The sequence below is a fragment of the Nicotiana tabacum genome, chromosome 5 (genome assembly GCF_000715075.1).
Source record: "Nicotiana tabacum cultivar K326 chromosome 5, ASM71507v2, whole genome shotgun sequence".
NCBI lineage: Eukaryota > Viridiplantae > Streptophyta > Magnoliopsida > Solanales > Solanaceae > Nicotiana > Nicotiana tabacum.
In genome coordinates this window covers 18,623,599-18,695,687 of record NC_134084.1, presented here as the reverse complement: position 1 = coordinate 18,695,687, position 72,089 = coordinate 18,623,599, and the positions used below count along the sequence as shown (strand labels likewise).

The 72,089-nt window shown below is 38.4% G+C and overlaps 1 protein-coding gene and 2 long non-coding RNA genes across 3 annotated transcripts; 1 reads left to right on the top strand and 2 right to left on the bottom strand.

Annotated features, from left to right (window-relative positions):
* Positions 1–38,130: 38,130 nt before the first annotated feature.
* LOC107830026 (uncharacterized) lies at positions 38,131–40,372 on the bottom strand. Its single transcript, XR_001658065.2, has 2 exons — positions 39,999–40,372; positions 38,131–38,648 (listed from the first exon to the last, which is right to left on the bottom strand). It is a non-coding gene; the product is annotated as an uncharacterized LOC107830026 (long non-coding RNA).
* Positions 40,373–40,572: 200 nt separating this feature from the next.
* On the top strand, positions 40,573–42,313 carry LOC142181107 (uncharacterized). The gene is made up of 3 exons (XR_012709404.1): positions 40,573–40,931; positions 41,282–41,350; positions 42,186–42,313. It is a non-coding gene; the product is annotated as an uncharacterized LOC142181107 (long non-coding RNA).
* Positions 41,357–49,138, bottom strand: LOC107830025 (glutamate receptor 2.1-like). The gene is made up of 6 exons (XM_016657500.2): positions 48,817–49,138; positions 45,088–45,867; positions 43,997–44,553; positions 43,315–43,627; positions 42,519–42,922; positions 41,357–42,404 (listed from the first exon to the last, which is right to left on the bottom strand). The coding sequence occupies exons 1-6, from the start codon at positions 49,121–49,123 to the stop codon at positions 41,811–41,813; spliced, it is 2,955 nt and encodes a 984-aa protein (XP_016512986.2). The 5' UTR covers positions 49,124–49,138; the 3' UTR covers positions 41,357–41,810.
* Positions 49,139–72,089: the final 22,951 nt, after the last annotated feature.

Here is a 72,089-nt window from a genome sequence, read left to right as displayed (position 1 = left end):
TTAAAAGTATTCCCGCATTATACTGGTGGGCGACCTAGAACTTAAAAGTATTCCCGCATTATACTGGTGGGCGACCTAGAACTTAAAAGTATTCCCGCATTATACTGGTGGGCGACCTAGAACTTAAGAGTATTCCCGCATTATACTGGTGGGCGACCTAGAACTTAAAAGTATTCCCGCATTATACTGGTGGGCGACCTAGAACTTAAAAGTATTCCCGCATTATACTGGTGGGCGACCTAGAACTTAAATGTATTCCCGCATTATACTGGTGGGCGACCTAGAACTTAAAAGTATTAAAATTGCTTCCTCGTTCTTCCGAGAAAATTTTCGACAACTGGCAGAAAATTTTCTGCCCCGGTCTTGGTGACTCCCTTGGCGTTGCTGTTCTCGTCAATCCTTTGCTTTCCTGCAGCAGACAGAAGGATTTAATTAGTTTTTATCGTGGTGGTAGAGGGTGCCTTTCTGGCGGATGGTCTTCCTTTCTTCCCCTTTTCTTGCTCTTTGTCCCCATAATTGGTTGGCGGGCAAAGTTGCCTGTTGGGGGTCTCTCGCCTGCTGGGGATCGGTTTTCAATTTATCCCCTTTTCTTCTTTCTCTTTAAACACATGATGTGGGGGTCTGCTTCTAACTCCCGAAACCACTCCCTTTTGGAGCTTACTTCTTCCAAAATTTCCGGGCACAATCCCTGCATTGCCTGGGACCGGCCTTTACGACTGTTTGTATCATCCGGCATTTGGATGAATTCTCCTTTGGTTTCTGGTAGTAAGCTTTGAAAAATCCTTTCAAGACACATTTTAGGAAAAGAAATAAAGATATGGAAAAAAGAAAAACTTTCTGAACCAATATTTTTGTGGGAGGAGACAATCCAAAGAACTTATCTGGAGGACACAATTGGTCCCCGTGATCATGACGTGCACCATAGATTCCCGACCCAGTCTATTTGTATCAATCAATTTGTCCGACGGTCTGACTTGCTGGGGATGATAAATGGATGTTCATCTTGTTGCAAATGTGGTAGCTTCGCTGATCTGTCTCGTCGCCTCATAGTGCCCTTCGAGGGGTTTTCACTAATGAGACTCTCTCTTTTCTCTCATCTCCCGGCGCCTTATGGTGCCTGTGAAGGTTTTCACCAATAAGACTCTCTCATTTTATATCCCTCATCTTACATCGCCTCTCGGTGCCTGCGAAAGTTTTCACCGATGAGACTCTCTCATTTTGTTTCTTTCGAGGAATCGGGGTGTTGTAGATACGACCCTCTTTTCTGGAGATTCCTTTGACTAATCAATTCGTTCCCAATCTTACGATCCTCTTCTTTGCTGGGGCTTGGTGTATTATTCTCGGCCTTATTTTCCGGATTTGGCATCTCTCGAACATTGATCGGGAGGTCTTTTGGATGTTGACGTTGGTTTTGGTGTGGGATTGAAGAAAGGCTACAAAATGAAAACAATTTGAAGGGTGATGTGCTACAACTTTTGGAATCTAACCTTTGTTGGAACTTAAAACATAACCTCTGCCCCAGTTTTCCTGCTTGGGGAATTTTATTTTTTATGCTTATGTTGAGTTACGTGCGTTACGCACATTGTGCTATATTGTGCACACTATGTACATTATGCATCCTATATTTGCTATGATGCATACTATGACCGAGCCGTGAGGCGCCTACGTATCCTCTTTGAGGAATCAGGTCAAACGTAGTTCCCACGGTTTTATATTCCTTGATTTTTCTTTTCTTTCTTTTCATTTTCTTTTCCTTTTCTTTTTCTTTTTCTTTTCTTTTCCTTTCTTTTCTTTTTTTTTTTTTTATATATCTTTCCCATTAGTGATTCCAAAAGAGGGGTATTGAAAGAATTTGCTCAAGGCTCAAAGGGGAAAGCGAAGGTTAAAAGTGTTTGGATAGAAGAAAGAATTGCCTCCGTCATCTCATTATTCAACAAATGCCAAATACAAACAAATAAACCAAAATTGCCATAATTTAAAGAAATTACGCATAATATCTCTTGACTGCATCTGAATTGATAGCCATGTCGACACATCCACCTTCGACATCTGTCAAACACAAGGCACCATTGGCCAAGACTCTGGTCACAATATAAGGCCCTTGCCAATTTGGGGCGAATTTGCCTTTCGCCTCGACCTGATGTGGGAGGATCTTCTTCAATACCTGCTGCCCTACTTCAAACTTCCTGGGGCGCACCTTTTTATTATACGTTCTTGCCATTCTCTTCTGGTACAGCTGACCATGGCACACTGCTGCCAATCTTTTCTCATCTATCAGGCCCAACTGTTCCAATCGAGCTTTGACCCATTCATCATCATCAATCCCGGCTTCAGCGACAATTCGGAGGGACGGAATTTCGACCTCCGCTGGTATCACGGCCTCAGTCCCATATACCAACAAATAAGGAGTTGTGCCTATGGAAGTCCGGACGGTAGTGCGGTAGCCCAACAAAGCAAAGGGCAATTTCTCGTGCCACTGTCTGGACCCTTCCACCATTTTTCGCAGTATCTTCTTGATATTCTTATTGGCTGCTTCGACTGCTCCATTTGCCTTAGGACGATATGGGGTGGAATTGCGGTGTGTAATCTTGAATTGTTGGCATACCTCTCTCATCAAGCTGCTATTAAGATTCGCACCGTTATCCGTGATGATCACTTTTGGGATCCCAAATCTGCAGATGATATGGGAGTGAATAAAGTCCACCACTGCCTTCTTGGTTACCGACTTGAAGGTTTTAGCCTCAACCCATTTGGTGAAGTAATCAATGGTCACTAGAATGAACCTGTGACCGTTGGATGCTGCTGGCTCGATGGGCCCGATGACATCCATGCCCCAGGCCACAAACGGCCAAGGTGCTGACATCGTATGTAACTCTGTTGGCGGAGAATGAATCAAATCTCCATGTATCTGGCACTGATGGCATTTCCTCACAAAAGTGATACAGTCGCGTTCCATGGTGAGCCAATAACACCCTGTTCGAAGGATCTTTCTTGCCAATACATATCCGCTCATGTGTGGTCCGCAAACTCCCGCATGTACCTCTTCCATAACCGTCATTGCTTGACTGGCATCTACGCATCTCAACAATCCCAAATCCGGGGTTCTTTTGTACAACACTCCTCCACTGAGGAAGAAACCATTCGACAAACGCCGAAGGGCTCTTTTTTGGTCTCCCGAGGCATGTTCTGGATATATCCCCATTCTGAGGTATTCCTTGATATCATGAAACCAGGGTTCGCCATCTGCTTCTTCTTCTATGGTATTGCAGTAGGCGTGCTGATCACGGACTTGGATATGCAGAGGATCAACATACATTTTGTCAGGGTGGTGCAGCATTGATGCTAAGGTGGCTAAGGCATCTGCAACCTCATTGTGAACTCTCGGGATGTGTTTGAACTCCACCGATCGAAATTGCTTGCTCAGATCATGCAAGCATTGTCGGTATGGTATGAGCTTTAGATCTCGTGTTTCCCATTCCCCCTGAATTTGATGTACCAAGAGGTCCGAGTCTCCCAAGACCAAGACGTCTTGGACATCCATGTCAGCAGCCAAGCGCAGACCCAGAATGCAAGCCTCATATTCGGCCATATTGTTAGTGCAGTAGAAGCGCAGTTGGGCCGTAACAGGATAATGTCGTCCTGTTTCAGAAATGAGTACTGCCCCTATTCCAACCCCTTTTGCGTTTGCAGCTCCATCGAAGAAAAGCTTCCAACCTGATTCCTCGGGTAATTCCAACTCATTCGCATGCATCACCTCTTCGTCAGGAAAATACGTTCTTAAGGGCTCGTATTTTTCATCAACGGGATTTTCTGCCAAATGGTCTGCCAGTGCCTGGGCTTTCATGGCCGTCCTTGTCACGTAGATGATATCAAATTCTGTGAGCAGAATTTGCCATTTTGCCAACCTCCCCGTGGGCATAGGTTTCTGAAAGATATACTTCAATGGGTCCAAGCGGGATATGAGATAAGTAGTATATGAAGACAGGTAGTGCTTCAACTTCTGAGCTACCCAAGTCAGGGCGCAGCATGTTTTCTCGAGTTGAGTGTACTTGACCTCATGCACTGTGAATTTCTTGCTAAGATAGTAGATGGCCTGCTCCTTCCTCCCTGTGTCATCATGTTGCCCCAGTACACAACCAAATGAATTTTCCAAGACCGTCAGGTAAAGGATTAGGGGTTTCCCGGGCTTAGGCGGGACCAATACGGGTGGATTAGACAGATACCCTTTGATTTGGTCGAAAGCCTCCTGGCACTCTGCCGTCCAACCTACTGCAGCATCCTTTCTCAGTAGCCGAAATATGGGCTCACAAGTTGCTGTGAGTTGAGCGATGAACCTGCTGATATAATTGAGTCTACCCAGCAAGCTCATTACCTCTGTTTTGTTCCTTGGCGGTGGCAAATCTCGGATGGATTCAATTTTGGATGGGTCCAACTCAATCCCCCGTCGACTGACGATGAATCCTAGCAACTTCCCTGATGGAACCCCGAATGCGCATTTGGCCGGGTTAAGCTTGATATCATACCTCCGGAGTCTTTGGAAAAATCTCCTTAGGTCTGCTACATGGTCCTCCTGACGCCAAGATTTGATGATCACATCATCGACGTACACCTCAATTTCCTTGTGTATCATGTCATGAAACACCGCAGTCATTGCTCGCATGTACGTTGCCCCGGCGTTCTTTAACCCGAACGGCATTACCCGATAGCAGTAGGTTCCCCATGGCGTAATAAACGCTGTCTTCTCAGCATCCTCTTCGTCCATTAGGATCTGATGATAACCCGCATAGCAATCCACAAAGGATCCGATCTCGCGCCCAGCGCAATTATCGATCAGGATATGAATGTTGGGTAACGGGAAATTGTCCTTGGGACTTGCTTTGTTGAGATTGCGGTAGTCGACGCACACCCTGATTTTTCCATCCTTCTTTGGGACTGGTACCACATTGGCCAGCCACTCGGGATACCGAGTGACCCGAATGACCTTAGATTGTAATTGCTTAATCACCTCTTCTTTGATCTTTACACTCATTTCTGTTTTAAATTTCCTTAGTTTTTGCTTGACCGGAGGGTATGCCGGGTCAGTGGGCAATTTGTGAACCACTAAATCGGTGCTCAATCCAGGCATATCATCATATGACCATGCAAAAACATCTTTGAATTCCCTGAGAGTTTCGATCAATTCTGCTTTGACATTCGGCTCAATGTGGATGCTAATTTTGGTCTCTTGGATGTTATCAGCGTTTCCTAGGTTCACAGCCTCAGTGTCATTTAGGTTAGGCTTGGGTTTCTCTTCAAATTGGCATAGTTCTCGATTTATTTCTTCGAAGGCTTCCCTTTCGTCACATTCGGATTCATTATCACAAACGACCTCTTGCATCATTGAGTCAGATTCAGATTGATTTATTAGACTAGGTCGAAGATCCGTTGTGCATGCCATGTCATTAGGACCAGTAAAAAGAGAACTGTTCAGAAAGAAAACAAAACCAGAAATTAAAATGGGACAAAAGAAAAGAACTTTATTAAATTTGCAGGATAAAAAGGGTTCACACTTTTACAAAACGAAAGTAAAATTGGGATTACACCCTTGGATAATCCGATCAAACAAACAAACAAACAAAACATTAATCAAAGCCTACTACCAAGACTCCCCTCGGACAGGGAGAGGAGTAATCGTCCAATTGTTGGTCTTGGCCTCAGGCCCCACAAATTGTATCTCTGCCCTGCTGGAACCCTCTCCAGCTTCCACCATACTGACATCTGCGAATAGTCTCTCAAAACTCTGATTCAGGTCTTCATTTACACCGATCAAAGGTCCTCGAATCTTTGGGATCGCTGACCCCTTGGCACTTGCTTTAACAAAAGACCTTGAGAGGCGTGGCACTGGTTTAGGCAGAAACCAGACCTTCTTCTTCATTCTTCGCGCCTCCTTCCTGTCTGCTGCGGTTGGTTTGAACCCCAACCCGAAGGTTTCCAGATTCTTAGGAAGGGAAACAGGTTGGACTATCCCTTGAAGTTCAACTCCCAGGCCTTTTCCCGGCACAAATCCGTTACCCAGCATCTCCGATACCATCATGACTGTTGCGGCAGCTACCCTAGGGTGCGGGATGATTTCTCCTTCAGAGATTTTGTTGGCCGACCCTGTATCGAGAATCTGGTAGACCCAAGGACCCTTGTCATCACTGGTCTCTATGAAAGGCACAATGATTCCGCCCATGGTGTATGTTGTATCCTCACCGTGCAACACGACCTCTTGTCTTTCCCACTCGAACTTCACTGTCTGATGTAGGGTGGAAGGCACCGCTTTAGCTGCGTGAATCCAGGGTCGTCCTAACAGCAAGTTGTAAGATACCGTGGCGTCCAATACCTGGAATTCCATGGTAAACAGGACCGGGCCAATGGTTAGTTCAAGTACAACATCCCCCACAGTGGCTGTTCCGTTTCCGTCAAACCCTCGGACACAGATGCTATTCTCCCGGATTCTTCCACGGTCAATCTTTAACTGGTCCAGGGTGGACAATGGACAAATATTGGCGCTTGAGCCGTTATCCACCAATACTCGGGTTACCACCGAGTCTTCACATTTGACAGCTAGGTATAGAGCTTTGTTATGCTCCGTACCTTCCACCGGCAGGTCATCATCTGAGAATGTCACTCTGTTCACCTCGAAAATCTTGCTAGCAATGGTTTCCAGGTGGTTTACAGAAATCTCACTGGGTACATGAGCCTCGTTCAATATCTTTAACAGGGCCCGACGATGTTCCTCGGAATGGAGGAGTAATGACAATAGTGAGATCTGGGCAGGTGTTTTTCTCAGCTGCTCAACCACAGAATAGTCTTGTACTTTCATCTTCCTCAGGAAGTCTTCAGCCTCTTCTTCTGACACTGGCTTCTTGGTTGCCACTGGGTTGGTTTTTCTTAACTCCGCCGGAGCAAAACATCGACCTGATCGAGTCAAACCTTGCGCTTCACAACTGACTTCTTCCACCTGTTTTCCTTGGTACGTTACCACTGCTTTTTCATATTTCCAGGGCACAGCCCTGCTGTCAAGCACAGGCAGTTGGACCACCGGCTTTATGGTCACCTGTTCTCTACATACCCCTTTCAACATGACTGCCGGTGTGGGCAGGATCCCTGGTATTACCAATTTGCTTGGCTCGGGTTTGCTTGTTATGACGGACGGGTTCTTCCCCCATATTACTACCGGCTTGACACCTTCTCCCTGCGACTGTACATTTGTTCCTCCCCTGGTTAAGACTTCTTTTGGGGCAGCTTGGATCATCATCACTGTTTGTGAGGGTTTTCTTAATTCACCTCCCTCACACACCAACTCAATCATGTGAGCTTCGTGGTGCGCTGGCAGCGGGTTTTGGTTGATGTTAGGAGCCTCCGGTGTCTGGACCTCGATCTTATTGGTGTCAATAAGATCCTGTATGGCATGCCTTAACTTCCAACACTTCTCGGTATCGTGCCCGAGCATCCCTGAACAGTATTCACAACTGATTGAACGGTCCAAATTCTGAGGCGGGGGATTTGGTTCCCGAGTATGGACGGGACTAACCAAACCCAATTGTCGCAGCTTGTGGAACACAGCGGTGTAGGTTTCTCCCAGTTCGGTGAAGGTTCTTTGCTTCCGCAACCTGTCATTTCTGGCATCTGGATTTCCCCGGAAACCTGCCCCTGAAGGATTTCTATATGCCCTTGGTGGAGGGTAAGTGTTTTGTGGTGGTGCATATATGTTCTGGGGAGCCGGTGCGCGCCATTGTGGGCGAACCGGGGGCTGAGTGTATATCTGGGCTTGGTGTACGGAACAATGCGGTTCTCGAGGTGGATAGAAATTTTGTGGTGGGTTGTATGGATAGTTTGGCCTGTGAGGCCTGGGTTGGTTGTAGTGTGGCCTGCCAGCCCTGGGCCAACTGCCTGCCTCGATCGTGGCAACCTCTTCTTTCTTTCTTCTTAGCGCACCTCCCGTGCCGCTTTGAATAGCCTGGGTTGTGGCCTTAAGTGCCGAATAGTTTAAGATCTTGTCCGACCTCAAACCTTCTTCTATCATGACCCCTATTTTGACCACCTCGTTGAAAGATTTTCCAACCGTTGTCACCAAGTGACCAAAGTAGGTTGGATCCAATGTCTGCAAAAAGTAGTCTACCATTTCTCCCTCTCTCATGGGAGGATCGACTCTAGCTGCTTGTTCTCTCCAGCGGAATCCGAACTCGCGAAAACTTTCCCCGGGTTTCTTCCCAGTTCTCAATAACGTGAGACGGTCTGGGACTATCTCCAGATTGTATTGGAAATGACCTGCAAAAGCCTGCGCCAGGTCATCCCACGTGTACCACCTGCTGAAATCCTGCCTGGTATACCATTCCAGTGCAGATCCGCTCAGACTTTGGCCGAAATAAGCTATCAAAAGCTCATCCTTGCCTCCTGCCCCTCTCATTTTGCTACAGAATCCCCGCAAATGTGCCATGGGATCACCGTGCCCTTCATATAAATCAAACTTGGGCATCTTGAACCCTGCCGGGAGTTGGACATCTGGGAAAGGGCACAGATCTTTGTATGCCATGCTGACTTGATTGCCCAGCCCGTGTAAGTTCCTGAAGGATTGCTCCAGGCTTTTGAACTTTCTCAACACTTCATCCTGTTCAGGGGCCTTAACCGGCTTCTCAACCTCTGCCGGGACTTCCAAATGGGGATTGTAAGCCTGTGGTTCGGGTGCATGGAATGTAGGTTCAGGGGGGTAGTATTGTGTATCGTGAGCCTGAAACAATGGCTCACTGGTCGTTCGCTGCAAAGGGGCTGATGCAGGTCCCACAAAAATGGGAATGTTGGATGTTGGGAGAGGTTGGTGGGGTGGTGGAGCTTGGGAATCATGAGGGCTTCTCTCCTGATGATAGAGGGGGTTTGGGCGGCTTGTGGAAGGGCCAGAGTGAGGGTACTCCGGTACGTGTCCCAGTGTCTCAGGGCTCTTTTGTGTTTTGGCCAGGGCTAGCTGCATTGCATGCATCTCTAGTCCCATCCTTTCAATCTTTTCCATTGCCTCTTTTAGCAACTGGCTCATCGGCCTTTCTTCCTCATTACTATTCTCTGAAGTAGTCATGCTTGTTGCTACCGGTCCTTTGGATCTGGTTTGGTATGAATGTGTTGCCAGAATTCTTTAACAACTAACTGTCTGGTTATCAGACAACAACAAACTTTGTTAGGGTTAGAGCTTAACAGATTTGATCATAACACATAGAGGATGCAATGCACCTAGGCAGTTAACCGTTTCTACATGCTTTGCTTCAAACCACATGCGTCATCCCGGTTTGTTCATTTGTCTCTTTTAGAGTATTCTGCGAAACCCCGCGTCTTATTTTATTTACATTTTCTTTTCTTTATTTATTAAAAGCGGTCGAATCTTATGGGGATTGCCTACGTATCACGTCCCCGCGTGAATCAGACCAGGCGTAGTTCTGCCTTAAAGTAAAAACACACAATTTTTGTGAAATCATTGAATTCATTCTCAAAGTTTTGCTATTACAAATTACATCAAGCAAGGAATAGCAATAGTACAAACTCGACGGTTTCAAACTCGGTTTAACGAAAAAGAAAACAACATATGGAAAAACAACCAAAGCCAAATAAACAGGACTTGACCAAAACTAATTCTCCAATTTAAGGGGCCGTGAGGCATCATCCGGCCTTTTTGCGGCTCTAGGTGTAAGGTCTCTTTGCAAGCTCTTCAATTCGTTCATAATCCGGCGGACGCAACCCATGATGGAAACAAGGAGGGTCTTCCGAGGTGTTCGCTCATAGGCCGAGCATTTCATGTAGATGTAATGCCCTATTTCATCAATCCTTCCCCGGATGTTGTCCCTTTCTGTGAACAAATGCCTTATCTGTTGGTTCTTCAATCCCAGTGTTTGCGCATTGTTGGCAAGCTGATCCTGGAACATCTCCATTTGCCTTTCCATTCTGGTCATTGCATCGTAATAATGCCTTCTGTCGTCTTGGGCATTTCGTGTTTGCTTGAGGATCCTTTCTCGAAGAGAGGCATTCGTTTCCCTTAATGTCCCGATGCTCAGTTCATACTCCCTTGTGACTTGTTGCAGGTGCTGCCTCCGAGCCATCGCACCCTTTGCCCACTTGGTTCGCAATTTTGCTGTGCTGGCCCTGGCTTTTTCCAAATCTTCCTGGCATTCCGCAACCTGATCTTTTAACCCTGCTATCAATCTTTTATCTGCCTGGCTTCTTAGCTGGCTATTAGCCTCTTTTTTCATTCTCCGGATCTGAGCTTTGAGGATCTCGCTTTCTCTGATTAACTGGTTCTTTTCTCCCTTGTGGGCAGCAGACTGTAATTGGCACTCAAACTTCATATCCTGGATTTGTTGCTTCAGTTTGCCTGTTTTGACAAGATATTCTTGCTCTTTGGCCAACCAGTCCCACTGTTCTTGTGAAGATTTGGCAAATTCTTGCAGGTGAGGTCTTTTGGTCGGTCTTCCAGGTGATGTCTCCCTTTTGTACCAGGCTTGATACCCGGGCGAAACTTCCCCTTTTGCCCGATTCATTACACAAGTATTTGCTTCTAAGTATTGACATTGGCTCCAAATTTGACGAACCCTTGCTTCAGGAAACTGGCCGTCGGGACTGATCTCGATTACCTGGATGCTCAGATCCTCGTCTTTCGGCACTATCTGATACCTCCCAAGTTGCCTTAAAACCCGATGCGGCGCGTATGGTTGAATGCTCTTAAGTCCCATTAAAAGAAAATGGGGCCTGGCTGCTGGCATGTATATGACTTCGTCGATCGGTAACCATCCTAGCGCCCACTGTATTTGACTGGCGTTGAGGGTTTGGAAATATGAGGTCCATGCTACAACTCCTTCTGGTAGGTAGGTTTCATCAACTCTGGTATAGAACTCCTCTATGCAGGTCTTTCCAGCGGATCCATGGCTCAGAAACTGGGCTCGGTGACATAGGTGTTCGATCATCCACATTTGCAACAACAAATTGCAACCCTCGAAAAAGCTTCCTCCGGCTTTGCAAGAAGTGAGTGCCCGGAATATATCAGATACTATCATGGGCGCCAACGTACTATCACTCTGTGTGAGCAACGTACTGACGACCCCTGCTATCTTTATGTCAATATTCCCATCTTTTCTTGGGAATATTAGTAGTCCTAAGAAAGTTATCATGAAAGCAATTCGTCTATGTTCTTCCCACTTCTGGCGATTACCTTTGCTGCACAACTGGTTTTCTGGCTTGTCGAATCCTCCTATGTGACCATATCTTTGATATATGAAACTCGTGCTGCAAAAACCTTTTGCCAAGTCAGGGTTATGAACTGTTCTGACTATCTTTAAGGAGTCCAGGAACCGGTGTACTGCTACAGCTCTTGGAGCAATCAGATATTTGTGCCTCAAAGGAGTCTCAGTGCTGCCGATATACCCTGCTATTTCTTCTAAAGTTGGGGTAAGTTCGAAATCTGAGAAGCGGAAGACATTGTGCGCAGGATCCCAGTGGGGGACTAGTGCCCTTATGATATCTCCTCGTGGCCTGATATCCAACAAACTCGTGAGGCCTTTCAGATACTTCTTGATTTCGTCATGCCCCTCTTTGCCCAAATCATTCCACCAGAGCCGCAATTGGAGGGGAATTTTATTCATGATTGAAAAGGGTTCATTCGGAATCGTGCTCATTCTGCACATTTATTAACAAGATTTTAACAAACGACACTTATCCTGCTAAAAACAAAAATATATGCGATTTTTTGTGAATTTTGAATTTTCATATATATATATATAAAACTTTCTAAAGAAGTCAATAACGGAAAATATTTTGGATTTTTTTTTTTTTTTTTTCGAAAAACTGGGAGCCTGAAAGGACTTTTCTAGACCTTTAACAAGATAAATACTTTTGCCATAAATAAAGATATATACATTTTGAAATAAAGCAAAACTTTTGAATTTTTCATATATATATATATATATATATATACATATATTTGTAACAAATAATAAAAGTAAAGACCACACAAGACTTTTTTTTTATTATATAAAAAAATTTTAAAATAAGATTTTTTTTTATTTTTATGACAAGACAACTCTATATTTCTATTGATATATTTTTTATTATGAAAGGCAGAACAACGACTTTTCAAAATTTTGGCAGAGTTTTGACAGTATTTGTTTTTTTTTTCAACAATAAACAATCAATTCCTAACCGTTATTTCCCTTTTTTCACAATATTCCAAATATTCAAACACCGGTCAGCATGCGGGCATGAGACAAATAAATGCACGGAAAACAGTGGGATGCACCAGAATGGTCTTTTCATATCAGGTTGCTAGTCCTAGACGGACCCAACCCCTGTGTTGAGTCCCCTAAGTCATATGCAACGTGATGCAAATAAGCGTTCCTACTAGGGATCCGGCATGAAGTCACGTTATTCTATGTTCAAAACCTGGGTCGGTGTTCTAGACAGTGTACCCGAGCGGACAACTCGAGTTGAGGAAGGAGCTCCTTTCCGGGAACCAAAAGGCCATCCGGCTTAGAAACTTTCCGAACCTCTTTTATTTAGGGTATGACACTAACAGAATAAGGAGTCTCAACCAGTGAGCACATCCCCGGAGGTGAGAAGAGAAAGGTTTCGGCACAGTTTATATACAGTTCAAATAATATCAAAGCGGTAACAGCAACATTTAGCACATTAGTCTCAAAAACATGTAATAATCAGATAATAAATAAAGCCAAATAATAACAATTATTCTAAGCTCGACTTCTTAACCCTGAACCATTGGTTCTGGGTTTTATGTCCCCAGCAGAGTCGCCAGAGCTGTCACACCTCCTTTTTACGCACCCGCGAGGGCGCAGGGGAGTTTTTCCAATTAAAGGACAATCGGAACGGGATTAGTTTATTTATTTCAGAGTCGCCACTTGGGAGATTTAGGGTGTCCCAAGTCACCAATTTTAATCCCGAATCGAGGAAAATAATGACTCTATATTACAGTCTGCGTACCAGAAATCCGGATAAGGAATTCTGTTAACCCGGGAGAAGGTGTTAGGCATTCCCGAGTTCCGTGGTTCTAGCACGGTCGCTCAACTGTTATATTCGGCTTATTTATCTGATTTTTAATACAATTATGAACCTATGTGCCAATTTTATCTTTTATCCGCTTTTATCGTTCACCGTTATTTTTATAGGACTTGCAACGTCGTGAAAACATATCTCGAACCACGCTACATCAATGCACCCGTGGTTATTGATATATCTCGACTCGGCTGAGATTTGGATTTGGGTCACATAAATGTGCACCCGAATTAAGAAAAATAAATTATTTAAGACGCGCCTAAAGCAACTAACGTATGGTTGTTTTGGGGAGGGCCGTAACATTCGCTAAATGACCTATCCCGAATTCTAAGTGTTTTAATATATATACAGTTGGAGGGCCCCGTGGCTGTGTACATTTTTCATTTTTTGACGAGGCTCGTCTCGTTCTACTTTTAAAAGGAATTAGCGACGTCATGGATATGCCTCTCGGATCACGTCACAATCAATGTACCCGTGATTAGAAATACATTTCGAATCCGTCGAGATTTGGATTTGGGTCACATAAATGTGCACCCGAGTTTTAAGAAGGCAAGGCTTATTAAAGCGCATCCTAAAGAGACTAACGTATTGTTATTTTAGGAGGGTTGTGAGATTTGCTGAACAACCCGTCCCGGAAACTAAATGCTTCAATAATATACATTTAACAAGGGCCCCGCATCTGCGTGTTTTGTTTATTTTTCGTCGAGGCTCATCTCGTTCTTATTTTTTTTAAAGGATATCCTATAGCAACTACGTTTCTTGTCGTGTTCGTCTCTATCAATCGAGAACAGTAGATAGTCCTAATTAATTATATGCTTGCAAGTTGTTTGTGATGTAATTAGGAAATGCTTCAAAATCAGGACCGAAGTTGCGTGCACAGTCGGCCAAACGAATAATCATGGGCCCAAATCCAGCCCACGCGCGGTTGGCCAGACCTGGGCCACTGCTCGTTCGATGCGGGCCTGTCTAGTCTGTCTTCGACCTGGGCTCGACCCTTGTGAGGTTGAGGCCGTGAACTCGTTCTGGGTTCTATTGGCGTGGTATAAAGGGATCGCCTATTAAAGGGAAAGAAATTAACTAGTAGGGGATAGTTTTCATGCTTGGCCTACATTAAAGAATATACTACACAGTTAAACTAAGTCTAAGATACAACCTATTATATTGGGAATATTTCCACCTAACAACATACATATATAAACTAACATTCAACTAATCCACATTGATATATACTGGGCATACAGGCTACTTCCATTGTCAAAACAGAAATGAAAATCATTATACAGTACATGATGTCTAATGTAACAATTTATGTATAAAAGTCACTCTTCAGGTCTTTTCTTTTGTATTCATGCTCAACTTTCCAATTACATTTGACAGAGTATTAGTCATGTACCTGGTATAGAGAGACAAAAGAAGAAGGAAATGATCAGCTGGGCAGTATGCAGTAAATACAGCAGCAACACAGACACGCAGCAACAACACAGCAATAACCAACTAGACCAAGTGTTTTCCACAGCCACAGACAACCAACAATATCTCCCAGAATACAAGGACTAACAGATAGTCGAAACCAAGCCAGCAATCCCAGGAAAGAATAATGAAACAACAGCAATAACTGAGTGTTCAATGCAGCAAAACCACCAGTTCAACAACCCCAAACAGCTCAGTCAATGCAAACAATAGAACTTGGCCAAGACAGCTTGACCAATATGCACTCTTATACAACTTTCAGGCAGTGTTTGGTTACAATGTTTATTGGAAACTGCCTTATACTTTTCAGTTTTCTTTAAGCTCACTAGACCTCTCTTTAGACTAAGAGTTCCAGCCTCAAGACTAAAATTCCAACCTTTCGTTTTCTCCTTTTCTGAAGACTAAAAAAATCCAAATCAGACCCTTAAAACTTCAGCCCCTGTTTTAGTTGTCCAATGGCCTATTTATAGGCCAAATGCACCATTACAGCTGAGCTGCCCTGCCTGCCAATTGGCAGAATGCCCATACCCTTTAAGCCCATCCTAAGCATGCTTGGTGTCAGCTACCTTTATTCCCCACGCCTGGTTTTTTGTTTAATCCAGAATTATGGGCTCATTTGTTTATTCATTTTGAGCCCCCATACCCTTGTGTCTTGTTCCCCATTGGTATTAGTTTAATCCTAAGTTAGTACCCTACTTGTCAGCTCACTTAAACTAATTACTTCTGTTCTTTTTAGCACCCCAGATTACCCCTGTCAACCTTGATTATTACTGCCCCTGCCTATTGCAGCATTAGGGCATTTTTTGCACTGATGAAAGCTCGAGCTCAGGACTGCCTAGACTGAACCCTTTTAGTCATTTTTATAATGCCAACAGACCATTTCAAACATTACTAGGTCATCCAGCCAGTGTCCGAGTTTAATTAGTTATGTGACAATCCTAACTCCTTCGATTCATTAGTTATAGAAAACTAATCGACGACATTTATCGAGTCGACTATACTAATTATAGCAGGTAATAATCGATCGCTCACATAAACAATACGTTTAGGGACCTAAAGGGCATCAGACAATTCTATGTTCAATAACTGGGGACCTATATAAGTTATTCATTTGACGACCAATCTAATCGAACAGGTTCATCACAGAGTACATTCAGAATACAAATAGAAGACAAACGACCAAATAAAAGGTCTTTAACAGAGATGAAAGAAATCTGGATGAAAAATAACAAAATAACAAACAAACACAAAGAGATATGCTGACAACTTATTTGGAAATAAAACAAAAGAACGGAAAACTTACCAAAACGTTTAAACCAAACAGACCCAAATCAAACTCGACTTCGAACTTTTGAGGCCGAACAAACTTTAGTCAGGGTGTTCTCACATGAGAACACCTTGACTAAGGTCTATTAGACCTCAAACCTATGTCAAAACTGGCCGGGTTCCCCAGGTGCATGTGTTTCCAGTTCTGGATTTCCAGATCTGGATTTTTAGGAGTTGTGGGTAGATTCGGACCAAACCAAGTTTGGTTTGGTCACTAGGAAGGTCAGGGGGTGTCTGGTATGAAGATGGGGTGGTTTGGTGTAGATCGAGCTTTGTCTCGAATCTTCAAATCCAGATTCGAGACGATAGGAGATGATTCGAGGTTCGTGGTTAGTGGATTCGTGTTCAGGGGAGTGAGGGGGTCTTAGGGTGTTCAGGGGGTGGTCACCGGCGTTCGTGCCGCCGGCTTTAATGGCGAAGGAGACTAGGGCGGCTGCTAGGGTTTGGGGGTTTCAGGGTTCAGGGAAGGAGACGAGTGAGGGGTGGGGTTCGGATAGGGGGCGTGGGGTGTAAGGGAAGGTTTATATATGGTGAGGTTGATCGGATCTGAGCCGTTAGATCAGATGATCTCAACGGCTTAGATCTGATGTTGAGAAATGGGACGGGGTCGTTTGGTAATTAAACGAGGTCGTTTGGTTTAAGTGGGGGATTGGATCGGATTGGTTATTGGGTCGGGTTTGAACACGGGTTGCTGAAAATGATCCTGGACCGTTGGATTGGATTGATTGGAACGGCTGAGATGGATTGGCCTGAAACGGTGTCGTTTCAGGAGGTGTCTGGGCAACCGGATTTGGACTGGGCCTGCGTGCTGGTTGGGCCAGTTATTTTGTTTAATTTTTTGGCCCAAACCGATTTCCTTCTCTTTTGTTTTTCTAATTTCATTTTTTTCTTTTAAAACAAAAATAAAAATAATAAATAACAAAATAACGAAATTAAAACTAAACAACAATGCAACATTTTAACACAATTATCACAAAAATTATTTAAGTAAGTTAACTAAAAGCCTAGAACGAGCGATGCACACATATATATATATATTTTGAATTTTCTTTTACTGACCGAATTATGGTTTAATCATCCTAACATGCATATTTTGTATTTTTGTTTGTTAATGATTAAGTGCAAAAATGGACAGACTCACAAACGATTAACAAAACATGTCACGGAAAGACCGAAAAATTGTACAGCGAAGCCCTTTGCCGCTATTTTTATTTTCTTTTGGAGCAATTGTCCGTGAAGCAAAAATCACGTGCTTACACCAGGCAGGTCCACAGGTTATGCCGGGATAAAAAAAATGGTCCTTGGGTTATGCCAGGGAGGTCCACGGGTTATGCCGGGATAAAAGAAAAAGGTCCTTGGGTTATGCTAGGGAGGTCCGCGGGTTATGCTGGGATAAAAGAAAAAGGTCCTTGGGTTATGCCAGTGAGGTCCACGCGTTATGCCGGGATAAAAGAAAAGGTCCTTGGGTTATGCCAGGGAGGTCCACGGGTTATGCCGGGATAAAAGAAAAAGGTCCTTGGGTTATGCCAAGGAGGTCCACGGGTTATGCTGGGATAAAAGAAAAGGTCTTTGGGTTATGCCAGGGAGGTCCACGGGTTATGCCGGGATAAAAGAAAAAATGCCCTTGGGCTATACCGGGGAAGCCCTTTTTTTTAAGAACATGAGTAAGTATGCAGGAAAGAATTTGAAGGAGCCTTCCTTTTTGGATTGATTATTGCTGCAAAGCTGTTTTTAGCTCGTGCGCATTTCCTTTTGGTTGCACCTGCTTCTTGCACTGTTGCTTTGGATTGCACCGTTTCCTATTTCAAACAAAGAACAATTGTTAGTTTGAAACGATGGTTGGTTTTGTGGCCTTGGCGATTTTTATCACTCGATCTCGACCCAACTTTTGGTGAGAACCTCTACTGCTTGCTGGCCTTTCTGAAGATTGATCTCTTTCCTAAACCGAGGGACTCAACTTTTCAAAATTTATCGTGACGGCTCGCCCGCATTGGGCTTTGGTCCTTTCACTTTATTTTGCTTCTACGAGATTTTGACTTGGCTTCCTTTCATTTTCAATAACTTTGGATTTCAGAGCATCGACCATCATGACCTGTCTGGGTCGACTTGATGCACTCGCTGAAGCTGGGTGCTTTCTTTGGATTTGCCTTCATTAAGCAGAACCCTGTAAAACCAATTTTGCCACCTTTTCTTTGTATTAATTTTGGAAACAGAGTTAGACCGAAAGGGATTCAAGGAAAAGTAAAGGACAAGAAATGAATTTTAAAGGGAAGTGTCCCTTTCGGGGAGGAAAGAAGGACTTATCTGAGGTGCATACGAACTTCAATAGGCATGACATGCTTCTTGGACTGGATGCCCGATCTGCATAACCATTCAACTTCTAATAAACTCATTGCGACCCGTGTTCTGAAACCAAGAAACCTTGCCAGGACTCTTTCAATACCAGTGGTGATCAGGGATTCTCCTTTTCGATCAACGACGCCTTTTGCAGGTTTTCACCAATCGACCTCTCTCATTTCTCTTCTCACTGTCGCCTTTTAGTGCTCTCTGCGAGTTTTCACTAACAAGACTCTCTCATTTTAGATTTCTCTGCTCACCGTCGCCTTACGGTGCCCGTAGGTTTTCACCAATAAGACTCTCTCATTTTATTTCTCTCATCTTGATTGCATCGGATCCAAACAACTACGTTCTCCAATTTGAAAAACCTTTTGCCAATTGATCGGAAGGACTTGAACCAGGTTTGGGGAAAAAGAACTTGGATCGAATTACAACTTTGGAACCGTTCGGGCGGGATCATCGCCGAATCATTATAACATTTGCCCCAGTTTCACTTGTGGGGGAAACTGGATTTTTGTTTTGGTATGACTGAACCCCAGAGAGAGGCTGCCTACGTATCCTTTCGGAATCAAGTCGAACGTAGTTCAGGAACTTTATTTTGTTTTGTTGTTTTTGTTTTCCTTTTTTTTTGTTTTGTTGTTTTTTTTTCTTTTTTTTTTCATTTCATTTTTCAATAACACTTTCTGGTTCCAAAGAGGGTAATCAAAGAAGAGTAACCGGCTCAAAGGGGTTTGCATAGGGTAGATAGTGTTTGGGTAGTGAGAATGAAAGCCTTCGTCATCCCAATCGGACAATGTTGTCACTGCAGAAAGACTAAACATAGTACCTTTTGATTGCATCCACATTTATAGCTGCTTCGGGATCATTTCCTTCGATATTGCCCAGATACAATGCTCCTCTCGGCAATATCTTTATGATGATGTATGGGCCTTTCCAATTATGAGCAAATTTTCCTTTTGCTTCCTGGTGATGGGGAAGAATACGCCTTAAATCGAGTTGACCCGCTTCAAAATTTCTAGGCCGCACTTTCTTGTTGTAGCACGAGCCATTTTTATTGGTACAACTGCCCGTGGCAGACCGCGACAATTCGCTTTTCATCGATCAAGGTTAACTGTTCCAGACGGGTTTTAACCCACTCACTGTCTTCAATTTCAGCTTCAACAATGATTCGGAGAGAGGGGATTTCAACCTCTGTGGGTATTACGACTTCAGTGTCATAAACCAAAATATACGGGGTGGCTCCGATTGATGTGCGCACAATAGTGCGATATCCCAACAATGCAAATGGCACCTTTTCATGCCAGTGCCTGGAACTCTGAATCATCTTTCTCAAAATCTTTTGATGTTTTTGTTTGCTGCTTCGATAGCACCATTGGCTTTGGACTGATAAGGAGTAGAATTTCGATGCGTTATCTTGAATTGTTCGCATATCTCTCCCATCAAATGACTATTCAAGTTTGCAACATTGTCAGTGATAATAGTTGCAGGAATGCCAAAACGGCAGATAAGAATGGAGTGCACGAAATCTACCACAGCTTTCTTGGTGACGGATTTGAGCGTGATGGCTTCAACCCACTTCATGAAGTAGTCAATGGCAACTAGTATGAATCGGTGCCCATTTGAGGCTTTCGGCTCGATTGGCCCGATGACGTCCATACCACAAGCAACAAATGGCCAAGGTGCTGACATGGGATGCAGTTCTGTGGGAGGTGCATGAATCAAATCATCGTGCACCTGACACTGATGACACTTTCGGACAAAACTGAAGCAGTCCTTTTCCATGGTTATCCAGTAATAGCCTGCTCGAATGATTTCTTTGCTAAAACGTACCCGTTCATATGAGGTCCGCATACTTCCGCGTGTACCTCATGCATGATTCTTCCAGCCTCCTCTGCGTCAACACATCTTAACAAGTTGAGGTCCAGAGTTCTTTTGTACAAGATGTCACCACTCAAAAAGAAACCACTCATGTGCCGCCTAATGGTTCTCTTCCGGTCTCTACTGGCTTGCTCAGGGTATTCTTGTGTTTTTAAAAACCTTTTGATGTCATGATACCATGGCTGGGTATTTAGTGTTGTTTCAACCGTGTTACAATAGCCATGCCTTTCCCAAATTTGAATTTCCAAGGGATCAATGTGGGCAGTGCCTGGGTATGGCAGCATTGAGGCTAAAGTGGCAAGTGCATCAGCTAGTTCATTGTGGCAGCGAGGAATGTACCTGAACTCTATTGACTTGAATCGTTTGCCAAGTTCTTCCACCTGTTGCCTATAAGGAATAAGCTTGACGTCTCGGGTTTCCCATTCTCCTTGAGCTTGTCGGATAATCAAATCTAAGTCTCCCATGATTACCAATTCTTCGACATCTTGATCGATTGCCATGTTCATACCCATAATGCAAGCATCGTACTCGACAGTGTTGTTTGTGCAGAAAAACTAGAGCCTAGCTGTGGCCGGATAATGCTGGCCGGTGGGCGATATCAAGATTGCCCCAATTCCAACACCTTTTGCGTTTACCGCTCCATCGAAAAACATTTTCCAAGCATTGATGTCTTCGGATATTGCCTCAACCAAGTTTACCTCTTCATCTGGGAAGTAAGTATTCAAAGGCTGGTATTCATCATCGACCGGATTTTCAGCCAAATGGTCTGCTAACGCCTGGGCTTTCATTGTCGTGCGAGTGACATATACTATGTCGAATTCCGTAAGCAGGATCTGCCACTTTGCTAGCCTCCCAGTGGGCATCGTCTTCTGAAATATGTATTTTAAAGGATCCAACCTGGTTATAAGGTAAGTGGTGTAGGCTTGCAAGTAATGCCTCAACTTCTGAGCGACCCAAGTCAAAGCGTAGCAGGTCCTTTCCAACAAAGTGTACTTGGCTTCATAACTGGTGAACTTCTTGCTCGGATAGTAAATATCCTGCTCTCCCTTTCCGGTCACACCGTATTGCCCGAGGACGCAGCCAAAAGAATTTTCCAAGACTGTTAGGTACAAGAACAAGGGCCTCTCTGGCTCAAGTGGGACCAAGACTGGTGGATTCGACATATATTCCTTGATTTTATCAAAAGCTCCTTGACATTCATCTGTCCACTTGACTGTTGCGTCTTTCTTCAGCAATTTGAATATGGGTTCACATGTGGATGTCAGCTGGGCAATGAATCGGCTGATGTAGTTCAATCTACCCAACAGACTCATAACAACCTTCTTGGTTTTTGGAGGAGGCAAATCTCGAATAGACTTTATCTTTGTTGGGTCTAACTCGATGCCCCTCCGACTGACGATGAATCCCAAGAGTTTGTCGGATGGTACCCCAAATGCACATTTGGCTGGGTTCAGTTTCAAATCATATTTGCGCAACCGCTCAAAAACCTTTCTCAAGTCCCGAACGTGGTCGTCCTGGGTTTTGGATTTGATGATTACATCGTCCACATACACCTCTATCTCTTGGTGCATCATATCATGAAAAATGGTTGTCATGGCTCTCATATAGGTTGCCCCGGTGTTCTTGAGACCAAATGGCATGACTCTGTAACAGTATGTACCCCACAGTGTGGTAAAAGTTGTCTTCTCTGCATCTTCTTCATCCATCAACACCTGATGATATCCTGCGTAACAATCCACGAAGGACTGTATCTCATGCTTGGCGCAGTTATCAACAAGGATATGGATGTTTGGAAAAGGGAAGTTATCTTTGGGACTTGCCTTGTTTAAATCTCTGTAATCCACACACACCCGGGTCTTCACGTCTTTCTTTGGCACTGGAACTACATTAGCTAACCAGGTGGTGTACCGGACCACTCGGATCACCCTTGCTTTCAACTGCTTCGTGACCTCTTCTTTGATTTTGTCACTAACATCAGTTTTGAATTTTCTTTGCTTTTGCTGGACTGGGGAACAATCGGGGTATGTTGGCAACTTATGAACCACCAAATCAACACTTAGCCCTGGCATGTCACCGTATGACCAAGCAAACACATCTTTGAACTCAAGAAGGAGTTGGATTAATGCGTCTCGAGTTTTTTTTCGCCTGTGAAAATGCTTATCTTGGTTTCTCTGACTTCTTCAGAACTACCCAAATTAACCGGTTCAGTACCATTTAAGTTCGGCTTAGGTTTATTCTCAAATTATTCCAATTCTCGATTTATTTCCTAAAAGCCTTCTCTTCATCGTATTCCGATTCTTGGTTCATTATTTCACAACTAGACAGCATGTTTGGATCTGGGCATGAAGTCCGCAAGCATGTCATGTTATTTAAAGCCGCATTATTAGAACTGAAAGAAGAAAAAAAAAGAAAAAAAACAAAATCAGAAATAATAAAGAAAGATGAACGATGAAATATTGATTTCATTTCTTGGAATTTGAAGATATCAGGGTTTACATTGGAAAATTAAAAGACAAGAAAATAAAGAAGACATCCGAGTTACACCCTGAAATAACTCGTGATGCAGAAAAGGTGGCAGGACAGGTCTACCGGGACTCCCGCCTGATTGGGAATGGCGTAGCCTTCCAATTCTACAGTTTGGCATTAAGTCCCATATACAGCACTTCAGCGGTGCTTGAGCCTTCCCCTGGCTGGACCATGTGGGTTTCATATAGTATCTTCCTCATTGCCCCACATATATCTTCAATCTCTTCGACCGTAAAGGCCTTATCTTCCTTTTCCTCATTGTATTTCGGCTTGACAAATGTTCTGTACAGATGTGGCACCGGCTGAGGCAAGACCCAACCATCATTCTTTCTATCATTTGCCCATCTTATATCAGTTGGAGTGGGTCGGAAGCCTACCCCAAAGAACTTTTCACTGGCGGTCAGGATGATAGGTTCAGCTATTCCTTGCAATGATTTCCCAAGCCCCTTACCAAGTTTGTAGCCATGCCTGATCATTTCTTTGGCCACCATGATTGATGCATTAGAAAGGAAGGGTTGGGGCAAGGGTTTCCTTCTTCGCACTGGTCTGCGACCACAATTTCAAAGGCCTGATAGACTATGTGCTCACTCCCCTCTCTTGCTTCAAGACATGGGACTGATGGGTCCCGATAAATTGATTGATCATCTTCCCCGTGGACCACAATATCTTGATCCTCATGCTCGAACTTCACCATCTGGTGAAGAGTAGAGGGTACAGCCCCCGCTGCATGAATCCACGGCCTCCCCAAAAGAAAGTTGTAGGATGTGTCCATGTCCAGAACCTGGAAGGTTACTTCAAAGTCTACTGGGCAGATGATCAAAATTAGATCAATCACTCCAATTTTATCCCTTTTGATACCATCAAAGGCACGTACACAGACATTGTTGGGTCGGATTCTTTCGGTACTGATTTCCATACGCTGCAGAGTTGAGAGTGGGCAAATGTCTACCCCAGAACCTCTGTCCAACATAACCCTTTTTCACATAGTACCCTTCGCATTTGACTGTCAGGTGCAGGGCTTTGTTATGTGCGGCCCCTTCTGGGGGCAAGTCATTTTTGGTGAAGGAGATCAGGTTGATTGCAAAAAATCTTTCTGCCATTCTCTCCAACTACTCTACAAAAGTCTCAACAGGCACATAAGCTTCGTTAAGGGTCTTGATCAATACCTTTTGATGTTCAGTGGAGTTCATCAACAGAGATAGCAAGGAGACTTGTGCGGAAGATTTTCGAAGCTGGTCTATCACCTCATAATCTGTCATTTTCATCTTTTGAAAGAAGGCTTCCGCTTCTTCGGCACTCACGGGCTTCTTAGATGGGAAGCGCTTTCTAGTGGCGTTGTTCACCTCTTCCAAATTGAAATACTTTTCAACCGGGTTATTTTCTTGAACTTCTCCTGAGATTTCTTTGCCCTTAAAGGTCACCACCGATTTGTTGTAATTCCATGGCACAGCTACAGGATTTGTCATGGACTTCTGTGGCGCGCGGCCAATAACTACGGGCTCACTCAGCCTTGGTGGATTAATTGGCCCCCGCATCACATAAGCTCCCTTGGGCACATATGTTTGGGTTGTCTTGTTCAGTTCCAATCTCCTGGGAGGACTCAAAGTCATCTGCTTTTCTTTGCAGCCTCAAGGGACATAGAGAACAACATCTTTGGGAGGCGTTGCCCCAGTTTCAACTTCAATTTTCTTCTCTGATTTGGAGGGGTAGTTTTGTTCTTTTTCTCCCCTTTGTATTACTTCGGGGCAGTTTTTGATTTCTTTTCTACATCAGCGATGGCAATGATGGCCTTCAACGCTGGGTCAAATTCCTTATCCTCACAAATCATTCCGATTACTGGCCCGTTGTTATGGGCCGACAGTGGGTTGTTAGTCACGTTGGGAATATCTTCATCCTTTAGCACTATCTTACTTTGTTCTATCAAATCTTCCACAGCTCTTTTCAAAGTCCAACAATTTTCTGTATCATGCCCCTCAGCCCCTGAGTGATAAGCACATCGGGTGCCACGTTGGTAAGAGGGTGATTCTGGGTTTTGCCTATTTGGGGGTACGGGCTGCAACAAACCCATTTGGACCAATTTTGGGAATAGGCTAGAATAAGACTCGCCAATTAGAGTAAAGTTTGATTTCCTTGGTGGCTCCCGGGCACGAAAGTTGTTTTGTGGAGGTCAGGGATTGTAGTGGGCTTGGTAAGGAGGCTGGTTTCTGGGAAATGGAGCTTGGTTCCAATTGGCTTGTTGTTGTGGCCGGATATAAGGTTGAGCATTCATGACCGGGAATGGATGAGGAGCATAGGCCATATCTTGGTGTGGGTAATAGTGATGTGGGGTTCTTTCTGAAAAAAGGGATCTGGGAGTATGGTGTTTTCTTGCAACCGATGCTGCCATGGATGTTTCTTCCTTTTTCTTGCCCTTCGCTACTCCTCCAGATCCACCCTGAATGGCCTGGGAGGTGGCTCTGATAGCAGATTGGCTTAGAATTCGACCCGTTTTCAACCATTTCGCCAATCTTGATAGCTTCAGCGAACGGTTTGCCCATTGCGGATATCATATTTTGGAAGTAGTCAGCTTCCTGAGCTTGGAGGAAAACTGTGACCATTTCAACCTCATCCATCGGAGGCTTTACCTTGGAGGCCTTCTCACGCCACTTAACTGCGTACTCTCGGAAGATTTCCGAGGATTTCTTCTTCAGGTTTGTCAATAAGTTCTGATCTGGAGCAATATCAATGTTGTACTGGAACTGCCTGACGAAATCTCTAGCAAGATCATCCTAGATGTGCTAGCGGGATATCTTGGTCCATGTATCACTCAGATGTGATGCCCATCAGACTTTCTCTGAAATAGGCCATGAGGAGTTCTTCCTTTCCACCGGCTCCTCGCATCTGGTTGCAATACCTCTTGAGATGAGCAATAGGATCGTCGTGCCCATCATACTTCTCAAATTTTGGGGTTTTGAATTCCAATGGTAGATGTACATGAGGGAACATACATAAGTCGATATAGGACACACTTTTCTGTCCACTCAAGCCTTGTATGCTTTTGAGACTCTGTTCCATACTCCTCATCTTTCTTGCAATCTCTTCTTGCTATGGAGTTTTGGTGGTCTTTTCTTGCCCTGCGGTAAACTCATACCGGGGTGGTTGAGAGTAAGTGTAGGTGGGAAACTGTGCAGGTTCCAGTGGGAAAGATGATGTTTGGAAGGCGAAGGATGATGGGTCAAAGTTGGGTCTGGGCAGTGTAGGATGTGTAGTAGCTGAGCATGGCGGAGCAGTGAAGATACTTGAAGTCGCTCCTGAAGCTAACACCTGGGGGCAAACCTCAGAAGGTGTTCCAACAAAGTGGGCCGAGATAGTAGGATATCCGAGTGGGGTATTAGGGTGACTGATCGGGATATTGGAGGCTCCACACACCCTAGGAAAAAGCTCGGGAAATCCAGGGATTGCACTTGGTGGCTCTCTTCCGTTTGACCATGCGTCCCACATTTCCATCATGCGGAGACGCAATAACCTGTTTTCCTCGGCAGCTGCCGATTCTGAAGTCGGGATGCCCGAGATCGGACTCTCATCTGCGATAGGAGCTGTTGGCAGAGTGATTTCTGAAGACATTTCAACGCTACCTTTCGACCTCGTGAAGTATGGATGCGAAGCCAGACTACCACAAAACCAACCACCTTACTATAGAACCTGTTCTTGATAGTAGACAACCAACTGGTTAGTTTGAAACAAATAACACATAGGTAATCGCACGTTGGGGCGTGATGCACCTATACAGTTAAACGTGTTTCTACATGTTTCGCAACGGTTGCATTTTTCATCCCAGTTTTGCTTATTTTCCCCAATTTTCTCTTCTTGCCTTATATGTTATTCCTTATTTTCCTCTCTTCTCTTTCCTTTCTCTCCTTTTTCTGTTTTTGGTTTTTTTTTGACTCTTTTTTTTTGGCTTTTCTTACGATTCTTTCCCTCTTTGTTTTAAAAAAGATCATGACCGGATCTGATGAGGATTGCCTACATATCATGACGCCGCGCGAATCAGATCATAACGTAGTTCAAGAAGTAAATGCGAAAAATAAAAGGACAATTTTTGGTTTTTGTTTTTTCAAATTTTCATTAATACAACTTTACTGAATTACAAAAGACTCAGAACATACCTTTTCTAGGACTTTAAGACTCAGGACATGCCTTTTCTAGGAATTGAAAACAGACTCGAAATATGAAAAATACAAACTCGGAAAAAGGAAGAAAATACAATCAAGAAAACATCAGTGCCTCCAACCCTACCCTAGGAACACCAACCGGTCTTGCAGCGGGCCTACTTGCCATGTCATCTTGGAGCCGATAGAGTTCTTCCATTATCTGACGGATGAAGATCATTACAGTGGCGAAAAACATGGATATTGCCATGCCCTCACACGCACTGCATTTCATGGTGATGTAGTCAGCAATCCTTCGAACCCTCTCTCTTATGATGCCCTTCTCTTGCAACAAACGGACAATCTGACAGGATCTAGCCTCTAAGACTTGGGTGGCAGCGTGATTTTGCTCTTGCAAGTGCTGTAAGTCCTCTTCCAACCATGCCATTAAGGTGTAACAATGTTCTCTCTCGGCCTTAAAATTTTTGGCTTGTTTAGCCATTTCACCTTCGAGGTTGCCAATCGCCTTTTCCCAACCTGTGACCCCTCTTTCATATCTTTCTTTCATCTGTTGAACGAAAGCTGCACACCCTTCGGCATTTTTAGACAACCTCGTTCGTGCTTTTGCGAGTTTAGACTCAGCTTTCTGCAGGTCATCTTCATAGTCACGCACCTTTTGAGTAAGTTTATAAATGAGCCTTTCATCTTTCCTGCTTCGGCCCGGATTCTCAGCTGCTATTTTCAGCTGTCGAACCTGGGCCCTGAGAGCTTCATTTTCTCGAACCAATCTTCTTCTCTCACCCTTGGCCTCTTGTGCCTATAAATCATTGTTGAAGGTGACATTTCTCAACTCTTCTCGCAGATCATGGATGGTGGCCTGATATTCCTTTTCCTTTTCCCCCCAAGCTAACCTTTCCTGAATTTTGTCATCAAAAGCTTGAACATGGGGCCTTTTGGCGGGCCTCATAGGTTCGGGCTCGGGCTCCTGCTCATTGTACACATAAAAACTCCTTTCAAACCAAGTAGCATAATTGGGATCAGCTTCGCCCTTAGCTGGGTATGGCACTTGGGTGTTACTTTTTAGATACCGACAACAATTCCAGTCTCTTAGAACTAAAGCCTCGGGTATCGTTACTTCTGGGTGTAGTTCAATAACTTGAGTGCTTAGGTCTGCCTCTTCGGGTATCACCTGATATCTTCCCAGTTGTCTCAGAACTCTTTGTGGTGCATATGGTTGTATGCTTCTCGCCCCCATTATCATCAAGTAGCCCTTTGAAGAGGTCATGTAGATGATTTCTGTTACTGGGAGCCATCCTATGGTCTATTCAATTTGATCTGCTCTCAATTTCCTCAAATAGGAAACCCATGCTTCAAACCCTTCCGGTGGTTTGTAATCTTTCACCCTTTCCTCATACTTTTTGATGAAATTGTTTCCGTCTGAAGCATATATCATGAACTTAGGATGGCACCGAAGGTGCTCGATCATCCACATCTGAAGAAGAATATCGCAGCCTTCGAAAAATTGACCTTCAGATTTGCACAATGTTAATGCCCGGTAAATGTCCGCCAGCACTAATGGGACAAGTGTGTGATCTTTTTTGTCGGCGAGGACCTGTGCGATTCTGGCCATACGAAGGTCTATTGTACCCTCAGAATTCGGAAATACCATGATTCCCAGAAATGCCACAATGAAAGCAAACCGTCGATGAATTTGCCATATGCTCTTGTCATGTTTGTTATTCAACCCCTTCTCATGTGTTTCAAACCCGGCCGAGTGTCCAAACCTGAAATACAGGAAGTAGAACGAACAACTCCCTTTGCTTACACGGTCCTTGCTCATTTGTTTGCTAATTTTCAAAAGATCGAAGAATTTGTGTACTGAGGGAGCCCTGGGGAATATTAGTTGCTGCTTTCTTAACTCATGGCCGAAATCGATGTATCCGGCTATTTCTTCCAGAATGGATGTGAGTTCGAAATCCGAGAAACGGAACACATTGTGAACGGGATCCCAAAAGGTCACCAAAGCCTTAATTAAATCCTCCTGTGGTTTGACGTGCATGATGTCTACCAGGGAACCCAAATGCTCTTTTACCCAAAGTTGGTCATCTTCATCTAAATCACCCCACCACTTACGTAGCTGCATCCGAGCCCTTTCTATGATAGTTGCGATGATTCCTGGACGGTATTTATTTGTACCTGTGGAAGGTTAAGGTTAAGGTTGACTCTTATGGACTCTTTTTGCAAAACAAGTTTTAAAAAAAATAACGGACAAGACCCCTTTTATTGCTATGTTAGCAAAATGGTCATTTTTGCAAACGTGGAACCCTTCACAATTCCAAATGAATTTTGAGGCCGGGGTAGGTATTTTATTGGAAAAGACACATTTTGCATGTTCCTCTCGAAAATAGCCTTTCGACAATTGGAATGCAATCTAAATCTATTCCGGGGAGAAATGACTTAAGTACAACCGAAGCTGGGTCGGCATATTGTTTTGACCAAAGCCCTGAAATACCTTTTTATTTTATTATTTGGTAAAAATGAGGCCGAACCTTATATGGGTTGCCTATGTATCCCACATCCGGTGAGAATCAGACCTGCATAGTTCGGGCAATTTTGATATAAAAACATGATATTTAACTTACTCTTTTTTGAAATATGTTTTCCTTTTTCTCTTTTTTTTTCAAAAATTCGGCAGAGTTTAGGAATATTTTAAAATACCAGGATTTTTAGAAACCGGGTAAATTCTCTATCCTACCTCACTCTTGGTTTTTCTCTTTATTAACCGGTCAACATACAAGCCGAAATAAATAAATATTCACATAGCACGTAGGATGCATCAGGATGGTCTTTATTTTGGGTACACCTGTCCTAGACGGACCCAACCCCTGTGTTGAGTCCCCAAGGTCAAATGCACGTGATGCAAATAAACGTTCCTACTAGGGATCCGGCATGAGGTTGCGTTATTCTAAGTTAAAAACCTGGGGTTTGTGGTCTAGACTTGGGTAACCCGAGCGGACAACTGGGGCCGAAGAGGGGGCAACGTACCGGGAGCACTAAAGTCTACCCGGCCTTGTTGCTGGCCCAGCCTCGATCTATTTGGTATAATTTCTACAGAAAAAGCGGGACACGCGAACGTGTGCACGATTTTCAGAAGACTCAGATGGGTAGCGCAAGAAGATATTTAAATACATTTCAAGTAATATCAAAGCGACAAATGACAATTAGCACATTGAGTCCATAAAATACAGTAATATCAGTAATAAAGCCAAATAAAAATCGCATTAACAAGCTCGAATTCTTGAACCCTGAACCACGTGGTCGTGGGTTCGATCCCCAGTAGAGTCGCCAAAGTTGTCACACCTCTTTTTTACACACTCGAGGGTATACAAGGGTATAAGGGAGTTTTCCAATTTAAGTGACATTATTCGATATGAGATTATTCATCAATTCAGAGTCACCACTTGGGATAGTTTATTTGGTGTCCCAAGTCACCCGTTTATTATAAATCCCAAATCGAGGAAATTTCGACTTTTCTTTTGAAGTCTGCGAACCAGAAATTCTGAATAAGGAATTCTGTTAACCTGAGGGAAGGTGTTAGGCACCCCCGGATTCCGTGGTTCTAGCACGGTCGCTTAGCAATTCATACTTGGCTTAATTGTTTAACTACTCATTTTTAAGACCTATTGTGCAATTATCTTTTACCGCTTTTTTAAATCACTTGATTACTCGTAGTTAAAGAATTGAGTTACGCGTACATATACTCTTTTCCTTTGGCGCGTCAAAAATCATGTCACGTGAACGTATCCACGATTAATAACGCTTTGTTTATTTTATTAAGAAAAGTTTGGTTGAAGTTGCGCGAACGCATCCCTCGAGTCATTTTTTTTAGAATTAAATTTGCAATTATGTTACGCGAACGTATACATAATCACAATACTAGTCTAAATCGAGCCTAAAGTAAACTATGGATATTTGATTAAGGCGTAATTTTGAAGTGCGCCTAAAGGTGTGATTATATCACTAAACTAGTCTACATCATGTATCTAGGTGTAAAGGTACAATACTACATGAGAAACTTATTTGAAATAGTTATGGCAACTTTATTTATTAAATGCCAAATAGACCCAGATTTTGAAGTTTGGGGCCTAAGCGGCTGACAAAGGTTGAGTCCAAGTGAACTCTAACCCAAAACATATATTGTCTATTATCCATACAACTAAATTAATTCTAAAAGAACCTAGACCTGACTTAATTCAGATGAATCTGGCCCAAATAAAATTTTAAGCAAATAATCAATTTAATTGTAATGCATTCAAAAAGATTTAAGCTTACTAATGAGTACAAGTAATTTTGGCCCAGAATCCATTTGTGAACAAATAAATAAACTTAATAATGAGTCTAAGTGAACTCTAGTCCAAGACATAATTGAAGGAAATTTGAAATTAATAATCCTAATAACAAAATGCAGAATTTTAACTATATTTTTGTTTATCTTTTGAAACAGAAAAGTAAAAAAAGGGTTTTTGAATAAATAAAATATGTTAAATTTTAGACAATCTTCCTGCTAATTTGCCTAAGTCTTTATTTTTCAAAATGCTGATTTAGAAGCTTATTTGTATTTCAAAAATCTTGAAGTGTAAATACTATTGATCAACTCATTTTGTTTTAGTAACAAAAAATCAGAACACAAATTCATCAACCCAATTGACCTTGGGCCTGAAAATGTATTATGGTTATCACTTAGTTATTTCGTAAAAAAATCTAATTTTTATGACTTTAAGCTAATAAAATTCCAGCATTATTTAACTATTAAAAACAGTGTGGTAAATTGCTAAACTATTAAGCTGGTTTAACACATAAGGAAACGCAGTAAAATTATTACATTTTTTGCTAACTGAATAACCAAACTGCCTATTGCTATTCTAACAGAATTTCTGGAAAATGACTTATGTGATACTACTACATATGAACACATAAATTTTATAAATGTATGAATCTTTAAGAAGATTCTGTAATTTTTAGAACAATTTTAAACTTATACATTTGCCTAAAACATTGTAAACAAATTTACAACATAACAAACAAACAAGCTTCAAACAAACATGGTTCATGAAATATTCAAGCTAGCTACAAATTTATCAAGAAATTCGCCTCATGATTCAATAAAAGAAAGAAACTTTACACTTTTGTTAAGAAGAGTAGCTTGACAGCAGCAAGAAAATAAACAGAAAGAAAATAGATCTCTGAAAAGTTGAGTGAGAAACAGCAGCAAACCCAAACAGAAAACCAAAATTAGCTTCCAATAACCTAGAAATCCAGAAGATAGTGAGAAAAACCAGTAGGAGTTCTTTGCTAATAGTGAACGAAAGAGACTCCAAAGTAGTGCAAAATTAATGTATTTTTTTGTAGGTCTATATGTATATCTAGCTCCCTCTGTATAATGGAAAGAAGGAGTGTATTTATAAAATGAGGAGGTAAAAAAGGATTAGAATTGAGGTACAAAGAATCTGTCAGAATTCCCTATTAATTAGGAAAAATGACATCTTCTTTATAGAAATGGACAACTGTCCAATTTCTAGTACTTTCCTTATCTCAGAAAAATAGACAAGTGTCCCATTTTTGGATATTTTTTGGATCTTATCCTTTTCCTTACTCAGCATTGGGACAGTTGTCCCTGTTCTAGAAAGTTCTAGCACTTTCTGAATGATTTTTAAAATTTAGGTTTCCAAAATTGACCCTCAAGGGTCTTGGAATTACCTCAAAACCGGATTGCTTTCGGGCCTGAGTCAAATGACTCTTGGCCTAAAGAGCTTGGGCTCTTAAACTTTAACAAAGCTATAGGCCTGTCCATTTAGCCGGGCCCAATTTTAACATGAAAATAAATAAATAATAACAAATTATGGGCCTGTCAATTTAGCCAGGCCCAAAAAATTAACAAATATAACAAAAATAAAACATTAATGAAGAGAATGAAACACTATTTCTTTTTAGTATTTTACCCTTTTTTTGATTAATCTATCTAATTAATAAATGAAATAACAACTACATAACAATATAAAACTAACATAACATGATTATACTAACTTTACATATATTTTAACTAAATTCGGTTTTAACTAATTAATTACTTATTACGGAAATAACTAAACATGATAATTAAACAAATAAATACAAAATGCGTTAAAAATAAATAACAGAAATAAATAAATTAAAAAAACAGAATGCGTAAATAAATAAATAAAAAGCAGAATAAAATGCACAAAAAACACAGAAAATAAATGCAGAAATTAACGGAAATAAATAACAAATGTATAAATAAAATTACAAAATTAAAAGGGTCTAATCGTGAAAAAACCCTCAAGCCAAGACTCCCGTCTTGGATCTAAGATCCTTGATGGAAGATCTTGACCGGAGGATTTTTTTAACGACTAGAAAAATGAAAAAAGAAGTAGATCTAGGGTTTTGGCCTTTTTAGATCCAAGATCTACGGATTTTGGTTGGGTTTTTGGGGATTTGGTTGGTAGGACGAGGTTTAGGAGGATGAGAGGGGTGTATGGTGTGAATTTTGAGGGGTTTTGGAGTTCCGCCGCCGCCTTGGGCGATTTCCGGCGACGGAGTAGTGGTGGTGGGAGGGTTTCGGCCCTTTTTATTTTTATTTTAGAAGGGTTGGTTTTTTATGAATTTAGGTTGTGGGGCGAGGTAGAGGAGGAGATGAGGAGAAGAATGAAGTTATTTTGGGGGGGGGTTTGGAGGTTGGCCGCCGCCGATGGAGATTTCTGGCGGGCGACGCCGCCGGTGGAGGAGGGTGGGGGCGGAAAATGGAAGGAGAGAGAAGAGAGAGAGTTGGAGAGCTCTAGTTTTGGGGAGTTGAGAGAGAAGTGGAAGAGTGGGGAGTTTTGAAATGAGGGGGGTGTAGATTTTAGGACACTTTTATATTAAAAAAGGGGTGAGTTCCGGACCGTTGGATCTTGTTGGAGATCAATGGCCTAGATTAAAAGGGGAAAAGATGGATTGGGATCAGATTTTTAAGTTTTGGGCTTGGGGTGTCTTGGGTTAAATTAGGATTGGGTTAGTTTAGGAAGAAATGGCCAAATTCGGCCAAAAACCCATTTTTTTTTAATTTTTTAAAGACTAATTAATTAAAATAAATCCTAAACTAAATCCTAAATTATCTTTATTTGTAAAATTTTACTAATTATTTATTTATTATTATAAAAATTACTTGATCCTAAATTAAAAGAGAGAAAATCAATAATCTAAAAATTAAAAAGGTAAACAATGTAAAATGAGCCATTTTTTGATTTACAACTTTAATAAAACAAATAATTATCTAATTAATCCAAATGCTATAAAAACAAAAATCTAAACGCAAGGCATGGTATTTTTGATATTCATGATTTTTTAATAAAAATTAAACGTGTACAAAAATGCGAACAAATAATAAAAATCCTATAAAATGGCAAATAATTGGAAAAATATATTTTCTTGGATTTTATAGGAGTATTTCATACAAGGCAAAAATCACGTGCTCATAATGTGATGTCATATTCACTTAATTCTATAGCCCATTTGGCTAACCTACCTGACAACTCATGCTTGTGTAATATATTGCGTAATGGATAAGCAGTTACTACAGCAATAGGATGACATTGAAAATAAGGCCTTAATTTTTTAGATGCAATGATTAATGCAAGTGCAAGCTTTTCTAATTGAGGATACCGCGACTCCGCATCTAGTAAAGATTTGCTGACATAATAGATCGGGGATTGTTTACCTTGGTCTTCACGGACTAAAACATCACTTACCGCTACTTCTGAGACAACAAGGTAGATGAGCAGTCTTTCCCCAGTCTTTGGTTTTGCGACCAATGGCGGATTTTACAAGTATGTCTTTAAATTTTTGAGTGCCTGCTGACATTCCTCAGTCCACTTGAATTGATTTTGCTTTTTAAGAGCTGAAAAGAACTTAAAGCACTTTTCTGATGATTTAGAAATGAATCTCCCCAAGGCTGCAATTCTTCCTGTCAACCTCTACACTTCTTTTTTACTTGTAAGCATGTCAGGAATTTCTTCAATGGCCTTAATCTATGCGGGATTCACTTCAATTCCACGGTTAGAAACAAGAAAACCCAAAAACTTAGCTGATGCAACACCGAATGTAGATTTCTCCGGATTTAATTTCATATTGAATTTTCGCGGATCTGAGACGTATCAGACAAGTGTGATATATGATCCCCTAAATGTTGAGTTTTAACGAGCATATCGTCTATATAGACCTCTATAGTTTTTCCCAAATGTTCTTGAAACATCTTAGTCACTAGTCTTTGATATGTTGCACCAGCAATTTTAAGACCAAAGGGCATTACTTTATAACAGTAAGTCCCCCTGTCTGTTATAAATGAAGTTTTTTCTTCATCTGTAGGATCCATTTTGATCTGGTTGTATCCTGAATACGCATCTAAAAAGCTTAACAACTCATGCCCTGCAGTAGCATCAATTAGTTGATCTATATGTGGTAATGGAAAAGAATTTTTAGGACAAGCTTTGTTAAGGTCTATGTAATCTACACAAACACGTCACTTACTATTCTTCTTCGGTACCACAACAGTATTAGCTAACCAATTAGGATACTTTACCTCACGGATAGACCCAATCTTTAGTAATTTTTGAACCTCATCTTGAATCACCTGATTTTTGAAAGTTCCTTGCTTTCTCTTCTTTTGTTTGATAGGGGGATACGATGGGTCTTCATTTAATTTGTGAGTCGTTACCTCCGGTGGTATTCCTGCCATATCAGAGTGGGACCAAGCAAAACAATCCACGTTAGTTTTTAAAAATTCAATCAACTTACCTTTCATGTCTTGGCTTAGATTGGCCCCTACGTAGACTTTCCTTTCAGGCCATTGTGCAAATAATATTACAGCTTCTAGTTCTTCAATCGTTGTTTTGATCTTTTCATTTTTCTCTGGTTCTTGAATGACATCTGGCCTTGAGTCCACGTCTGTTCGTCCTTGTTCAGTTGAGGTTTGTGTTGTGGTACCCTCAACTGGATTCTGTAATTGCTATTTTTCTTCGTTTCCCGTACTTGAATCTGCTACAGAGTTGATTCTCCTGGATGTATGTTGATCCCCACGGATTTGACATATTCCCCATGGTGATTGAAATTTAATAACTTGGTGCAAGCTTGACGGATTGACATCCATCTCGTGGATCCATGGTCTCCCAAGGATCATATTGTAAGTCATATCCATATCTACCACCTGAAACTTTGTATCTTTGACAACTTCTTCTGTGAATGTAGTAAGTATTACCTCCCATTTCGTCACTACGCTGGAATTGTCAAATCCAGATAGAGCATGCTCCTTTGGTATTAATTTATCTTCAGCTTGCATCTCGCGTAGTACTCTTAGCAGAATAATGTTCACGGAACTACCTGGATCAATCAAAACTCGTTTCACATTAGTATCATGTACAAGTAGAGATATTACCAGTGCATCGTTATGTGGGGATAATATGTCATCCGCATCAGCATCATCAAACATAATACTTTCTTCCTCTAAGACATGTCGCACCCGCTTCCCGTGGGTAATTGTGACTTTGAAAACTTTATTGGTTGTTGTGTACGTCACACCATTGATGTCTTCACCTCCACTTATGACATTAACGGTCATTTTGGATGAAGGTGGTTTTGGAGGCTCCTGCCTATTCTTCATGTATGATTGCTTACATAGATGATCAATTTCACCTTGTAGCAACCTACAGTCTGTCATTTTATGCCCGTGATCGTTGTGAAATTCGCACCAGTGATCAGGGTTGCGCCTGTTTGGATTCGATCTCATTTCTTTTGGCCACTGTACCTTATCATTCATGCTTCTTAAAACAACTACGAGCTCGGAAGTGCTTACATTAAAATTATAACCGCCAAATCTTGCTTTCAAGTTTCTATCATTATCACGTGAGTCTCGCGCGTTTCGATCATTTCCAAATCTTGATGACGAGCCCGACTCTCTATTCCTTGACCTATGATCGTACCTTGGATTGTCCTGTTTTTACCGTGAATCTTTTTCTACTGGACCTATATATGGTTCGTACCTGTTTTTACCGGGCCTTTTTTCGGTTTCCGCCCGTAACAAACTCACCTTTTCTTCTTTTGAGATCGTGAGATAATATCCTCTTCTATCCTTAGCTTCGTGCTATACCTGTTGTAAACGTCATTCCACGTTGTTGTTGGGAATTCACGAAGACTTTCCTTAAGTCGCCTCGTGGCTTCAGAGCTTTTTTCATTCAAATTACTAGTGAAGGCTATATCTGCCCAATTGTTAGGTACGCACAGTAACGTCATTCTTTCACGCTGGAACCTATCCACGAACTCCCTAAGCAATTCTGAGTCCCCTTGCTTGATTTTGAAAATATCTTCCATTCTTTTTTCGACTTTTTGAGCTCCCAAGTGTGCTTTAATAAATGAATCTGCAAGCTCAGCAAAAGAATTTATGGAATTTTCAGGTAAAAGAGAATACCATATTAACGCTCCCTTAGTGAGTGTTTCAACAAATTTTTTGACTAGTATTGATTCAATTTCTTGTTTGGTCAAGTCGTTGCCTTTTACGCCTGTTGTGAATGCAGTCACGTGGTCTCGTGGATCAGTTGTTCCATCGTATTTTGGAATATCAGGCATTTTGAATTTCATTGGAATTAGGAGGTGAGTATCACTTGGCTTCCAGGGTTGTTGTGAATATTTATCCATATCTATCCCTTTGATTACGGGCGGTACTCCAGGTATTTGCTCTATGCGGTCACTTTGCTCCTTGAGCTGTTTCTGCAATGTTAGTACTAAATTTTGTAAATCAGAATTGACTAAGTTACCTAGTTCTCCATCTCGTGACTCGGTGGGGATTCCACACTGCCTGAATTGGCAAGCCCAGAATGAGGGTTCTCCAAAGTGTTGTCATTTGGAGTGGGTGTTGTGGGTGCGACAGGTAACTGGCTAACAAAGGCCTCAAGAGCTTTATTGACCTGTTGAGCAATTAGTTTTTGCAAGGTTTCATTGACAACTTTATCATTTTCAAATTGTGCGTTTCCATTTGCATGAGATCCATCAGGAGTGCCTTCTCGAGACCACCGAGGGGAGCTTTGTGGAGAAGGGACCGGGATGTGATTATCCTGTGGATTTCCCTGGAGTTGTTGGTTTTCTTGGTTTCCTTGGGTGTTGTCATTAATGTTTGACATGGTTGATGCAACAAAAAAGGTTAGGCTAAGAAAGAATAGATTACCAGATTCCCGGTAACGAAACCAATTTGTTTAACCAAAAAGTGGAATTTCGGCCAAAACTTTAATTTAGAGAAACTCGGGTTACTGATAATCAAAAAATAAGTAAAAGGAAATGATTTTTGCTAACAATCAGATAAGCAGAAGAAAACAAAGTAAACCAGTGTATTCAGATGATCTATTATGTCCTTACAAATGATTCATCCTCTCCTTTTTATAGCTATCTCAAAGATATACGTTTTGTCTTTGTCATAATAAGGCCACTATAGACAATTAAAGGCATTAAATGCTACATTACATAATCATTGTAATTTAATCAGATTCTCTAATGTTTTTAGTATTTAATGCTTATTAATTATTGTATCTGTACTCTCTTGTGCTGTCAGATTCATTCTTCTTGATTTTTGGGTATAAATAGGTACGAGCGCTGAGTCTTTTGAATAACTGCTCGTGCCTCTACTTATACCTCTGCTCGTATTTATTGCAACTCGTGCCTCTTTTGCTAATCATCACTCTTTGACCAGCCTCCGTGTCATGACACATCATCTTCCAATCACTTCACTATGTAAACTCAATTTTCCCAATACAGTTTCTTATGTGTAGAAAGACAAATTTTTCCTCGTCCTGGCTTTATCCCTGTCTTAGTCTCAGCCATCTAGGTATGAAAATAAATTAAGTACAAATAACTTCACTAAACTAGAAGAATAATTACATAATAAATTTATTTAATCAGTAAAATAAAATAAATGAGGTAACAATGATGTATAGACTCACGTCCACTAAACTGACTTTTGCAAGTTCTAAATGCGTAGTCTTAGATATTATCTACAATCAAGTAACGAAATAATAAGGAATAGAATATAAAATATAACAGAATGTAAAGTAAAGCACGATATTCACAGACCAATTTCCAATGTCTACATAAGTGAAATACATCAAGAAGGTCATATTGATTAGGATCTCTTTAGCTAATGTTGCATCAAAGCCTAAAGCATTTGAAGTATCTTCAAATAGAAATCCTATTGTCATAACTATAACTCACTATAATTCTTCCCTCTATCTAGAATTCATCTGAAATGACTTTGTGATGAAAAAAAAATTCCATTGAATCAAGTTTGCGAAATGCTTACTAAGAATCATATTTTCATAACTTCTATTCTTTAGATGATGAGAAAAGGATTCCAAATAATCAAGTTAGCAAACTGCTTACAAAGTTCTCTAAAAGAATATTTCTATTTGCAAATGCCCATTTTTCTCTTGCAGTAGCAACTAGTAATTTGTTGAGAGCCATAGTAACCATTTATTTTAGATTGTTAAACAGTTAATCTAATTTTTTCATTCTTAAATAACAAAGTTCTAATTTTCATGTTTAAAGATAAACACCCAAAGCTAGATATTTCTTGTTCTCTTGATTCTAATTCGCTTCACTTTCATCAGAAAAACATTTCTTAGTTAAAGCTGCTAAACTCAATCAAATGTGAGAAATAAGCAGGCCATGAACAACAACTACAACTCAATCTAAATTAAAATAAGATTAGATCTCTACAATTCAAAAAAATAACTTTTCAATCATCTAATGGAGACTCTGGAGAAGAGGAAAAAATAGAAATAATACTAACTAGACAACTAGCGCAAAAGAGGATCTAATAAATTACTAGAGTAGCAAACAAACGTTGATGGAGGCTGAAGTTCCTAATGAGAATACATGCATTCAGTCATTAGCCATATGTGGAAAAGAAAGAAAATAGGCATAGAGAGAGCTAGATATTAATAAATTGGGAAAAAGTATAAAAAAAGGCCTTTCTTCCGAACATTCAAGCACCATAGCACAAAGAAACAATAAGTTGCAATTCTATACGTATCCTCAAACCAGAATATTAGTTGAATAAACTCTGTAAAATCGAAGAGCATAAACATCTAAAAAATTTACAAAGCCAAACTAGAACTTAAATTCTCTCACCAAATAAGAAATCAAAACGCGAAAAAGAAATCATATGAAACTTACCGATTTACCAGATCCAATTTACAAAACTGGATGAATCCTAAAAGTGGAGGGGGGGAAGAGGTGTTAAAGGCGGAAGTTTCTAGATAAAGGGGTTAAAGGCGTTAAGGGTTTGGGAAAAGGAGGGAAAGGGGAAAATGTGGGCGGAAATAAAGGCGCTCTTTTTTTATTTTAGGGTAGCAGAGGCTTATTTGTGTCACTTAAAGGAACCTCCCCAAATTGATACAATTTGTGGAGATAGTGAAAACCTCCTCAATAAAACCTCCGCAAGTTGTCCGTTTTCTTATAGTGATACAGCCAATGTATACATATAACAGACGCTCAAATCGTTGAACTCTGAGATGTCGGACTGAAAGGTCCAAATGCTGCCGGAGGGAACAGCCCACCCGAAGTTGAACTGTCGAATAAAAGAAAGCAAATTAGCACAGAGAAACAATATTTTTGCAATTTACCATGCATAAAACATGCTGAAGTTAATCAAATATAGAACAAAAACTTAGTTACAAAGACAAAAACTTCACCTCTAGAGCTGAAGTTCCCCAGTTACAAAACAAAAACTTCAGCATACGGGGCTGAAGTTCGCCAGTTACAAAAACAAAAACTGTTCGCCAGTTACAAAACAAAAACTTCAGCTCTAGATCTGAACATCAGACCCGACTACTTGAATGCTACGCCCGACTACTAGAATGCTGAAGTTTTGCGTGATTGTCTTTGCTAGCTCAGCCCCGTATGCTAAAGTTTGGGTTAATTCTTTTAATCGACAGGTTATTTATGCAAATAGAGGTTATTACGCGCGAACGGGGCTACGGGAGGGAAATTTCAAACAAAAATGAAAAGCTAAAGAAAGGGTAGACGGGTTTGAGTTGCCGACGAAATTCATACACAGGCAAACAAATTTGCCTTCCGCCATACCCTTTTCTCGCCATTGACGCACCCGTAAGTAAGCTTTCCATTTTCTTTAGTTTTCTCTTCTCTCTTCGTTGCTTGCTTGTCATTTATATACCAAAATAATTATTTCTTGTTTCAAATAAAAGTTAGAATTTGGATAATTAAATGGAGAAATTGGAATTAGGGTTTTGAATTGGCGGACCTTATAATTTCTGATAATAGAGTTGATTAACATTATAAATGAGTTTTAATTGTGGAATCCATTCAATTGGTGTATTTTAGCTGTTTGAGTGATGATGAGTTAGTACTGGAGGCTTAAGTGTGGTTGATTTTGGGGTTTTTGGTTGATCCTTGTACCCTATGACTCGAATTGATGGATTATCTTGTGTTATTGTTAGATTAACAAATACTACAGGATGACATGGGAGATCGTGTTTGAGGCTCGGGTGCCATAGTTGTAGCTTGAGGTGAGTGGGAACCCTCTCTATTTCTAGTATTTGTTTATGTGCTCCTATTTGTTGAGTACTATGTGTAATTTGACTACTTGTACATGAGATTTTATGTGAATTACTTGTTCTTACTTGTGACCTGTTGTGAATTACGTTGTATCCTAGTAGCCTGAGACACTACATAGACGATAAATTCTATATATGACGAGATACGTGTTAGAAAGTATTAGATTCTATATATGGCTAAGGCGTTGAGCCTGTAGTTGTAGTACAAGGATATTCTTATCAAATCGCTCTACCATTATCTGATTTGTTCTCAAATCGCTCTAATATTATCTGATTTGTTCTTTTGCACAGTGGAAGAAGTAAAAATGAGGTTGATACTATGTAAGATGATGTTAGAGGCTTACTAATATTAAAACCATCATAATCCCTTTCTACACCAATATACAAATCAAAAGCTAGAAAAGAGAAAACATCAATGTCCTGCACTTAGATCAACAGCCAACTCAATGACGCTCTCCTGAGTACTAACTGCTACATTCTCTTCATGTAAAGGAGGAGTTCCTACCTCTCCTGGAAAATGAAAACTCTGCTCTGTATAACTAGAAATGCTTGGACTTGGTGGTCCATTCGTTCGTGGGGAAGATAGCATTGACAAGTTATCATGTGGACTTTGTGAACAATCCATACATGCTGAATCTCTCATTGCCTCTCTTAGTTCACTCTTCTTGAAAGTATGACAGCTATAGTCTTTTCTGTCGAACTTTCTAGCCAAGATTCTGACTCTTTCACGGAGCGAAAGATTAGTTCGTTTTATGATGTGCCAATACTCATGCATGAATTTTGTCAGAAAGATGAGGAGAGCCAAAATTGCAGCAACCACAGCTATGACAAAGAGTCCCCAGAAGCTAGCTAGGCCAAGACTATTGGAGGAAAGTGAAGTGCTAGAATCTGAACAAGTAGATTCCCCAAACCACGCTTTCTCTATTTGTACCATCTTTTCACTTTCTGTCACACTTAAAACTGCTCTTGAAACATCAGGTACTAGCGGAGATCCCATTGGGAAGACCTAGATGAAAATCACAACAATGATGAAATCATAATATTACCGCCTTAGGTTGCCTCTGCCTGTGATTCTTGTACTAAACAACAAAAAGATATCGAGAAAAGAGGAGTTACTTACAAAGCCAAATCCATCAGCCTTATATGTAGGTCCAACGGTGGTAAATTTCGAGCAATAATTTGCAAGGACAAGCTTCACATAAGGAATCTCATCAAAAACAGCAGCAACACCACCATTCGCACTACCTTTAGAGAGTAAATCAACACATTCCTCTGGATTGCTGTATTCTCTAAGCCTGTCTTCGTCAAAGTTCATTTTCCTTAGAAGTCCCGGTACAAAAGAACCCTGTAGGTAGCCCACATACTCATTCTTCTGAAGTTCTTTGATATCTCTAACAGTTGGCTGGAGTTTTTCAACTGTTAACATTGACGTAAGACTTGCTGTGTAGCTTGACGTCAATATTAGTACTACTAGAAACCAGATGATCAATACAAACCTAGCCAAGTTGCTTACTATCTTCTCCTCTGTCAGTATCGAGAACCAAAAAGAAGAAAATTCAGATTAGAAGTTTGAATTATATGCTATATATAAGAGCAATGGCTAATTCAGATTGTTAGATACTCCTCAATATTCCCAATTTGTATACATTCCTCTATTTCATTTAAACTATAGTATTTGACTGGATACGAAGGTTAAGTAATAAAGAAAGACTTTTGGCATATATCAAAAGTGTCAACTTGTGGTCTTAAAGGCTTAAACATACCATGACATCTACATGATCGAAAGATCATGTCACTATAGGTAAAATGAGAAGTTGAAGCTAAAGAAATTTCAAATATAGAAAGGTACCACTAAAAAGAAAAGAGTATTATATAAAATGGAAGGAGAAAGTGCTAAGGAGGAGGGAAAAAATTACTTTGTGCAAAGACCATAGTTGAGAAGGCAAACCAAAAGATCATGCCAACTTGGTGAGAAGGAGGTCCTCTGAAGTCTTCATTAACTCTATGTTCAAGTAGCCAAATGACAAAACCAATGAAAACAAAAGAACAGAAGCTTGTTAACCATAGCTCCCAAGTCAATGGCTTCAAGAATACCCATGCACTATCACTATTATCGTCTTTGATTGGCACCATCATCGTAACTCCAGATTCTGTGTATGGTAATGTGAAATCAACATATTGCGATCTATTCGAGACAATGGTAGTGTCCCCTGCAACAGCATCAAAGTTCTGCTCATTGGTTAATACTAGCAACATGTTAAAATATGCAAGAAACGTATTTATCTTAACATAAAAGATGAAGTGCAGGCTCTTTAGTGGAGTAACAAAAGAAACCTTAAAAATAAGGAAGGAGCTCAGTTTTTTTCTCCAGCGCATTCTAAGGTAGAGTAGGTTGATGGGACGACATGCACATCCGAAAAATAGAATGGATTTCACATCGATAGAAGTCAAGTCCTTGTCTTTGCAAACACTTCATATCTTTTGGGGCGTCTAAAAATTCCATCATTTTGGTATGATTTTTCTTGCACTGCCTTTCTGATGGGTTTCAAAGATACAAATGTACTAATAAAGATAAAAAAGGGAAACTAAGAGATTTACCCCAAGAAATACTTGATAAATAAGATCATCATAACTTTCAGTAAACTTTCCCGGAGCTGCAAATGGAACGTATTCATAAGGAACATAATATGGTAATGCTGCCATTACTGCATCAAAAACATCAATGCAGTAACCGGTTACTGTTGTTGTGTTAGTAGTAAAATCTGTTGTAACTTTCACAAATTCACTGAAACCATCTTTCACCGGAACTCCAATCCTCAATTTCTTCCCATTTGTTGGAATCACCCAACCTTTAGGAACAAAAGTAGTGTCACCAGGCCATATAATAGAGCCAAAATTAGCCTTAGAAATTGAATATACATTGTTTGTATTTCTCAAATTCAATTCTTTAACAATCCCATTTTCTCTTGTCCAAAAACCAATTCCTTTTGCACCATTGCCAAACACATTAATTATCTGATAAGCTGGTGATTGCAATTGCCCTTCAACAATTTGAAAGTCTCCACTAAGGCCTTTGAATGTAATGTTTAGTATAGCCTGAAGAAGCTTTGGACCATCCTTAGAAACTCCAAAAGCTTCAAGATCTGTTGCATTTCCTGAAAATTTTAGAGGTGGCAAAATCAATTCATTTTTTTAACCTGCCCAATCCGTCAAAGTTTAAACGGGTTGGATTATGACCCATTTGTTGGCTTGATTGAACTGTTTGAACTGATAAACCCAAAATGGCCCATCAAACTTGGATTGTGACCCATTTATTGGCATGATCGAACTGTTTGAACCGTTAAACCCAAAATGTCCCATCAGACTATTATGTCAAAATAGGTTAAATAGAGTAACGTAACCTAAAGATACAAATAATTTTTGAAGATTCAGAACTATGTAAAATATGAAGAACTTAAGCTAATAATTTAAGAAAAATACTTTTAACTTTCATATTTTCTTCAAACAGCAAAATGAAAAAGAAGGGGAGGTTGGACCATGTCGGGCATGTTGGATTATATGACCTGTTATCTGATCCATCTTACTCAACTCCTTTTGACCCAAGAAAACCTTGGTCCAAATTAGGTCATGATCCGTTATATTGATTTGACTGTCCAATTTAACCGAACCCGTCCATTTTCTATTTGTACCTGAAACATTTGGTTTCCGAAAAGGTGCTCCAGTGATTCTTGATCTCTCCACTGCCATTGCTAGTGCAGTTGCTGAATCATAAGCCCATAGTCCAAACACGTTCAGTTCTGCATTAAGAATTGTTGGATTTTCTTGTTGAAACTTCAGTTTCCATCTAGTAGTGAAATTCTCAAGCTGTTTAGTTCTTGGAACATAAGGTTTTACTCCAATAACTCCTTGCATGGCTTCAATGGCCGAAGAATCCACAGAAGTGAGTCCATTTGCCATAGCATCTGTAATAATCCAAACATACCCTTCACCCATCATTCCAAGTTCTTTGGCCATGGTAAAAAGTTTGGTACCAAGTGAAGTTGTCATATGCACAACAAAAACCCGTGTTTGCATACTCATTAACTTGGAAAGTTCATATTTTATATGATCATCCGTAGCGAATTCAGGAATAACACTTCGATAAGGGATACGTGCATTAATTTTTTCTAATGCATCTGCCAAGAATGGTATAATTCCTTCTCCAAATTGATTATCGACGTATATAGGGACGACTTCTCTCCATCCAAAAGATTGAATAATGGAACTAATGGTTTTTACTTGAGAGGAATCGTTTTGAGTGGCACGAATGAAATATGGACTACGAAATGATGAGAGAGAAGGACTTGTAGCTGAAAATGAGATGATTGGTACTTGAGATTTCTCTCCTAAACCAATTATGAAATCAGCTTGCATTGATGATAATGGCCCTATTATGGTTTCAACTTCTACACTTTTCAATAGGTCAAGCGCTGCATTTACAAAGAATGCAAGAATCAATAAAAGTAGAGTTTAACTTTTATACAATAGCAATCATGAAAGAAAATATTTTAGTTAATATACAAAACATGGTAAATGACATTATAGAAGGTAAACTTATACTGATCATGTAATTTCTTCACGCTATTCGTATTTTATAACCAGAATTTTTGCATTATTAGGGCTCTTAAAAGGTAACTACCAGTAATTATCCATACTAACTGAAGTTACTAATCTGGAAAATAAACAGATAATCTACTACTACAGTTAAATTACACTAATAATATAAAAAATTACCTTGCCAGTGCATGCAATTTAAGTCCAATAAAAGTATCTCTGAGTAGTAGATTTCAAAGAAGATCAAAATAAAGAAGAGAAACTTGTGTATTCCTTAAAATTAATCGAGGTGTGTATAAATTGACCCGAACACCACAATTATATAAATAAAAACAAGTTGTTCTGGGGTTGTATTATTGTACTAGTATAGTACTAATTAGCTAGCAAGATTCACCATGGGAATCTAGAAAGACCTGTTTCTAGTTAGCTAAGGCTAGATTTTCGACATATAAAATACTCCCCTAATTTAATAGTCAACTTACCTAAAATACAATACCATTTGCTATAATATGATGTACTTTATTTGTTATATGGTATTATATATCAGTCTGTCTAATTAGTTCATACATGCACCTGCATGCTTAAGCACTGGACCAAAGGAACTGTTCTTGCCATGTCACCAACGTATTTTTCATATCTAGCTACTATTTTTTTGTTTCCACCCCGTCTAGTACCCGGGGATCCGACTAATTCGGATTCGCAAGGTATAAGATGGGGGGCCTTTTTTTTTTCTTTCTATTCTCAATACTCGAACTCGAGATTTTTTAATCAAGGGTGGAGGGATCAAGAATCTTTTACGGTCATTATCTTATAGGAAAAATGACACTGTATAGCCGCTGTAAAAATAATAGCTTAAAAAATATATAAAATTTGTGTATTTTTATATATATTATATACAAAAATTATATACTTTTTTGACTACCAAATATAAATAGTTTCTGACACGGACTAAAAGTAATAATACTCCTATCTTATTCGCTTATTCATTTCATAAGTTGTTACGGGTCCTCTTTTCAAACCGACAGTCTGGTCGTTCAAAACTTTCTATGGTATTAGCTAGAAAATGTTAATAGTAAATTATAAGGGGGGAAAGATACGTACATTAGTTATGAAACAGTGGTTTTAAATTAAACTAATCAAGACATTCAAAATACTATGATTAGGGTGATATATTAGTTTTTTTTACATTAGAATATTGAAATTACCGAACCTGACATTTTTATATGTTTCAAAAAGAAACCATATAATTAGAATTACTGAGTCACTGCCATACGTTTCCAACGCATGTACCTACATATAACTATGTTAATTTCCAATTATATACTCAGAAAAGATTATGTCAACTTTATACCATTATCACTTATGTGCATGGGCGGATTTAGGAGGGTGAAAGGGGTTTGCCCGAATTAGAAATCCTTTTCTTGGAAGATAATATTGTGTGTATATATATATATATATATATATATATATATATTAGATTTTTTCTTATAATTGTTTGTTATTTCTTTACGTGTTTCTTGTTTTAACTCTTTAAATCTCTTTGGTGAAAATCTTGTGATGAGACACTATTTCTGTAAACAACTTGCTTAAGTTATTAATTAAAAGTTTAAAATTTGGACTAACAAGAAATATCGCCCAGTACCACTCTATCAAGATATTCCTGTCGTCTCCTATTATAAAATCTTTAGTACTAGTATTTACTCTTTAATTCTTTAAGTTTTGATTGACAAAGTCAGAAAGTCAACATCAAAAGGATTAGCTAGTATTTAAGTACTAAAAAAGTTTTAATAATACGTGTACCAATCTAGGCCACTTGAATAACATTAGCTGATTAAGATCATAAATTGTCATTGTCGAGTGTATTGATATGAAAAGTTCTTTAAATAGTTCTTGATTTAATGGAAATAAAGATATACTTATCATTTACATGGAGTAGATTACTACTGACTTAGTACGTACACTGTTATGAAGTTTTCTTGAGTTTGAAATTCTTGGTGCAATTAAAAAGTTTAACGTTAATTAGAAAAGAAAAGCATTTTGAAAACTATGAATAGCACTATAACGTATAAAAGTCTTCCACATATAATTCTTGTGATATTTAGAAATTTCTTTCCGGAGAGATTTAAAACAAGTTCATTTTCAAATATTATTCAAAGGTAGAAGCTCAGATACGGAATTCAGTCAAATTCGGTAACATCTGGTTAAACAATGTATTGGTGTAAAAAAAACTTCATTAAATACATACTCATAGTAAAATTATTGAAATTCGGACTCCGCCTTTAATTGTTTATGTAAACTTCCATTCGTTGTGAAACTTAAAGTTCTCGTTTCAAGTTTCTTTTTATCCCAAAGAGAGAGATATATTTAGGTTCATGTGGATGATAAAGTCATAACAATATATGAGTTTACGATCTGTGCACTAATATATGATACAAAGAATTTTTATACACTCAGGTTAAGTTTACCTATAACAATAGCTAATTCTTCATATTGAGTATGATATGGTAACCGGGAAACTAAAGTATAATTAGCCTACTCTAACTGGAAAATTACTCGGATTAATTTTATTGTAAATTTCCAAAAAATATCATTTTGACTACTTTAGTCAGAAAATATATACCCGCCTTTTCGAATTTTTAGCAGAATAAAGTTTCCGACTACTATAATCGGAAATTAAATCTCAGTAGTTGGAAATGTTTTTCCGAGGTACCATTCTCCGACTGATTTAGTAGTCGAAATAGGTACTTTTCCAACTATTTTAGTAGTCGGAAAAAAGCTATTTTCTTGTAGTGGTATATGTATATTAGTATATATAAATAACTTACCTGCTGCAGCAGCGGCAACAACGTCTCTCTTCGAGTCCCGAGTATGAAGAACCAGTCTGGTCTTATAATCAGATCCATGATCAGAACTATAAAAGTCAGATAAAGCCATAGAAATACAGCTTAAACCCATTTTCCCAACCCATTCATCCATGTCCATCACAACTCCAACATTTATGGGAACTGTTTTTCTGTTCTGTGCCCTGGCCATTTCCATGCAAAAAAATATACCTAAACATAGGAAGAAGAAAGAGAAAGAGGAAGTAGAAGAAGAGACTGAGAAAAAGACTTTGCCTGTTCTCTTTCTCATCTTGACTAAAGATGTCTTAATGTCTTTGAGTCTGATTAGTTGGACATGTACTATAGTTTTATAGAGAGAAATTTAACTACCATTCATTATGGCATTTTAATAATAAGTTTACCAACAAACGAATTTTAAATTCTTTTCGTGCTTCTGTAGCTTTTATTTTCTTTTTTTATAACGGTAATGTTACGGTCAACTTGCATGCACTTCGGCGATTAATTTCACAATTAATCTCTTACCAGCATAAATATCGAGCGACTCTACCTATCAAGGGCCGTGGTTACGTAGCTTTTATTTGTATACCATAGTAGTTTCATGTGACAACTAGTAGGTAGTAGCAAGTTATGGATGCCTTTTAGACATGCTAGCTGTTGCTACCAAATGTACATGCAAGTATACGTGGTCGAAATGTAATATAGGATTGTAAGTCCAGATATCGTACACACAGAGACTTGTGATTAACTATCAACTAAATTAAACCTAAACAATTAATCTATTCGAGTGAATTCTAAAGTATGAATATTTAACTAAAATTTAATATAGAGTAACAAATTGAGAGATTAAAGAAAACAAGTTGGCAAATTATAGATACAAATTTAATGTGAGTGGATATTCTAGAGCTATGGGTTAACTAACAATCCCGTTGAGTTTTTTCACTTAAATCGTCTAATTAATTTATCTGGTTTATTGATTGACAGGTTAATATTGCTCGTAGCCTTCTCCCGAAGTACAACTCGCCTATTCAAGCCAATCTAACGCCTATATTCCTATGGAATTAGAATTAACAAGAACGCATTTATAATTCTTGTATAGTAACCAAGCAAGGTGATTAAGTATATTCCTATCCTAATCGCAAATCGGCTCCCCCTCAGAGTTAAAATCTTGCTCTACTCAATCTTATATGTAATCTAGAATTCCCTCTCCCAAGTTCAATCCTAGATTCGTAGATAGTATTCAATTGGTGATCAAACAATCAAATAATTAAGCGCAAGATTGAATAAATAAACTGATATGATAAAATAATAAAAACAATTCAAGTTTCAAACGACAACGTTCATGTAGCACCCAAAACTCTAAAACTAAGAAACTATGAAATTAAAGGAAAAGAAGAGAAGAAAAACTAGTTAAAAGCCTCCTCCAAGCGTGGTGTGTGTTGCCCTACGTGAGTTCTCTTTCAAAGTGTGTTAGATCTCTTCCAAAATAGGTTTAGAACTTCTTTTATACGAGTTGAAGAGATCTTGGGCTGAAATAACCTTGTCCCGAACAAACAAAAAAAAAATCCCGCAACACAGCATCCAGGCTAGCGCTAGGCGTTGTTCCCGGCGCTGAAAACAGTGACGTCTTCACGTTCCAATTCCTTCCTTCACTTCAATTCACCTCTTTGTATTTGTTGTTTATTTAGTATGTAATCACGAGGATAATGGTGATGTCCTACTTTTTTGTCTCATCTCTTTTTTTCCTTTTTTTTCTTCCATATTTTTTAATTTTGCTCCAAATCTCTTTATCTTTACACCGCTTTATTCCTACATAGTTAAAATATAATATTAACCACAAAGTTATATAATTAACACTCAATAAATGATTAAAAGTACTAGAATATGAGATAACAATGGGTAAATATATGCATTTTTGGCCGAACATCAACACCCCACACTTAGACTCTTGCTCATCCCACTACTAGAAATCCGGAAAAAAGCGACCACAAAAAGCGACCAAAGTTGGTCGCTTATGGCCCAAAAAGCGACCAAACACGCCTGATAGCTATATTGATGGTCCCTTTTATTTAGGGCCCAAAGTTGGTCGCTATTTAGCGACCAACTTTGGTCTCTAAGCTAAAAGGGCCAAATATTCTGATTTTGACTTTAGTGACCAACTTTGGTCGCTATATTAATTTAATAATATAAATTTGGCGACCAAAGTTGGTCTCTACATATGAAATACGTTGTTTTTAATTTATCATTAATCATTAGAAAGCGACCAACTTTGGTCTCTAATCCAAATATTATATTTTAAAATCTGGACAATAGAGACCAAAGTTGGTCGCTAAATTCAAGAATTTCATTTTTTTTTTAAAGATGTTGGTCGCTATATTTCCAGAAATTGTATTTTTTTAATACAAATCTGGGCAGGTAGCGACCAAGGTTGGTCACTATTGCCTAGAAAATTATTTTTTTATAGTGAAATGCGACCAAATAGAGACCAAAGTTGGTCGCTTTTCTTGGTATATTTTTGGCAGAAACTGCCTGTTTTGGCAGCTACACCACCTGCCAGCTTACCAAACATCCTAAACAGGCATTTTATGCCAGCAACAACAACAACAACAATTAAAAGCAACAATCAATAGAACTAACACATTAAGCTAACAAAACTAAGTTAACGCTTATTACAAGCCCATTCGAACTAAAAAGAACTAACACAATAGAACTAAGTTTTTTTGTCTAGTTCAAAGTATATAAAGTACTCAAAGAGTGTTCTTTCAGCATCCTCGTCCGAAAGTTGGATTGCCTCGCCCGATTCATTAGGTGGTTGACTGCGTATGAATTCCCCCACGTCAGCTGCATGTGAAGCGAACCTATATGAAAAATTATATATATTGAATTAGTATTTCAAAATTTATATAAAAGTAAATCAAAATACTTAATGAAAAGTAAAAAACTTACATGTATATAGTCGAGGCTCGACCCTCCTTTCTGAATCAGTCTCTTTCTTCTTCTTTACAATACGAGTTTCATTGAATAGCTCATCTTGCTTCATTGGCATCATAAAGCTGTCTGGTGGCTTTGGTGATTATCTTCGTGGTACTATTACTCGGGATGAACTTGGATACAGAGAATAACTTGGATACAGTACCTGACAGGGTGTGTCTTTGATCAATTATTGATCTCTATAGCTACAATGATAATGAGAAGGCAACGCCATGTGTTTCAAAATAGTGATGGTAAAGGTAGGATTTAACATTTCCTAAGTAGATAAAAGAGGTTATAGAGGAATTCTCTACTTCACTTTCCAAGAGGAAAAAAAGTTTGATTGATAGTGAAACGTTGATGAAGACGGAATGTTTTCCATTGGTCATGGTAGTTCCCATAAAGTGGGGATCATAAGACTCTATGATGACAAAGATTATAGGAAGTTTTGTTCTAAACTTTCTTCCAAGTCTGATCCGTACAAGCTTAATATGATATTTGTGATATTTCTTCGGATTCAGACAATGATTTGACCGACAAAAGTATGAAAATGCTCTTAAAAAGAATTAAAGGTAAAACATTTTTCTTGGTAGAGAAGGATGATGAAAAGATTTTACCTTTAATTCTTTTTAAGAGCATTTTCATACTTTTGTCGGTCAAATCATTGTCTGAATCCGAAGAAATATCACCAATATCACATTAAGCTTGTACGGATCAGACTTGAAAGAAAATTTAGAACAAAACTTCCTATAATCTCTGTCATCATAGAGTCTTATGATCCCCATTCTATGGGAACTGCCATGACCAACGGAACACATTCCGTCTTCATCAACCTTGTCACTCTCAATTAAACTTCTTTTCCTCATGGAGAATGAAGTACAGAATTACTCTATAAGCTCTTCTTTTATCTACTTAGGAAATACTAAATTCCTACCTACACTATCACTATTTGAAACACATGTCATTGCCTTCTCATCATCATTGTCGCTAATTAGAAGAACAATTAAAGGCATACTTTGCCAGGTACTGTGTCTTAGTTATTCTTGGTGGAAGTTCTATTGCATGTCTAATAACGTCATCAACCTCTTCTAATAATCGTCCGGCAATCTAAAATTCCAAAACATAAACTAAAAGTTCAACTCATATCCTAAAAGTTTCAACTCATATCGTAAAAAGTTCAAGTCATATATAAAAGCTTCAATTTATATCGTACAAGTTCAATTCACAAGAACAAAATCTAAAAACTAAAAGTTCATCAATTCTTATCCTACGAGTTTAAACATAAACTAAAAGTTCAATTTATATCCTAAAGGTTCAATTCATATCCACAAAACTTCAAGTCATATCCTAAAATTTCTATTTATATCCTAAAAATTCAACTCATATCCTAAAAGTTTCAATTTATATCCTACAAGTTCAATTTACAAGAACAAAACCTAAAAACTAAAAGTTATATTCATATCCTACGAGTTTAAACATAAACTAAAAGTTCAAGTCATATCCTAAAGGTTCAATACATATGCTAAAGGTTCAATTTATTTCCTAAAAGTTCAACTCATATCCTAAAAGTTTCAATTCATATCCTAAAAAGTTCAAGTCATACATAAAAGCTTCAATTTATATCCTACAAGTTCAATTCACAAGAACAAAACCTAAAAACTAAAAGTTATATTCATATCTTACAAGTTTAAACATAAACTAAAACTTCAAGTCATATCCTAAAGGTTCAATTTATTTCATAAAAGTTCAACTCATATCCTAAAAGTTTCAACTCATATCGTAAAAAGTTCAAGTCATATCCTAAAAGCTTCAACTCATACCTAAAAGGTTCAATTCATATCCTAAAAATTCAACTCGTATCCTAAAAGGTTCAATTCATATCCACAAAAGTTCAAGTCATATCCTAAAGGTTCAACTTATACATAAATGCTTCAATTTATATCCTAAAGCTTCAACTCATACCTAAAAGGCTCAAGTCATATCCTAAAATTTCTATTTATAACTAAACTATCAAGACAATACAAGGATTCAAGGTTCAATTTATATCCTAAAAGTTATATTCATATCCTACGAGTTTAAACTTAAACTAAAAGTTCAATTTATATCCTAAAAGCTTCAACTCATACCTAAAAGGTTTAATTTATATCCTAAAGCTTCAACTCATACCTAAAAGGCTCAAGTCATATCCTAAAAGTTCAACTCATATCCTAAAAGCTTCAAGTCATATCCTAAAATTTCTATTTATAACTAAACTAGTTTTATCCTAAAGGTTCAACTCATTGTTATTTCAAGCATTATTACACGGCTAATGTTAGTTATCCTCTATGTGGGTGACTCGTTGTACTCAAACAAGAGCCACGCAACGATTCGCTTAAGGCCTTAAATATTAACATTGTCTTGAACTTTAAGAGAAAATCCAAATATATATACTATCACGTGTCTATATTAAATATCTACCTATAAACTAATCAAGATTAAACTAAAAGTTCAATTTATACCCTAAAAAGTTCGATTCACAAGAAAAAATCATAAACCCTAAAAGTTTAGGGTTTCTTCTCTTCAAACCATTTCTTGCCCAAATTAATAGGTAAAACCAAATATTTTAGCTACTAACAATTATCATAGATTTAATTTAGCTAAGAACAATTAATTTTTAGGGTTCAAACTAGAAGGAATTAAACAAATTAAAATAAGTCTATTTCGAAAAAAAAATAAAGGAGAGAAAAACCTACCAGCTGGGCAGTGGAGGACACCGACGGAGCTGCTGTTGCCGCCGGCAGGCGTCGGTGGCGCCGCTGCTGGAGGGAGACGGAGGTGGGGGGGTTGAGTGTGTGAGAGAGAAGAGAGGGTTTGGGGAATTTTTTGAAGAAAATAAGAGAATGGGAGGGGAAACCCGTTTTAACTATGTTTTTACAAAAAGCGACCAACCTTGGTCGCTATTTTTGGTACCAAATATGTGTTGACTATTTTGACCAAAATAGCGACCACAGTTGGTCGCTAAATTCTGACCGTTTTACCAGAATAGCGACCAACATTGGTCGCTATATAAAAAAAATTAAATTAATTATAATTCAATTTAAAATTTATATTTATTTAATTCAATTAATTTTAATTCAATTTAAAAAATTCAATTAATTTTAATTCAATTTAATATATATAATTTTAAATTGAATTTAAAGTAATTTAATTGTTTAAAGCTTTCAATTCATATCCTATATATATATATATATAAGCTATATTCGATACAGTATTACCTAATATTACCTAATACACTTATACTTAGTGCATAGTATAGCGTAAGTATATATATTATATATATATATAAGCTATATTCGATACAGTATTACCTAATACACTTATACTCAGTGCATAGTATAGCGTAAGTATATATATCATATATATATAAGCTATATTCGATACAGTATTACCTAATACACTTATACTCAGTGCATAGTAAAGCGTAAGTATATATATTATATATATATAAGCTATATTTATATATAAGCTATATTCGATACAGTATGACCTAATACACTTATACTCAGTGCATAGTATAACGTAAGTATATATATTATATATATATATATAAGCTATATTCGATACAGTATTACCTAATACACTTATACTCAGTGCATAGTAAAGCGTAAGTATATATATTATATATATATAAGCTATCGATACAGTATTACCTAATACACTTATACTCAGTGCATAGTATAGCGTAAGTATATATATATATATATATATATATATATAAGCTATATTCGATACAGTATTACCTAATACACTTATACTCAGTGCATATTATAGTGTAAGTATATATATAAGCTATATTCGGTATTACCTACTACACTTATACTCAGTGCATAGTAAAGCGTAAGTATATATATTATATATATATACGCCATATTCGATATAGTATTACCTAATACACTTATACGCGTAAGTATATTTTATATATATATATATAAAAGCTGCATTCGATACGGTAATACACTTATACTTAGTGCATAGTATAGCGTAAGTACATATATTATATATATATAAGCTGTATTCGATACGGTAATACCTAATACACTTATACTTAATGCATAGTATAGCGTAAGTACATATATATTATATATATATATAAGTTGTATTCGATACGGTATTACCTCATACACTTATACTTAGTGCATAGTATAGCGTAAGTACATATATTATATATATATAAGCTGTATTCGATACGGTATTGCCTCATACACTTATACTTAGTGCATAGTATAGCGTAAGTACATATATTATATATATATAAGCTGTATTCGATACGGTAATATCTAATACACTAATACTTAGTGCATAATATAGCGTAAGTACATATTATGTATATATATAAGCTATATTCGATACGGTATTACCTCATACACTTATACTTAGTGCATAGTATAGCGTAAGTACATATATTGTATATATAGACACACACGCCCGCTTCGTAGTACTATTCATCCCTTGTATTACAAAAGTATTAATGACTTATATTTATATTATTTACATAGTAAATAAAAAAGTGATTTTTAATTTTGACCATTGTTGACCTGAATAGTGACCAATTATGGTCGCTATTTATTCATGAATTTAGTTTAGCGACCAAAGTTGGTCGCTAAATTTAAATCAGATTTAATTATATTTCATATAATAATTAAATTAATAATATAATTATTAAAATTGAATAACTGGGACCCAGTTAAGCGACCAAAATTGGTCGCTACCTTTCTTGCCTTTATGTAGCGACCAACGTTGGTCGCCAATTTTATATTATATATATTTATATTTTATAGTTTTTTCAAAATAATAATATAATTATTAAAATTTTGTAAGCGATTCCCACTTTATATTGGTCGCTAATCTCAGTAAACGTTTGACCAAGCAAGTCTGACCAATCCAGTCAACATTTTGACTATTTAGCGACCAACCTTGGTCGCTATTTTGTTTCCACAATTTATTTTATTATTTTTGCTAGTTTAGCGACCAACTTTGGTCGCTTTTTCCCATAGACCAAATTTGGTCGCTATTTTTTGGTCGCTTTTTACAGGAATTCTAGTAGTGTCCTCGAGTAAGCATTAAAATCACTCTCAATAAATCAAGCCTAGAAACACCACCATTTTGGTTGATACTAACCATTAGGCCCTATAGCAACTCAAACCATCAGATATATACTTCCTGATCATCGTACAAGATATACAAGTCACAAACAAACAACAAACTTCTAACCTCCTAACCTCAGAGAGAGACTCTGACTCACCAAATTTAAGCTCACTCACCTATTCTGTCAAATAAAGGTAATAACATCACCTATCTATCATTAAACAAGTGCCCTCACAAGAATAAATAGTTCATACACTCCAATCAAAGAATGAATATAATTTAAGGACTTTGCATCAAAGAACAACTCTTGCACTCACAAAGAAATTCACATGTATGCACAAAGAACCTAGGCTTGCCATTATGTACATCTCTACTAATTAATTATGCTCGAATAGAATCAACTAGGACTTTAACGGGTTGTAATGTTGGCTAAGGGACAGGTAGGAGAACTATATAATAGTGACTTACACTTCCCTAAGCACTTTGCACTTTTAAACTTCATTACCCATTATTTTCTACTCTTCACTCTATTTTTCAGCCCTCTCTTCGTCAATTTTTTCATAAGTATTTTCCTCACATCAAGAACGTTTCATTTTTTTTCAAAGCAATTGTTTTTCATTCTCTTTTTTCTTTCTTTTTTATGTCGCATTCCTTCTCAAGAAAGCCTTTTTGTTACTTTTCAGCCATCATTAGTCACCATTTTTCACTTAACCATCCCATTCTTCAAATTTATCAATTAATATCATGGTCTAAGAAACAATGCTCAAGGAAGCAGGGTGCAAAAACTAAGGATTCAATAAAAGGATCAAGGCGAAAATACGGCTTCCAAACAAAAGGTTGCAGACTCAAAGGGCTAACTAGTGGTACAATATTTGAAAATGCTAAAATTCACAAGACATATCAAAGAACGCGTATTATCATCTTATAAACAGAGCAACACTTTTATTTCTCTTCAATAACATGCAGAGCAAGTTCTAGACTAGATGCAAAACATGGAATATATGTAAGAAGTCCTCACCCCACATGGCATAAGTATCAATTAAGATGGATCAATTCCACTCTAAGACAGACAGGATCATCGCGAACCACACAATAAGAATAAGTTATATACAGAGCCACAACCCTAAGCTTAAGTGTCAGAAAATCTGCTATTTTATTCATTACTCGAGCACTCAGAGGAAAGTACTACTCAAGCTTAGGCCTAAGTATGTTAGTATCAAACAAGTAACAAAAGTTTTTCTTCTCCTAAAAAAAATCTAATCCTAAAAATAAAATAAAAAGTTTACACGGTTCAAATTACATCCCCTGGAAAAGAACTGATGCAAAAAGAAAAACCAAGGGGGATTATTATCTAACTAAAACTAACTAGAAATAAAAATAAGATATTTTAAATTTTTTTTATTGGACCTTAATCCTTCAAGAAAGCTATCCACAAAAGTTTACCCGGTTCATATTACATCCCCTGGAAAAGACCGATGCAAAAAGAAAAACCAAGGGGGATTATTATCTAACTAAAACTAACTAGAAATAAAAATAAAATATTTTTAATTTTTTTATTGGACCTTAATCCCTCAAGAAAGCTGTCCACAAAATCCATCGTCGGGAAAAGTCCAAATTTTCTGATTTTTTTCATTTTTTTTAACAAAAACTGCTACACTAAAAACGAGTACTACAACTAAGCTAAGATAGCACAGAAAATCACACAAACAAACCCCTCACCCCACACTTAAAATTGTGCTATGTCCTCAATGCACACTGAAAAATAACAAGAGGGTAAAAAAGACTCTCTGGTAGGCCAAAGGCCGAAGAATTAGCAGCTCACGGGATGCTCAGACTTCTCCCAGGTATGATCCCTTATGCGGGTACCTCACACTTAGTTTCAACCACCTGCTCGCTTTTGCACATGCCTATTGGCTTTGACTTCATGCTCCTATTCCTACAAGATTCAAAAGCAACACTACAAATAATAACATAATAAAAAAAAAGCAAGAGTAAAAAAAGAAAAAGAAAATTGGGTTGCCTCCCAACAAGCGCTTGATTTAACGTCGCGGCATGACGCCATCACTTTCACCACTTTTTCTTCCACTTTGAAGATATAAATTGCGTCCCCAATTTTGCATCAACTTTTCTGTCACGTTCCTGGGGCCGTGGTGTAAAAATAAAGGAACCAAGCAATAGATATCGAATCTTGCACTTCTTGGCCCTTATGTGAGGAATGTCGTTTTGTTTTCTTAGTGTGGCAAATTTCAGAATATAAACACTTTGTTCCTCATCCATTGACTCCTCCACATGCTCGGTTGAATCAATTTCCATGTCACCAACCAAACATAATGTTGAAAAGTGTTTAGAATAAGGTCCAATATGCTCCAACTCCAAAATTGCATTATTTTTGACATCCTCAATTTTGCATTCTTCGTCAACCTTGGCAGCATTAATAATATTTTGGTCGAATAATTGGAATTCCTCTTTCCGCTCCACAAGATGGCCAGTATCCACAAAAATTGATTGTAGGGCATCAAACGCCTCAACCTTTTTATTCAATTGATCATGCAGGTCATGGATATCTAAGCCAAATTGGTCTATCTCTTGTCTGAGCTCAGTTCTTCCTTCTATCTGTTGTTCTGTCATATTTGAAAGACCATCACGAAGAAACTCATGAGATTTTATCAGTTGAGCTTGTTCCTCTAGCCAAGATTGGCTCACTATATCTGCTTCTTCAAAATTTTCCTCTTGTTGGTACTCGCTCTCTTTATTTAGTTCTTCCATATTGGCCTTCATTCTTGTGATTGCTGCACTAATTCTTTGTATAGTCTTTCGATTTTTATTTTGTTGCTCGGCTATTTGCCTCAAAATTTCCCTAATATATGCACCAGGTTCCATATCCTCATTGCTCTTATCATACTCATAAACATTATTAGAAACATTATAATAAGAGTTCTGAGAGGGATAATAAGAATTAGGACAACCATCCCAATAACCACCTTGACAACTACACACATTACAAAAATTTCATCCATATGATTGAGATTCACAATTTTTCCACCCATAATATGGACAAGGATCACCATAATAAGAATAACCAATATTTGACCAATTATCATTCCAAGATGACATATCAACAAAGATAGTAAAATATTAAACTAAGATAAAAATAAAAAACTTTGGTAGACAAAAAGTAATTCTAATGTAGTAGACTAGTTAATTTCTAAGTCCCTGATAACAGCGCCAAAAACTTGTTTCTACCAAACGCACACGCAAGTATACGTGGTTGACAAATAATATACGATTGTAAGTCCAGATATCGTACCCACAGGGACTTGTGATTAACTATCAACTAAATTAAACCCAAACAATTAATCTATTCGAGCAAATTCTAAAGTATGAATAGTTAACTAAAATTTAATATAGGGTAACAAATTGAGAGATTAAAGAAAACAAGTTGGCGAATTATAGATACGAATTTAATGTGAGTGAATATTCTAGAGCTATGGGTTAGCTAACAATCCTGTTGAGTTTTTCACTTAAATCGTCAAATTAATTTATCTGGTTTATTGGTTGACATGGTTAATATTGCTCGTAGTCTTCTCCCGAAGTACAACTCGCCTATTCAAGCTAATCTAACGCCCATATTCCTATGGAATTAGAATTAACAAGAACACATTTATAATTCCTGTATAGTAACCAAGCAAGGTGATTAGGTATATTCCTATCCTAATCGCAAATCCGCCTCCCCTCCCCCCTCCTCAGAGTTAAGATCTTGCTCTATTCAATCTTATATGCAATCTAGAATTCCCTCTCCCGAGTTCAATCCTAGATTCGTAGATAGTATTCAATTGGTGATCAAGTAATCAAATAATTAAGTGCAAGATTGAATAAATAAACCAATATGATCAAAATAATAAAAACAATTCAAGCTTTAAACCACAATGTTCATGTAGCACCCAAAACTCTAAAACTAAGAAACTATGAAATTAAAGGAAGAGAAGAGAAGAAAAACTAGTTAGAAGCCTCCTCCAAGCGTGGTGTGTGTTGCCCCACGTGAATTCTCCTTCAAAGTGTGTTAGATCTCTTCCAAAATAGATTTAGAAATCCTTTTATACGAGTTGAAGAGGTCTTGGGCCAAAATAACCTTGTCCCGAACCAACTAAGGAAAAATCCCGCAACACAGAATGCAGGCCAGCGCTAGGCGCCGGTCCTGGCGCTGAAAACAGTGATATCTTCACGTTCCAATTCCTTCCTTCACTTCAATTCACTTCTTTGTGTTTGTTGTTTATTTAGTATGTAATCATGAGGATAATGATGATGTCCTCCTTTTTTGTCTTATCTTTTTCTTTCCTTTTTTTCTTCTTTCATGTTTTATTTAATTTTGCTCCAAATCTCTTCATATTCACATCATTTTATTCCTACATAATTAAAATATAATATTAAGCACAAAGTAATATAATTAACACTCAAAAGACGATTAAAAGTACTAAAATATGAGATAACAATGGATAAATATATGCATTTTTGACCGAACATCACTAACTAATAGCACTAGAGTTTAAGTTATTGGGGGTGATATTATGGTGTAAAAGAATTTTTAGACAACCAGTATTATATCATGTTAGTTATAATTTTTATCCGGTTACTAGTTAATTAATATTTATCATAGAGAAAACATGTAATTACTTTATGAGTAATTTAGTATACATAATTTTTACATATCATTGCATAGACTATTGATCTTCCTGGAATAGTTTGACCTAGCAATATATTCTGGTTGTGGTTTGAGAAAAAACATGTTTTTTAGAATGATTGTATATCAGATTAACTGAACAGGTTGATAATTTGCCACACACACACCAAAAAAAAAAAAAAAAAGTTAATCACAGGATATATCGTCAGTGAATTTTGAATTATTATTGTCGATTTAAATATTTCGCACTCCACTCCTAAGTTGTAGAAATCCATATTGTTGTAGAATTATTTTGGTTCGGATCACTTATTTGTAGAAATTCATATTGTTGTTGAAAACAGTCAAACAAAGGCGGAGCTAGAAGATTATGCATGTAGTCTCGTATAACTTTAGTATAAACCTTACTAAGAAATCCACTAAATATGTGAAAAGGATTAAATTCATAACTTAAGTTACTAACACAATTTTATGTCGCTATTCTAGAATTTAGAACCCATAAAGTTCAAATCTTGACTATGCCTCTAGATGGAAAAAGACAATTGTTTAAATACTTGTAGAACTTTTCTTTCTTTTAGCAAATTGTAAACATAAGATTATTTTTAAATGGCTCATGCATATCGCAGAAATTTCCTTAATCAGATCTTACATTATCACAAGTATAGTGGATCTTTGTCTAATACTCTAATGTGTCATTAATGGGTCCTCCGTTGTTGGATAGAGTTAGAAAGGATAAATATTTGCACTTCTTACCTGACACTGATATTTTTTGTGTCAACGGTTTATATTCTTCACTATTTTTTTTCTATAATATTGTGAATATCTAATTATAAAATGAATGTGCAGGGTTAGAGAAAGATTAAAGAATCAATGTCCCAATATGTATTAAGGATTTAATGCATTAACCAGCTCGGATCTCTAACCAGTCATTCTTAATATTTAAGACAACAAGAGTATGATATTCAGTACATCAATTACAACGATGCCAAATGATGATTAGAGAATTATGAACCGAAATAAACACTACCAACCAAAAAAAACAAAAAAATCGGAATTACCTATGAAATTCGTCGCTCGTCTATTGCTAACAATTCTAGCTAATCGGATTTTTTTTTTATAATCAGTTATTAATCCGCCGTTAAATTAATTTAGCGACAAAAATATGTTTAGCGACAAAATCTACCCGACACCAATTCCTATTTATTTTGTATCAAGTAGCAAGCAGAAATCTATCTGACACCAATTCCTATTTATTTTGTAGCAAGTAGCAAGCAGGACTCGCTCGACTTGTCTTCAGTATTGTTTGTACTATTAAATGTCGAAGAGATTTTGTCTGTCTTTTGTTGTATCCCGTTCTTAAAACACCCCGAATTTCTAATATTATATTCTTAGGCAGGCGCACATGTAGTGGGTTGATGACAAATTCAACTGAACGCATAACTTTTGATGTGAAGTAAAAATTTCTATGTAAAATTTCATTGAAATTGCAAAAATAGTAGATATAACCATAACTTTAAAAATATAACTGTTACGACTTGGAATTCCCACCATCGGGATCGTGATGACGCCTACCATTTAACTTGATAGGCAAGCCAATATTAGAAACTTTATTAAACCAAACATTAAGCATTTCAGTGATTAACAGCATTAAACTATAACGGGTTAAAATGAAAGTGAAAATTCATAACAGCCTCAATATATAATACTACCCAGAATCTAGAGTCATAATTTCACGAACATTCTAGGATTTAGCTACAAGTAATTGTCTAAAGGAAATACAATTGTTTTCGATACAAATGAAACAGTAAAGGAAATGCATGGAAGGGGACGCCAGGGCCTGCGGATGTCAATAGGACTACCTTGGGTCTCCGAACAGATCAAGCCAGCAGCTAGACTCATAGTCAACTCGGGTCCGGTACCAAAATCTGCACAGAAAGTGCAGCGTGCAGTATCAGTACAACCGACCTATGTACTGGTAAGTGTCGAGTCTAACCTCGGCGAAGTAGTGACGAGGCTAGGACAAGACACCTACAAATAAACCTGTACGGTATATCAATATATACACCAAAAACAACAACTAAAAGAACAAGGCAAGAAATATTGGAAAGGGGACATGCTGAGTGGATTACAATACAAGAAATCACAACAGAAATGAGAACATGCTCAATCGATATACCTTTAACAGCTAGAAACAAGTAAACACAGTAAAGGAAAGTGCACGACACCACCCTTCGTGCTTTTACTCTCAACCTCACCATGTCCATCCACATTAGGCACATGTCACGACCCCAAATACCCCGATCGTGATGGCGCCTATCACAATACTAGGCAAGCCAACCCAACAAGTAACCACAGTGAATTCCTTTTATAAAAACCATTTTCTAAAACTGATTAAGTCTCGAATTCTCATAAGAAATATATAAATCAATTGACATATGCAAAAAATAGTACAAAATATACCAACACAACCCAATAATCCGGTGTCACAAGTCAAGAGCCTCTAAATACAACCCAATCTGACTGACTAATACATCATAAGTCTAAAAATACAAAAAAAACTAAGATAGGAAGGAGGAAGGGCTGTGAACGCCGTGCAGCTACCTTGCAGTCTCCGGTAAACTCTGAGAGTGCTGGGGACCCTCACTCAGCTGCTCGGGCACCTGGATCTGCACACAAGGTGCAGGGAGTAACGTGAGTACGCCAACTCGGTAAGTAACTAAAGTAAATAAGGTCTGAGTGCAGTGACGAGTGTAACAGAAATTTCAAGTCAAATTCTGCAAGTTAAAAGCCAGTCATCTTGTAAAAACTTCAGTTTCATTTAAAATACTCTGAAATCATCTATTTAGCAGTTTTCAACAGAGGCTCAGTATAAAAGAAGAGTGAAAGCATCAAAATATCATAAATGGGCCCCTCGAACAAGGTATCACTCATAGTATAGCCTCTCGGGTAAGCCTCTCAGTCACTCGTGACTCAGCTCTTGTCACACAGTACTCACACTCAGCAATCCAGCTCAATAATATCTCATAACAGTAATAATCATAATAACTGTTGCGGCGTACAACCCGATCCCTAGTTTATAGTCGACTACGCTCACTGGGGGTGTACAGACTGCGGAGGGGCTCCTACAGCCCAAGCGTCATATCGTTACGGTGCGCAGTATATATATATATATATAGGCGTGCATCCCGATCCATATAAGTATCACTACGGCATGCAGTCCGATCCATAATATATACATATAATATTGCTGCGGCATGCAACCCGATCCATATATATATATATATATATATATATATATATATATATATATATATATATATATATATATATATATATATAATCCTCAACATTAGGTCCTCAACCTCTCTCAGTCATTAACCTCACAACCACTCGGGCATATCAATGGAAATAAGGGAACTCGGTCTAAATAGTTTTCACATTTTAAGAAGTAGAGTGATAAAATCAGATTTAAACAATAAACAGGTAAAACATGACTAAGGATATGCTTTCAGAACAAATAGAGTGAGGAAAATAGTAAAAATGCCCCTAAGGGTCTAAACAAGTCGGCACAAGGCCCCAAACATGGTATACAGCCCATAATATAGTATCAATCTCTAAAATACGGGATATCATAAGATTTCAAATCAAATACGCGGCTTAATAGTCGCTACAGGACGGACCAAGTTACAATCTCTACCGGTGCACACCCACACGCTCATCAAAACATGTGCGTCACCTAATTTATCAAAACAATACGAAATACCTGGGTTTTATACCCTCAGGTCCAGATTTACAATGGTTATTCACCTCAAACCGGATGAAATAATACTCCGCGACGCCTTTTCCTCGGCCTCAACTCGCGTCGAATCTACCTAAAATCAGAATCATAACATTAGAATATGCTAAGGGAACGAAGCTCATGCGAAAATAATCAAATTATACCAAAAATTCCGAAATTGGTCCAACTCGACCCCAGGGATCACGTCTCGAAATTCGATAATAGTCACATCAATGGAATCCTTATCTCCCATGAGTTCATACATACCAAGAATACCAAAATCCGACCACAAATGGCCTCTCAAATCCCTTGATTTAGGTCTACAATTTTCAAGCCCTATGTTCCCAATTTTTGGCTTTAAATCCCCCAAATTTCATGTTTAATTGGGTAGAAATCATAGTAGGATCGAGCATTAAGTCCATAATTCTTACCTCCAAGAAGTTCTCTTTGATTCCCTCTTCAATCTCCCTCAAGAAGCTCCAAAACCGAGTCAAAAATGGTGAACTTAGGCTAAAAATCGCGAAAATGGCCTTTTAAACATTCTGCCCAGCGATTTGAAATCCTTCTTCGCGAACACGGTCAATGCCTTGTGTTAGAAAAGCACAAAATACCGTTGACCAAAAATCCTCTTACGCGAACGCGACAATCCCTCACGGACGTGATGCCTTAGCAAATCAAACCTTCGCGAACGCGACATCACCATCGCGAACGCGTTGAACACAGACCCAGCCCTTCGCGAACGCGGGACCCTCATCGCGAACACAAGGCCAACACTCCTGCCTCACATCCTAACCCTTTGCCAATACGAGGGCCCTCTCGCAAACGCGAAGGCCAAATACCTGCAACACCAACAGGAGTTTTTCTGCAACTTTTTTCCAACATGAAATGATCTGTTCAACCACCCGAAACTCCCCCGAGGCCCTCAGGACCTCAACCAAATATGCCAACATATCCCATAACATCATTCAAACTTGTTCCAATTTTCGGAACACTCAAAACAACATCAAAACACCAAATTAACATCGGATTCAAGCCTAAAATTTTCAAAAACTTTCAAATTCCGCTTTCGATCAAAAAGTCTATCAAACCTTGTCCGAATGACCTGAAATTTTGCACACACGTCATAAATAACACAACGGACCTACTTCAACTTCCGGAATTTCATTCTGACTCCTGTATCAAAATCTCACGTATCTACTAGAAAACGCTAAAATTCCAATTTCGCCAATTCAAGCCTAAATCTACTCCGGACCTCCAAAACCATTCAGATCACGCTCCTAACTCCCAAATCACCTCTCAAAGCTATCCGAACCATCATAATTTACATTCGAGCCCTTTCATATAAGTCAACTTCCGGTTGACTTTTCCAACTTAAGCTTACTCAAAAGAGACTAAGTGTCTCAAATCTTACCAAAACCTATTTGAACCCGAACCAACCAACCCGATAACACATAATACAGCTGAACAAGACAATAAGAAACAGAAATGGGGGAAACAGGATGGTAACTCATGAAATGACCGGCTGAGTCGTTACAGCACACAAACACGATCCTGCATCCTCAAAACTCCATAATCTCCAACTGTAACCTGCTTGGCATCACCGTGCTGCACCATGTCCCTAAGTACAAGTAAATGAGGATCATCATATTGCCGCTCCCTGATGCGCTCAAACAATGAAGACCGAGCGCCTGAGCTCAACCAAAACTCTCATTTTGAAAACTTAGCATATAACTGGCTGTCTCTCAGAGTCTGAAGAACCATCCGAAGATGCTGCTCATGTTCCTCTCGGCTGCAGGAGTAGATCAAGATATCATCAATAAATACAATCACAAAAGAATCCAAGTAGGGTTTGAACACTCGGTTCATCAAATTCATAAATGCCTCTGGGGCATTTGTTAGCCCAAATAACATCAGTAAAAACTCATAATGCACATAGCGAGATAAAACCTAACACGTGGGATGGATCGTCGTGATCCTTCCGGAGCATGGACACATGTGTGAGCATGTGATTTTTTCCCCATACGAAATACTCCTATCAAATCCCAAGAAAATAGATTTTTGTTAATTATTTGTCATTTTAGGAATTTTTGTAGAATTTTCTTAATTATTTGCATTTTTTTGTGCATGTTTAATTTACTTAAATCATGAAAATACCAAAAGTATCATACATTTGCATTTAGGATTTGTTTCTACATTTTTATAATTAATCAATAATTATTTATTTTATAGAAATTTGAAAATAAAAAATAGCTCATTTTTATATTTATATTTTAAATTTTTAGTTTATTGACTTTTTTCCTTTTAATTTAGAATTAATTAATGTTTATAATTTTTATAATTAAGTTTATTAGATAATTTAAGATTTTTAATTTTTTTTAGGATTTCTATTAAAAGAAAAAGAAAAAAAATATTAGAAAATAAAGGAAAGAATTAGAAAAAGGGTTTATCTTGTGAAAATTGGGCCAATTCTCACCCAGCCCAAATCTAATCCCTTGAGCCAAGCCCAAACCCTGCAAACCCGGTCCGACCTCCCTTCACCCAAAACGACGTAGTTGCACTTCAAAACTACGTCGTTTCACTTATTCCCCCCTTCCCAATAAACGACCAAACACACTCCTGTCTTCATTAATTCCTTTATCCCCCTTAATGTCAAACCTAATTTCTTTTCTTTGAAATCGCCACTTGCTTCCGCCATAGCTCCGCCGCCTGGAAATTGCTTCACGACAGCGGAGCACCTCCAAATCCCTCCAAATTTTAACCAGCCAATTCTCATCATCCCCTCGTTCACGTCCTGCCATCGATTTCCCCAAAAGACCACCCAATCTTTCCGAATTATAGATCCAAAAAATAAAAATCCAAACTTTCCTCTTTTTGCCCAAAATTTTCGGATTAAACCCTCGATTCATAGCAAAGCCCCGTAAATTCCCCAGTTTCTTTAACAAAAGGACTCCGTTTGATGTCAAGACCACACCATCTCTTGGTTTTGGACAGATTTCGGACCAAAGGATTTAAACGATTCGACTCCTTCAACCATTTGTCTCGTTTTGTCTGAGGCATGTGGCGAAAATTGCTGCATGAATCATTAGCCATGGACGAAAGTCAGACAAATATTCGTGTTGCAATTCTCACTATTTGGCCAAGGTTTTTGTTCGCCGGAGTTCGAGTTTGAGTCGTCACTGTTCTCGAAGATTCTAAGGCTTAATTAGATTCAATTGGTATACCCTTTTCTCATTTTCCGTAAGTTCAATTAGAGTTTTGGCGTTTATTAATTAATTAGTAATTTAGATTTAATTTGCATTTTTTTCTTTTAATGTGTTCCATTCCAAAAATATATATACTGTCTCATCCCTCCTCTTCACATTCCTTCACTGGCACTTTTTTTTATTTTTCTTTTCTGTCCAAAAAGTAATTAGAATTATTTTAGGGCATAATTGATTCATCAGTTTTAATAACTCTTTAATTAGATTAATTACAGTCCATTATTTTTATTCTCGAGTACTTTGTTTTAGAAAAATTTTATTTTCCTGTTTTACTCCAAGCCTGCTTGTTTAAACCTTTTTGGAATTGATTCCATTTGGGCTTCGATTTGGGTCTTTGGTGCCAGGCCCAGGTAAAATTGGACCGGTGGTTTTAAGTGACCCAGAGGTCCAGTACCACTGGGTCCAAACTAATAGAACAGTAAAAAAGAAGGTAAAAAGGGGGCTGCTGGGGTGTGAAATTAGATAAGGTTTAAAGAAGCTTCTAGAAAGCTGACAATGATTCTATTAGAAGGGGAATATTCTTTGGGGCAGGGGTGTAGCTGTTTTAAATCAAAAGTTAATGGGTGCATTTGAATAAAAATAAAATAAACATGCTGCCCTAAATATCTTCTATAAAAGGATCTTCTTCCAATCATTATGGCACATAAAAAAAAAAGAGTAAAAAGAGCAAACGGTTGCCTGCAGAACTTTGAAAGGTTTTTCTTAAGAAAATTTTGATTTTTCTTCTATTCTGGAGTCATCTTGCTGGTTTTTAGAAGCTGAAACAAAAGTTTGGGGACTTATTCACTGCTGTTATTGTTGAGCTCGAGCTAAGAGTTGCAGATTTCCTTGCATTTCTTTTGGCTGTTGTTTCCTTTTGCTAGGTATTTTTGCTGATCCTTTTGTATACTTTTGCTGAGTTTTCCTTGAATGAAATCTTGTTTTCTTTAAATATTCGAGCCTAACCTAATGAATCTGATATCTCAACTATGCAAATCACTTGGATTTCTTTCTCTGAAGTCTATTTCATGTGTATGATAACTGAGTTAAAGATCCCACTTGTTGTCATTCATATAGTTGGTCCATTATTGTAAGTTTCATTTTGTTTGGGTGTTGATTCTGTATTAGAAATGCTGCTGAAAAAATGATAAATTTTGTCTCCCTATTGTCTTTGAATATTGTTATAAGCTTTAGTTGTTAGAAGTTCATCAATTTTATATCTTTGTTAAATACAAATTAAGGTTGTACTCACAGAAGTTTTGTATATGAAATATGTGGCTTGGTTTTAATTTGAGGAGTTCAAATATGTTTGCTACTACTACCTGGCTGTAGTTTGCAGATCTGACCATAATTGGCCATGTTTGTAAACATGGAGGCCCCAAAAAGTAGTGTCCAGAAGCATCCTCGGAGATTCAAAAGCTAAATGGCCTCATATAGGATATGTATTCACTAGGCTCTAATTAGGATTCATTTATTTTACTTAATAGTATATTGTAATGCTATTGTAATTATTTTCTTTCATTTGATATACAGATTATGAGTCCTATATAGGACTATTGATTTGTATGAAGCAGGATGTCATTATTTACAATGTGAATCTCAATAGGCCAAATTAAGTTTATGTATCGTGTTTGTTTCACATTCATATATGCTAAGAAATGAAGTTAGAGCAATGTTTCATTATCAATTTAGTTCGCATACTTGGGTTCAAAGTTGATAATGTTCAGTTTCTTTGAGTTCTACTTAATTAATTTGAGTATGACCATTTGTGATGCTTCTCTTAATGTTCAAAAAAAGTGTTCCCCACTGTTAGTCTCATTATTAATCTCACGATTTGGACCCTCGCATATAATCTTGAATTGCAGGCTAATATTCGAATTTTCGTGAGCATGAATAGTCTGCCTTTAGGCGTGAATTTGTTGAGTGTTTTCTTTTACCAATGATTTATTAAGCAATTGAGTAAAATCTTTTAAAATGAATTGAGGTGAGCCATTTGCAATCAAACCCCATAATTCATGGCCCTCATACTAATGCAAACTAGTATAGAAAATGCTTTGAATAATCATAGTTTGCTTTTAGGCACGCAATTAAATTATTACGACCACGGGTACGGTTCCCGTGACGTGGTTGTGATAATTAGTTTTAAGTTAGATTAAAATAGGAGTACATTAGCTTGCCTTTAAAATGCATAACCCTTTTTTCCTTAAAATAATTTGAGATGTGTCATGCTTTAAACTTATAACACATGGCCCTCATAAATTTAGATCAAGAACTAATTCTTTCTTAAAATTATTTGGGGTGTGCCATACACAAATAAAATCCTTTTTTTATGGCCCTCATATAAATACAAAATTAGTTTAGAAATGCCCTGAACTTTCGTAGTTTGCTTTAGGCGCGTTAATTAAATAATTGTCATGGCTACGGGTACTGTTCCCGTGACGTAGTCGTGACACTTAATTACTAAAATTCGGGGGTACATCTATGTGACCCGACCAAAATTTAATCTTTAAAAATTAAACATGTTGTAGATCGTGGGTACGGTTCCCGTGAGATGATTCACAATATGTAACAATAATTAAATAAAAGTGGTTATGAGGTAAAAATGCACATTAGGTTTTAAATGTGTAATAAATTGGATAATATGCTAATTTTAATAGCTTAAGAGACCGTGCTAGAATCACGGAGCCCGGGAATGCCTAACACCTTCTCCCGGGTTAACGAAATTTCTTACATAGAATTTCTGGTTCGCAGACTTATAAAGTAAAGTCGAAATTTCCTCGATTTGGGATTTTAAAATAAACCGGTGATGTGGAACACCAAATAAACTATTTCAAGTGGCGACTCTGAATAAAATAATCTCATTTCGAATAATGTCACTTTAATTGGAAAAACTCCCCATATACCCTCGGGTGTAAAAAGGAGGTGTGACAGCTATGACGACTCTGCTGGGGATCATAACCCAGAACTTTTGGTTCAGGGTTCAAGAATTCGAGCTTAGAATAACTGTTATAATTGGATTTTATTTATTATTTGATTTTATTACATGTTTGGGCCTAATGTGCTAATTGTCGCTTTTATCGCTTTGATATTATTTGAACTGTATATAAACTGTTACGAAACCCTTCTCTTCTCATCTTCGGGGATGTGCACGCTGGCGTGACTCCTATTTCTGTTAGTGTCATACCTTGAAATAAGAAAGAGGCTCAGACAAGTTACAAAGCCGGATGACCTTTTGGTTCCCGGTACGTAGTCCCCCCTCGGCTCGAGTTGTCCACTCAGGTACACCAAGTCTAGAACAATATACCCAGGTTTTTAAACTTAGAATAACTCAGACTTATGTCGGATCCCTAGCAGGAATGCTTGTTTGCATCATGTGCATTTGACTTTGGGGACTCAACACAGGGGTTGAGTCCGTCTAGGACAGGTGGACCCCAGAATCAAACGACCATTCTGATGCATTTTTACGTGCTAC

Excerpts from the sequence above, each read along its gene's own strand:
- LOC107830025 (XM_016657500.2), bottom strand. The coding sequence starts at position 49,123 with ATGAGAAAGAGAACAGGCAAAGTCTTTTTCTCAGTCTCTTCTTCTACT. Across the intron at positions 45,868-48,816 it reads TGTTGCCGCTGCTGCAGCAG|CGCTTGACCTATTGAAAAGT; the intron begins GTAAGTTATTTA and ends TTGTAAATGCAG. Across the intron at positions 44,554-45,087 it reads TCGGAAACCAAATGTTTCAG|GAAATGCAACAGATCTTGAA; the intron begins GTACAAATAGAA and ends TAAAATTTTCAG.